The following is a 72089-nucleotide window of genomic DNA, read 5'->3' as shown; positions in this document are numbered from 1 at the left end:
AGATCGCTTAGATTTGAGTTCGTAGTTCTGTACGGGTATCTAGTTGGTTCTTCTCCTTATGTGTCAGGAGTTCAGTTCTTCTCAGGTGAGATTGAGTGTCCACGGTTGGACGATTGGTGAGTAGTGTGTGACAAGGTGTCGGGAGTATTCAGGTGTGAATTGTCATCCTTTGGTGAGTGCGGGGTTTATTACCTTCCTTTTGTTCTGGTCCTAGCAAGGATATCGTTTGTCGTGTATTTTGTCCTCCATCTAGGAGTTGTGTACGTTCGCAGATGGATGGAACTGTACGTGGGTTGTTTTGCTATTAAAGTTCACCGGTAAAGGTTTGGTTGAATGGGTCGACTCACTTCCACGGAGGGAGGTGTAGTCTTTGGTCTTCATAGTGTTTGTTCTAAGGGTGGTCTTGACCGGTGGTGTATGAGGCATAAGTTGTTGAATAGGGATTATAAGATTTTGGTGTTTAGTACAAGCAGTGATGACTAGCGAAGGTGTCGTGAATAGTAGTTTAAAGATGGTTAGGTGATATGATGTGGGTTATGTACTCTGGTGTTTTTATTGATGTCTGATTTGAGCAGTGTCTTGAGAACAAGTGTTGGTGTTGTTTGAGTGCTAAGCAGCTAGAGAGTGATTGTGCGATTCCATCAAGGAATAATATGAACGATTGACTTTGATTTTGAGGTTTCAGACATGAGATGGTCGTATTGTGCGTTTTAAAGAAATAAGAATTGAATCGAATAATGTTATGATGTTGACTACATGTTGTAGGTAATATGAGGTGATTGGAAAGCTTTTAGGTTGATTGATGATTGTGGTATTGTCGCTGTGTTACTTTAGCTTGTTATGATTAAGGTATGATTGGGAATTTTAGAGTATGTATGTGACTGTATGACTGTATAACCGTTGTGATTGCGTAGAGCGATGAATTGATAGTAAGTGAATCTCATGGTTGTTTTGTGGACTGTGTGAAACTGTATTTGAGGTTTGGACCTGAGGACATGAACGACGTCTGTGTTGAGATCGGATTAAGGATGAGAATGGCCTGGCCAACCATTTCTCCTGAATCAGTCCCTCTATAGCACGATGTCGGGTCAAAGGTCACTAATTATTCGATTTATCAAGAACAGTGAGAGTGCAGTATTGCACAATGTGTCGGTGTGACAGGGTGGATTCAGATGCTTTGTCTCGGGTGACGTGGTGTGCTAGGTAAGACTAAGCGTCCAATAATGGGTTTGTGGTACAATAATTGATTATTGAGGATCGCATTTTGAGAATTTGTGTCTAGGATACAGGATAATACGTTTTATTGTTCTGGTGACTCATGATTATGTAGTTGTTGGGAAATCTGTTGTTTTGTCTTCTTGAAGTTGTCCAGTGTAATGATTGTCGAATGGTGTGGTTGGTGGTTGCTTGCACCGATATATGGTAGTGTAGCTGTGTGTTAAGTGGAGAGTGTTGGTCTGATAGAGATGTGTAGATCTGAGTTGAGCTTAATTATGAGATGGACGGGGTTCCTCACTTGGAGTCTTGTGTGTTCTTTAGAGGATGAGTTGGGCTTAGACGTTGTCATGTTTGGTGGTCGGGCGACCATTCTTCTTTTTGGCATTGGAGCTTTTCGTAACAGTATTAAGTAGACCGATATCCATTTTGAGTTGAGTATTGTGTAGAACGTATCAGTTGGTTTTGTGTTGCAAAGTTGTGAGAAATGAATATTGATGAGCATTTAGGTGTTTTCCCAAAGAAGTAGTTAAAACCGAGCTTTTATGATGAAAAGATTGATAATGAAGTTTACTGAGTCGTTCCCAATCATTCAAAGCAAGCCGAGAGTCAACATGGTGAATTTTGGGGAGTTTTGATGAGCGCTGAAAAGTGCGTATTTAAACCCCTTAAGCTTAAGTATTATAGTACATTTATCTATCTTATTTTACCGTTTTAGATTGATTTCGTAATATTTCCATTTTCAAGCACTTATCCCGAAAATAAGCTAACTCAGCCAAATAAGAGCTTAATTAAAACAATTCTGGGATTAAACAAAGAAAGGAGCAAAGTGGAGAAAGAAAGAAGCAAATGAAGCCAAAGGTGGGAAGCAACAAAGTTCGATCGATCCAACTTCAAGGTTCGATCGATCGAACACTGATCGATCTCAGTACTTCAAGATAGATCCAAACCTTGACCCAAAGCATAAAGTCCAAAGTTCGATCGATCCAACACCACCCTTCGATCGATCGAACACTTTTGTCTTTATTCAAATGATTGATCTTATCCACAGCTGTACCACCCTACTAACCATTTTTGTCCTTTTCCCAAAAATATCTCCCAAAATATCTCGGATTTGTCTTTTCCCAAAAAGCTCAACCAGTTGGATCGATCCAGCCTCAGTTCGATAGATCTCAGCCAAGTTCGATCGATCCAAGTCCAAGGTTCGATCGATCGAACTTCCTCCAGTGCGAAAAAGTTAAAAAGCCGGCTTGTTCAATCCGTCCTCTATCCAATCATTAGAGAATATTCTTTGCACGACCCCAGCTCATTTTGTGTGTCATTTGACCTACCTATAAAAGGAATATGATGTACTTTTAGAGAAAAAGAGACTTAGCATTTGGTAGATACAATTCTAGGGATTATTCTAAAAGGAGGCAAGCTTAGAGGAGGAGGAGGCTAGAGACACCATTGGAGTTCTTCATCAACAAGGAGCAGATTTCTTCCATGGAGTTAACCCTTGAGGGTTGGAGCAACATCACCATGAGTGGCTAGACATCCTCTTGGGGATAGAGTTAGCCCCAAGCATGCTTTCTATATCTTAATCTTGTGTATTATTGAGGGATTAGTATTGTAATTGATGTTTTGACACTTTGATTTATATAGATCTTGATTGTTCAATGATTTATGTGGTTAAATGCTTCCAATTGATCATTTCATTCTATCCATATGTCTATGTATGTTAGAATAGATGCTCGTGTGCTTGTCTCTAGATTTAGTGTTATTGATGCATGTCTATGTGTATTGATATTATAGATTTAGAGATTGTCAAAACATAGTGCTTAATGGAATGCTCTTGTGATTTTCTTGATGGTTCATACTTATTCCTTGATGGATTGTGCCTCTCCCTTAGTTTATTTTCATGCTAGTAGTGTAGATGCAATGTAGTTGTAGTGTAGTCTTAAATGGGAGGACAATCCATGCTTGTTGTTTGATGATCCAAGCTTTTGAATGCAAGTAGCATATATCTCTAACCTTGTGTTGTATTTGGATTGTGAGCTTAATGAAAGGATTAATGACTTGTTTTGATCTATTGTGCCTTTCACATGTTGTTTAGACAATATATGCTTCATTGCTTAGATATATTGTGCCTTTCACATGATGTTTAGACAATACATGCTTGACTAGCCATCCTTGCTTGTTGAATCACCAAACACACACACACACACCAATATTGCAACACATCATTTGCCCTCATTAGTCACTTGTCAATGGTATAGAAATGCATTCCTTGGTGGTGATCTCTAAACCCCAAGACTCTTCTCTCTCTTATTTGCTCTTAATTGCATTCTTTTGTTATCACTTAGTTTAATTTAGTTACTCTCTTGTCTAATCAACCAACCAACCAACCAATTGTTTGATCACACGACCTACTAGCCCTAATAGCGATTCCACAATCTTGTTCGACCCTCACAATCCCTTGGGACGATCCCTACTCGCCCTAGCTATATTTATAGTGAAAGGGAGTAGTGGTTTCTATAAATGTAAAACTCTTGGCCCTCGCCTAAAATTCACACTCTTCAAGCTTATGGTAGGACGACGACCATAGTTTTTGGTGCCGTTGTCGGGGATTGATTGATTTGATTTGGCAACGTTGGATTTGTGGAATCAATTAGGATTAGTACTCTTTTGATGACTCATAGTTTTTAGCGCCGTTGCCAGGGATTAATTGATTTGATTTGGCAACGTCGGATTTGTGGAATCAATTAGGATTAGTACTCTTTTGATCGTATCTTTACTTTATTTTTATTTTTCTTTTTAGTTACTTATTGTGTTGTTCATAATTAACTAGGTGCATTGTTGGAGAGGAAGCAAGCAAAGGAGTATTCAAGAAAAACAAAGAAAGTAAAAAGCTAAAATTTTAAAAAAAATTTGCTAAGCTAAGCTTTAAATTTGGAGTTGAAGTGCTAAAGGACCTTTGTGAGACTTTCTTTACTCAATCCCTTAGTTAAATCGTCGGCCCGCGTGGAGGCTTGTTTTTTTTAATTGTTCTTTGCATCATTGTTGTTAAAGCATAGGAGTATGGGTTAAGTGTTTATGGAAGAAGTCTAATTGCATTGTTATGAAGGCATAATGTTTGTCATTCTTTGTGTTTGTTGTGTTTTGCATTGTGCATGCATGGACGTCGTTCATTGAGACCAACTTTTGTCCCTCTTGATTTACATTTTGAATCCATCGTTAGAAATCCTAGGGGAAGAGGAAGTTCAAATAGATCCAATCTATCAATGGATGACCATAATGATGATCATGTTGAGGACCTTGGTCACATAGACCAACAAAGTATTCTTCATCCTAATGTGCACAATGAAAACATACAAGTACCATTAGGCATACCTAGGCCATACATTCACCAACCACCACAACAACAAGGCCAAGCTCCATATGGAATGCCAAGGCCAATGTATGTTCCATAACCTCCCATCATCAATCAAGGAATTCAAAACCAAGGTGTTCATGTTGCACCCCTAGTAGCTAATCCAACTCTTGCTTTAAGAGACCATTATGTGCCTAATGAGTATAATGCACCTACATGCATCCAATTGCCTCCATTTAGAGTACATCATTATGAAATTAAGCCACAAACCATTCAAATGCTTCCTAACTAACATGGACTTCCACGTGAAGAACCTTACAAGCATTTGGATGAGTTTTTTGAAGTATGTTCCACCGTAAAATATACGGACATGCCGGAAGAGGTCTTAAGACTCAAACTTTTTCCATTCACCTTAAAAGACAAGGTAAAGTATTGGTTTAACAATCTTAAGCCTTTTTCAATCACTTCTTGGGCAGAAATGCAATAAGAGTTCTTGAAAAAGTACTATCCGGTTTCTAAGACCAATGCCATGAGAACCTCAATTCGAGAATTTTCACATGGGGATGGAGAAACGTTTCATGAGGCATGGGAACGCTTCAATGAGTTGCTTAGGAAGTGTCCACATCATGACATGCCCAAATGGGAATTAGTTCAATATTTCTTTGAGAGCTTATATGACAATTATAACGGCATGGTTGATGCTTCCATAGGTGGCTCATACATTGATAGGCTTGAGGATGACGTGTGGTGTCTTTATGAGACCATGAGTGAAAATTCTTTGCATAGAACATTATCATCCAAGAATGGTAGAAATTCACAAGGTAGGAAGAGTGTTGGCTTACATTAAGTCGACCATTCAAATGAAATAGCCGCCGAAATGAAGTCTTTATCTCAAAGGTTTGATCAATTTTTTATTAGCCAAAACTCGACGAACCAAGTATTTTCCTTCCCTAACCATTCTCATCGTGCCTCAAATGAAACATGTATGACTTGTTCTAGTGTTCTTCATTCTACTTCTCATTATCCTCATAGATAAGTGCAAAATGAACCTAATGAACAAGTCAATGTAGCTTTTGCGAACCAAGGGAACAATCCTTATGGTACTCATTATAATCAAAGTTGGAGGAATCATCCAAATTTCTTTTGGAAAAAACAAGGAGAGGGCTCAAACCCTTCCCAAGGCGGTTTTCAAGGGAAGTACATTCCACCTCCACTTCAAAACCAAGGATCCCAAGGAAATACTAGAAGTCCCACCTTTGAAGAAAAAGTTTTGAATGCTTTGGGCACCGTAGAGGCTAACACTCAATTGCTTCATTCTCACTCTCAATTTATTGCGAAGCTAGAAACCCAAATAGGGCAAATAGCAAGCACTCTTAATGCAAGTGAGAAGGGAAAAATGCCTATTAATGCCCCACCTAAGTAGCAATGTGTTGTGGAAACCCATTCCTTATCGGAAGGCCACACCATTGAACATGTTAATGCGGTGACAACCTTGCGGAGTTGTAGGATTGTAGACAATCAAGTTGAAATGTCCAATGAAGAGAGTGAACCGGTGCAACCTCAAGTTGTCACCCGTCCCATTTCACATCCCATTCCTCCTTCATTTCATATACATGATCTTGTGAATGAGAAAGTCTTGAAAAATGTGTTTGAAAAAGAAGTTTTGAAAAATGATGTTGAAAAAGTTTTGCTGAAAAATGATTTGAAACAAAATGATTTAAAAACTTCTTGTGTTGAAGAGAGTTCAAAAGAAAATTCTGAAAAAGTGTTTGAACCAAAAGTTCCATTTCCGGATGCCTTAAAAGGATCCATTTCAAAGGAAAAGCAAAAGGCAAAAACCAAATGAAATTATGGAAATGTATAGGCAAGTGAAAGTTAATCTTCCACTTTTGGATGTAATCAAGCAAATTTCGACTTATGCCAAATTCTTGAAAGACTTGTGCACCCAAAAGCGGAAGAACAAGAGCCAAGCACCAAGAAAAGTGGTTTTGACCGAGCAAGTAAGCTCAATTTTGCAACATAACACTTTGCCAAAGTTTAAGGACCCCAGTTCACCTACTACTTCATGCATTAATCGGGCGCTTCTTGACTTAGGAGCAAGTGTCAACCTTCTTCCATACTCGGTTTATGTCAAATTGGGCCTAGGTGAATTAAAACCGACGTCGGTAGTTTTGCAACTTGCCGATCGATCTATTAAGAAGCCTAGGGGTATAATTGAGGATGTTTTGATTAAAATTGATAAATTCTTCTTCCTAGTTGATTTCGTTGTCATCCGGTCCCCAATCCTAAGAGCTAAATTCCCGTTATCTTTGGCCGTCCTTTCTTGGCAACCGCTAATGCCAACATCAATTGTAGGACGGGGATAATGAAGATCTCATTTGGCCACATGAAGATGAAGTTGAATATCTTTAATCCCACACCCAATTCATTTGACAAATATGAAAGAGAGGTTAATGTTGTAGATAAATGTCATGATCTTCAATGTCAAGGAAATAAGCATTTGTGTAAGACTAAAACTTCCAAAGAATCATCTTCAACCTTGCATTCTTAAAGTGTTGTTTCAAATTATTGCTTTGAAAGGGCATGGAAGCCCAAAGGTTGTGATTTCATAGACAAGGGACCAAAGGTTTCTTTTAAGCTTAATCCAACAAGTTTTTCAAAGAACCATTTGTTGGGTGGAGTTCAAAGCATCTATCACCCCAATAAGGAGGGGATGCATTATAAGATCTTTGATCCGGGCTAAAAGAGCCAAATGTCTTGCTAGAAACGTTAAAGACTAGCAAATACATTTCGTAGGGTGTCAAAACCCTATTCCTCCCCCATTTCTATCTTAAATTTTATTTCTTGCGAAGTCTAGATACTTGTTTTTGGTTCATATGGATTGATAAGAACTGTGATTAGGATTGCATGAATTTTTGTGTTGTAATTGAGCATTTTGCATAAGTTCGATCGATCTCAATTGAGAGTTCGATCAATCAAACTTCCACCTGTATCCAACACTTAGAAAAATTTTCTACCTGCATCCACCTGCATCTAAATCACCTCTCTGTCCCATCATTCGAACTTATTCTTAAATCGATCAGGAGACCTTCGATCGATCCAACTTCAAAGTTCGATCGATCTCATGATTTAACACTTAGAAAAATTTTGAGCCTGTATCAACCTGCATATTTCAGCTCTCTGTCTCATCGATCGAAACATTTCAAGATCGATCTGAAGTTTTTTTTGATCGATCCAACTTCAAAGTTCGATCGATCTTCAAGTTCCAACACTTAGCCAAATTTTTGAACCAAAAACCTGCATTTTTTTGCTCTCTGTTTGATCGATCGAACTCTTGTTCCGATCGATCTCAGTTCTTCATTTCATTAGTTTGACTTTGTTTTGACTTTTCAAATTTCAAAAATCCAAAAAATAATTTCATTTTTATTTTATATTATTTTATTTTTCAAAAAGTTGTCAAAAATTCAAAAATATTTTAATTTATTTAGTTTTTAATTATTATTGTTTATTCAATTAAAAAAAAAAAATCCAAAAATATTTTATTCCATTTTATTTTATTTTATTTTACAATTTCTTTTTAATTTTAATTCTAATTTTTAATTTTAGTTTTTCATTTTTCAAAAATTTCAAAAAATACTTTGTGAAGAGTTCATCATAGTTCGATCGATCTGAAGTCTCAGTTCGATCGATCGAACTAATCAGGAAATGTTTTTAAAATAGACCTGGAGGGTCTCAAGATCGATCATTTAGATCGATCTAACCCTCCAAACCCTTGTTTCCCTCGTTGCCGTCGCATTTACTCTCCATTTTTCTCATCTCCGGCGAGATCCAAGCTACACTTTCTCCCTCATCTCGGATTTCACTTCCTTTGTACCTTCTCCACTTCTCTCATCGTTTTGAGGTAAAATCTGAGATCTCATCTATGATTTAAGCTTCGATATGATGCTTACATGCTTTATATGTTACATCCATGCTTTATACATACTTGAATCTCCATTTTTGAAGCTTCAAATCACTGAGTTATAATTATGTATATATGTGTATATATATTTAAATATATGTTATATATATATTTTTTGATTCATTTTGGAGAATGGGCTTTCTACAGTGATGGGATTTGATGATGTGTTGTGTTGATGGGCCCACGAACACGTTCGTGTGGTCCCCGTGCTTCCAAGGTCACAGATCTGTGACTTCTAGTTTTTCACATAGCATAGTTCGATCGATCGAACTTGTGTCTCAGATTGATCGAACTTGTGAGATTGATCTCACTTATTTTCGATTGATCCAACTTTTGTAATCGATCTCACTTCTTTTTCTGATCGATCGAATTTCACAGATCTCTCACACACACTTTATTCTTCATATCTTGTGTTCATGCTATCTTATATATGCCCAATGCCTGTGATATTCCACATTGGATGCATTTCAAACTTACACTGCTTAGCATGCTTCACATCCTGCCACTTGCATAGATTCATGTCATCTATATGATTTGTCTATCTTATTTGACATGCATGTTTCTATTTTATGCTTTCAATTCTTAATTCTGGTACTAACTCCCCTTGCAAGTTTTTAAATTATTTTTCAAGCTATGACTAAGCGAAAGACTGTTGCCAAGAGGCAACACGGGCCTTAACAACATATCAGACCACGGCTAGAGGAGCCAGCAGAGCCCTCTCATGCACAGGAGGAGCCAGTACAACCTACACCACCTTAGTCACCTGCTCATGAGGCTGAGGATGATTATGTTCCATCCACCTCTGTAACTCCGCCTGCATTTACACCATCACCATCTCCACCACATGCTGGAGCTGAGCGCACCATCTCCACCATGCCAGCCAGCTCAGGAGCGTGATAGGCCGGCGCCTAGATATGCGCATATGATAGTCGACCATGAGTCAGTGTTCGACACAGCCTTTTTCTTCAGATCGGTGCTAACCCGATCAGCTTACCACGACATCATTCAGAGGGGCCTTGCAGCTATTCTTACCCTAGTCACAAAGCCAGTCTACCCGCGGCTGGTACGGTTGTTGTGATACCCCTCGAATCTGAGACACGGGTTGATCAGGCCCAAGCCCGAACCCGAGGGAATACCAAACAATTAATATGTTAAAACGAATATGGAATACAAAATAATGAAATAAATAATAATGCTGAACGAATACTAAATAATAAAATCCTTAAATCATAATAATAAAATCCAACTTCCCAAAACCTCCAATCCATACAACTCGGGAATCCATCCAGTGGACCCCTTATTAAAATCCCAAACTGAAACTAAAACAATTGAAGTAAAATCTAAAGCTAAACATAGAGAGTATTCCTACGTAGTCAGAGGAATGAGTGTCTGTATCTGCTCTGCACGTCCAAGTTCTAACCCTGGAACTGACGAACACCTGAAAAATAAAAGAGTGGGTCAGGCCCACATGCAAGTCCTATTCTACTACAATCCAAACAGGAATCCGATACGCAAATACATCTTAAATAGACTCAACAATATCTAGAGTAGTCCATATATGTATATACAGTACACACTATAGGACGCTCGCTAGTCCAATAGGTCTGTCTCAGCCTGAATAGAAGGCAACATGCGAATACGCACCCTAAGGTGGGCATGAGTACCTAGACATACCAGGGAACAACACCTATGTCCAGTTATCCATCCTAGGCAATATACATGCCCTAACCATAGTCCTGAGACTCAGGCTCATACCATGGCACATATATAATATATATATAAAGTCCGTACTCCTCCTAATACAAAATACCATCCATCTGTGTAGTGGTCTGATATATGTATAACAAATCCATCCTGAAATCATAGTAGGTCATTCAATTCACAATTGATATGACTCAAATATGAGATGTACTTAACCTTTATGGTTAGTCTATAACTCAATCCAAGTTAGGTAGAACACAGTGTTTGAACTAGTTCATACCTAATATGTCACTGTCCTATACTGATACATACAATCCTTCAGATAGTATAGTTAAATAAACGACACTATTATATACATCCAACAACCATCCTTCAAAACATGCATCAATATAAATTAACACATGTATATCAATACTAGGCAGTCATTAGAGAGCCTAAAAATCCAATTCCAATAATGTAAACAGCTAAACAAGTATAAGCGTTCACATCCTCCAAAATATCCATAAACTGATGCAGTTGAATAGCAAAGTGAATATTAATTTGATCCAACACAAGCATGGTTAAATTCAGGTAATCCATGTTACTTATAATCCTATCCAAATATGATTAATTAAAATTAATTCATATAAAAATAATCCTCTAAGTTCTAAAGTGTAAACTGATTAGCATTTTCAAAGCTTAACATGTAGGATCCTCCCCTAACTGTACACTGTCCATAACTTAATCCATTTATGAATCATTGTTTACCTATAATCTTAAAGGTCTAAAACAATAATATACATCATTTAGAACAATTTAACACAACTGTTAAACAATTAAACAACAAACTATCCCTTAAATAATTTATAAAAATTATTTATAAATCCATATTGCCCAATTCCTTTAATATAAGAAGTGTATTATGCTTCCTAGAACCCTCCAAAGTCCATTTAACCCATTTAGATTAATCAAAATAGGTTCCAACACAATTCTGGGCAATTAAAACTAAAAACCAAGTCGCGCCCTAACTTAGTCGGCTCAGTTGCCAACTGAGTAGGCTAAGTTGCCAACTTAGTCGGCTCAGTTCCCAACTGAGTCGGCTAAGTTGATGCTGAAGTCGTCTTCTTCGTCCGTTCAGCCCCTGTAAGCCCCAGAACTCTATTGTGAAGGCCTCTAAACTTCAACCTACGTCCCATACGTCCATACTAAATTATTTTAAGTATTTTAACATGCAAGGATTTATCTTAAACAACAATTATGCATCAAAACTTCCACAACCATTCAAAATAAGAAACTAAAACTAAAAACATATACCCTCTGTTTTAATCCAGTTAAGCATGCATTATTAAATTAGTTTTAGCATGTATTTAAACCCCTGGAGTCTAGCTAGGCATGCACAGAACACGAATTAAAGGGAAAGAGCAAGAACAGAAGCTTGCCTTTGAGACTTTGGATACAAAATCTCTAACTGTTGCCTCTATCTTCTCCGGCCACGTTCGTTGTGTTTAACAGCCCTTGCTACTCCTATTACAGTCCAGTTGTACACACCAAACTTCCCTCCTTGATTCTGTTTTGTGAATCACCCAAGTTCCCTCTCCGGTTCTCTCTCTGCCCTCACAACTCTTTGTAGGACTCTGTTACATGAATAGGGTTAACAAAACCCTTGGCAGACCTATACTTATATATTTATAGGTTTTAATTGAAACCCTAATTTAAATCCTACACAACCCTAAGTCGGCTACATTCAAACATAAAACCCTAGAATCCATCCACTACCTAAGTCGGTTAGCGTTTTTAAATTTATACGTGCTTGTAAAAGAGAAAAACACTTTAATAGTTAATGCAAGAAAATAAATTTAAACAATCAATTAAAGAAAAATACACAATTAATTGAATTAAAATAAAATAAATCAAATAAGCAAATAAATGAAATTTAAACACCTAACTAAAATAATTAAATCAAATAATTAAAATAATTAAGTCAACTAAAGAAAACAAAATCCACTCAAGTCAATTAAAACAAGCAAACAACCAATTAAATAATTAAAAACCATTTAAAATAATTAAATAAAATTCCAGGACTGTCCTTTTTAAAATTAAGGGTATTACAGTTGTTCTTCCAGAACCTCCGACCATCCCCGCATACCACAACAGAGCTGGTCACTTCTATAGATGGCCATCAGATCACTATCACAGTGGACTCGTTAGCCCGCTCTTGCCACTGCCCACATCGCTATCCTCCAGAGCTTCAGGAGACATATCCGAGGCTATACACGCCTTCTTATGCCGACATGGCGATATTTCTTACAGGTCACCATGCTGATGGCGAGACCTTTGCCACCCGCACATTCCTTCCAAATGACCTATGGTTCATTGATTCCGTGCTCTTCCGGAACATCTACATGGCAGGGCACAAGATTCAGAGGAGAAGAGACTATTTGATAGCCCTTTACGCCTTCTACACAGGTCACTGGGTATCTATTCCCGCGCTCATCTGGAGCGTGATGAGGAAGCTATTTGATGAGTATATTAACAAGGAGACGCCTGGATGGGCTAAGTCTCTCCCATTTAGCCACCTCATCACCCAGATTCTTATCGACCAGCGCTACCCTATTCATCCTCGGGAGCACCCTGAGAGAGGTTCCTGTCACTTCTTGAAGAAGGACTGGAACAAGAGCTACAACGCCATTATTACTAGACTGCAGGACCACGCGGTAATGGCTGCAGAGGAGCTAGAGGCTGAGGAGGAGGCAGAGGCAGCAGCTCAAGCAGCAGCAGCAGATCCCGCAGCGGACGACGCACTAGTCGATCCAGCTACCGAGTATATAGATATTGATTTAGAGCGCCCTGCAGATAACGCAGAGCAGTACTCTCCATCCAGGTCACCCATTCACGACCAAGAGCAGACTCAGGAGTTTTCTTCTGATTCATCTATACCTGAGGCTCCAGATCTGACCCCCGGCTTTGGAGTACGTCTACAGACTCTTGAGGATGCTGTTGTTGCTATATGAGCTGATCTTACGGCCCACAGAGCTGATTTTGCTACCTTCCGTACAGATGTCGCGACTATATTCTAAGATTTATCTAGAGATATCCGCTAAGCCCGACCTGCCTGTCCTACCTCATCGTCCTGAGTTTCCAGTTCCTTCTATCTTTTGATCCATCCCTGATCTTTGATCTTTATTTTTGTCACAGTACAGTACTATTATTTTTACAGCCGGTCTGTCGGCTTTGATATTTCTGTTGTACCTGCACTTTATCTGTTATATATATATATATCTGTTTTTGCTATGGATGTTATATGATTATATTCTCATAGCTGTATGTTTGACTACATTAGGTGCATCACAGTGACTTCAGTGAGAGAGTGCTACCCGATTTTCAAGACCACCCTTATACCTCTCTCATCTATTTATCAGTTTATCCCATTCACATTTGTATGTCCACTGTGCACTAATTATCCCATTTTGTTATCTGATGAGTTTATCTAAGTGCCAATTTTCAGGACCACAGTTCATCCCAAGTTTGGGGGGGCCAAGCCACCCACTTCGGATACTTCAGTCCCGATCATTCTTGCTTAGTTGCACTGGTATACTCTTTCCTTTGTTCTCTTACACATTAAGGACATTGTGCCATTTAAGTTTGAGGGGAATGGTGCTTTGCAGTGTTAGCTTTAAATTTCAAAATTTTGAGCATGACTTGTGTATTTGAGGGATATTTCTATGATTGGTTCATATCTAGCTATGATTTTGATATTTTGAGGACTATATTGCTTAAAATTTAAAAATTGTTTGACTTGAGAGTCCAATACCCCTTGTATGCCTTGTGGAAGCCATTTAGGAGTAATTTTTTCGAAAGATTGATATCTTGTTTACACTTGTGGTCCACATCATCTTGATTTTGTGATTGTTTTGAGATTCATTCTAGGATTCTACACTAGCATAGGCGCACACTAGCATTCATTTGTGGGGTACATTCTTTGTTGATTATTGAATTGGCTATATCTCAATTGAGCTAGTAGTGCATTGAAAACTTTCATTCTTGATAAAGGTGGATAACAACCCCTTTTCACTAAGTAGCCAGGATTCTAGCCTCATCAAGCACTGAACTTCTCGCGCCGAAAGGTGGAGGGTCCAAACTCTAGGTTAATAATTGAGTTAAAAAAAAAGGAAAAAAAAAAAAAAAAGAAAAAAAAGAAAAGAAAGTGAGGACTTCTCCTAAAGGTGACAAGTGGGAAATAATTAGATAGTTGTTGTCTTGATTTGTAGCCTAGTTGATTTGAGCTTGTAAGTCCGTAGGGGTATTTGAATACTTAAAGCCGTCTAGTTTGGGAGTCATTGACCTAACGCTCGACCTCATGAATCACTAGAAAGCTTAATAGATCAACACATTGTACCATGCTTCCATCTTTGATCCTAAAAAAAAAAATTCGAGTGAAAAGAATAAGTGCACCTAGAACAATAAAGCTTTAATAAAAGGTCCACTTCTTGTCTTGATGATCGGTACTAGATTTGTGTGCTAGTTTGAGGGTTAGGATATGATTAATTCTTTAGTTGGCTAAGATAGCAACACATTTGATGTCGGTCCACTCAAAAGGATTGTAGAGTTGTTTTGATTTGCATGATCATTTAGGACCACACTTGCTTGCTTGATATTGAAATTTTGGGAGATTGCTTGGAAATGTTTGAAAAATTGCATACTTGAGGTAGTTTTCTTCCAATGCTTGTTTGCAATATTGGTACCTCTTTTGTGATAATGAGCTTAATGTTTGTGGATACCATTTCTGAAAACCTTCACGAGACTTCACTCGTCCACTAGGGGTAACCTAGGGGTTTAAAAGGCTTGTTGCATGTGCTAAGTGCAATCGTATTCCATACGAAAGTGACGTTATCTGTAATACCTCTCGATTCTAGAGCCACGGGTGATCAAGTCGGGACACAGATCCAAGAGATACCAAACAATCAATATGTAATTGAACACAGAATATAAAAAAAAAAATGAAATAAGATAAAATAATAATAAGCTGATAAGAATTCTAAATACGAAAAATCCTTCAAATATAATTTAAACCTTCCAATCCTTACAACTCAGGAATCCACCAAGTGGACCCCTAATAATCCTCAACTGTAAATGAAATACATAATTAAAACCCAAAACTAAAATAAGAAAGAAACTTCTATATAGTCGGAAGAGTGAATGTCTGTATCTGCATCACCACGATCAAGCCCTAAGCCTGGTACTTACGAACACCTGAAAAATAAGGGTGGGTCAGGCCCACATGCAAGTTCTATACTACTACAATCCATATATAAATCCGATACGCAGATACATCCTAGATAGCTCGGCAATAGCTAAAATAGTCCATATAGATATAGATACACACTATAGGACGCTCACTAGACCAATAGGTCTATCTCAACCTGAGTAGAGATACCATACAAATCGCACATACTATGGTCATGTGTATCTAGACCTACCAGGGAACAACACCTGTGTCCAATTATCCATCCTAGGCGATATACGCACCCTAACCAAGGTCCTGAGACTCAAGCTCATACCATGGCACCATAATGATATGTATATAAAGTCCGTATACTTCTAATACAAAATATCATCCATCTTTTGTTGTGGTCTGATATAAGTATAATAATCCATCCAAAAACCAAAGTAGGTCATTCAATTCATAAATGATATGACACAAATATGAGTGAGACTGAACCTTTTATGGTAAATTCACACCTTAATCCAAAATAGGTAGGTTATAGTGTTTGAACTAATCCATACCTAGTATGCCACCGTCCCATACCGGTGCATACCATCCTCCATCCAATATAGTTGACAAATTAATAATAAATATTCATCAACCATGCTCCAAAATAAACATAAATACAGTCTATTATATGTACGACCAAATTATGCATCCAGTATATGATTATAATCATAAAACTTCCATTTAAATTGTTAAAGCATTGATAGACAATTTAAACCATCCATATCCATCCAATTGACAAAACAGAAATTTCAATAATTCATCAATTAGCACCCACACCATGGTATAATGACTATCAGAACTATGAGCTGAGCACATTATACTAGACAGCCCTAACCATACTCTCATACTAGTTCATTTAAATTATTAAAACAAAGACTAGTAATGAAAATCCTCCTTAATTCCTGACGGCATAAAAATTATCGTTTCATTACATGACGTCCTTTTTAATCCTCCATGTTAAAACCTGTGCTTGACATAATATGTCAACTAAGAAATCTCACAACACATTATATACAACCCCAATGGTATTTTATACTTACCAAAATAAACTGGTTAAAACAAACCGGCAAATAAAAACTCCTTCACTCCTGACAGCATGCACAATGTATTTAAATTACATGACGTCCACAACCACAACCCAACCAACCCTCATGGAACTTAAATATATCACAAATATCTTTAGTACAACATCCTTAAAATATCTTTCAATTCAATCCATTCAATTGGCTAACCAAACTAGAAATTTAAGACTTTCTCCTTCCTAGACAACATGCACATTAATTTTTTTAAAAAAATTCATGATATCCATTTATATTAACACACTAGCATATACTAACTAATTTATGGTTTTAATAGGTTAATTTTAAACATCTAAAACCCCACACCACTTTCCATTAATTTCATGTAAGCCCCTGAAATCATAAAAACCACAAAAATGCACTTACTACGCATTACCAAAAGTGGAGCCGGCTCCATTATATTTTGGGGCCTGCTCTATCCTCTTGGAGCCGGCTCCATAATAGTTTAGAGCCTGCTCCATCTCAATGGAGCCGGCTCCTTTGAAGAATGGAGCCTGCTCCATTATCTGAACCTCCGTCTTCTTCAATTCCGGACACTTTCTGACTTTCCGGTTGCCCCTGTTCAAGTTCCTAACCCACTGTTTTAAGTTCCAGACCATCCCAACTAATTATAAGAAGTAATTTTGCATCACTACATGAATCAAAAGAAGTGTACATTCAAAAGAAATCATGGTTAAAACAGGTACATAATCCAACCGTAAAAGCAATTCTAAAACAAATTCAATTTCATGCAATTAAATTCCTTTAAATTCAAGCACGTTAATTAAATAAATTTTACTGTCCGTTTAAGTCCTAACAATCCTAGAAGCTTCTCCAATTCCAATATGAATTAATTGACAAAACATAAACCATAAACGAAACAGTTTATGCTTCCCCTGTTTGCCCTCTCTGCTATCGGCGAACTCCATCCTTCGGTTCTAAAATTTTTTTTTTTTAAAGTTTACAAGGTTCAATCAGAGTCTAAACAACCCTAGAAGCCCTTCATGTTCCAATGTAAATCAATTGACACAAATCTAAACCGAAAATAACACAATTTATGCAAGAGAACTGAGACCAGTTAATTAAGCATGTAACAGGTTACAGTCTGATAATCTTGTATCAACCTTCCATTTTAAAGTTAAATTAATTTCCTGGAGACCATATAAAATGCACAGAACACAAGTTTACAGGAAGGAGATAGAATGAAACTTGCCTTTAGGTTTCGGTTTGAAACCTTATAACGTCGTCTATAGAGTTTCCGACGAACGGACGACCGGCAACCTTCCTACTGCTCAGTTCCAATACCACAATCCATCCACTCCTTCCTCCTTGATACGACCTTCAGGTCACGGTTGAACTCCTAACTGGTGGCCCATATAATTTCCTCTCAAAACCATTATGTGTGCCTCTGTTTTCTCTCTTAAGAATTCTTACGTGCATAGGTTTTTTTTTTTTTTTAACCCTAGCAGACTTGTAAAGTTAAATATATAGGTTACCATAAAAACTTAACCCTAATTCTAACCTCCTATAAGTCGGCACTCATAATTACATAATCGTAACACCCTAAACCTAATTAATTAATTACACGTAAAACAAATAAGGAAAACAAATAAATAATCTAGTACATTTAAGTTTGGGAGTGTGATGAGCGCTGAAAAGTGCGTATTTAAATCCCTTAAGCTTAAGCATTCTAGTACCTTTATCTATCTTATTTTACCGGTTTTAGATTAATTTCGTAATATTTTCATTTTTAGGCACTTATCCTGGAAATAAGCTAACTCAGCCAAAAAAGAGCTTAATTGAAGCAATTCTGGGATTAAACAAAGAAAGGAGCAAAGTGGAGAAAGAAAGAAACAAATGAAGCCAAAGGTGGGAAGCAGCAAAGTTCAATCGATCCAACTTCAAGGTTCGATTGATCAAACACTGATCGATCTCAGTACTTCAAGATAGATCCAAATCTTGACCCAAAGCATAAAGTCCAAAGTTTGATCGATCCAACACCACCCTTCGATCGATCAAACACTTTTGTCTTTATTCAAATGATTGATCTTATCCACAACTGTACCACCCTATTAACCACTTTTGTCCTTTTCCCAAAAATATCTCCCAAAATATCTCGGATTTGTCTTTTCCCAAAAAGCTCAACCAGTTGGATCGATCCAGCCTCAGTTCGATAGATCTCAGCCAAGTTTGATCGATCCAAGTCCAAGGTTTGATTGATCGAATTTCCTCTAGTGCGAAAAAGTTAAAAAGCCAGCTTGTTCAATCCGTTCTCTATCCAATCATTAAAGAATATTCTTTGCACGACCCCAGCTCATTTTGTATGTCATTTGACCTACCTATAAAAGGAATATGATGCACTTTTTGAGAAAAAGAGACTTAGCATTTGGTAGATACAATTCTAGGGATTATTCTAAAAGGAGGCAAGCTTAAAGGAGGAGGAGGCTAGAAACACCATTGGAGTTCTTCATCAACAAGGAGCAGATTTCTTCTATGGAGTTAGCCCTTGAGGGTTGGAGCAACATCACCATGAGTGGCTAGACATCCTCTTGGGGATAGAGTTAGCCCCAAGCATGCTTTTTATATCTTAATCTTGTGTATTATTGAGGGATTAGTATTGTAATTGATGTTTTGACACTTTGATTTATATAGATCTTGATTGTTCAATGATTTATGTAGTTAAATGATTCCAATTGATCATTTCATTCTATCCATATGTCTATGTATGTTAGAATAGATGCTCGTGTGCTTGTCTCTAGATTTAGTGTTATTGATGCATGTCTATGTGTATTGATGCTATAGATTTAGAGATTGTCAAAACATAGTGCTTAATGGAATGCTCTTGTGATTTTTTTGATGGTTCATACTTATTCCTTGATGGATTGTGCCTCTCCCTTAGTTTATTTTCATGCTAGTAGTGTAGATGCAGTGTAGTTGTAGTGTAGTGTTAAATGGGAGGACAATCCATGCTTGTTGTTTGATGATCCAAGCTTTTGAATGTAAGTAGCATATGTCTCTAACCTTATGTTGTATTTGGATTGTGAGCTTAATGAAAGGATTAATGACTTGTTTTGATCTATTGTGCCTTTCACATGTGGTTTAGACAATATATGCTTCATTGTTTAGATATATTGTGCCTTTCACATGATGTTTAGACAATACATACTTGGCTAGCCATCCTTGCTTATTGAATCAACCAAACACACACACACACACACCAATATTTCAACATACCATTTGCCCTCATTAGTCACTTATCAATGGTATAGAAATGCATTGCTTGGTGATGATCTCTAAACCCCAAGACTCTTCTCTCTCTTATTTGCTCTTAATTGCATTCTTTTGTTATCACTTAGTTTAATTTAGTTACTCTCTAGTCTCTTCAACCAACCAACCAATTGTTTGATCACTCGACCTACTAGCCCTAATAGCGATTCCACAATCATGTTCGACCCTCACAATCCCTTGGGACGATCCCTACTCGCCCTAGCTATATTTATAGTGAAAGGTAGTAGTGGCTTTTATAAGTGTAAAACTCTTGGCCCTTGCCTAAAATTCACACTCTTCAAGCTTATGGTAGGACGACGACCAAGTTTCAAGTTCAGAAGCTCGTGCCTCAGTTCTATGGCTCGAGCTTCGCAGAAAAAGATAAGAAATGCCAAAGGCAAGAAAGCTCGAGCTTTGAACTCAGAGCTCGAGCCTAACTTAAGGGTGCTCAAGCATTTGCCTAAAAGCTCGAGCACATGATGCGTCAGAATTAAAAAAGTTGATCCAAGCTCCCAGGACCTAGTGTCAAGCCTTAGGGATCGAGTACTAACACCTAGAACTTGAGCCCACAGCTCCAAAGCTCGAGCCCAACACCTTGCGATCGAGCACCATGAAAAGAGGAACGAGTACCATCAATAAAAAGACATTTCGAAACAATTTTGCTCCTAGAGCTTGAGCCCGAGCTTCAAAGCTCGAGCATGACCACTCCGGGCTCAAGCATTACTGAAAACTCTAAACCCGCTTCTGTATTTTGGGCATAACTTTTGATTCGGAACTCCAAATTGAGAAAACTTAGTGGCTCTAGAAAGAAGACTCAAAGCCCGATATTTTTGTCTCTAATACCATCTCGAGATTCGCACTTTAAATGAGTCAAATTCACTTAGGATCAAGGTATGTTCTTGAAAACTCGAGCCTTGTACTTGAAGCTCGAGCCTGGGACTCTAGAGCTCGAGCCTTGACTTCCTAGTAGTTAAAAATACATGCGGGAATTATATATTTTCACCTTTCTTTATTTCATTATGGGCCCAATTGTTACCAAAAGCTGTAAAACCAATTCAAAGGGGATTATGACTTTCTCTCCACTATAAAAGAAGAGGAGAAGGCCACAGAAAATCTCTCTCATCCATCTCTCTCTCATGGCGGTTTTAGGGTTTTGAAAAAGAAGATCCAAAAGGAGTTTTGGCGGTCCATGGCGACGAAGACCGCAACAACACAGATGATATCTTGCGCCGTCATAAGTGGCTAATTCCTCTCTTAAGGCATTGATATAACCCGATCCGATTATTATGGTTTGATTGTTTATACTTTAGGAATTTAATAGTTTATATATTTTGATTACATAATTTTGAGCAATTAAGCCAATTCAATTGGTGTTTTAATAAATTAATAGTTTTTGAATAGTTATTACCTTGTCTTAGATATAATTGCTCATAAATTATTCTCAACCCATTCTTATTGGACGGTATCTGGCGGAGCCCTGCTAGACATAAGAATAGAGATCATGTAATGGTGTTCAAACGTTTTTCTTGAATGAACTCTTTCATAATCTATGGTTAGGGAAGACGAGTTATACTGTAACGTTAGTTAGATGTTGGTAGGCGGATAATTTGTGCCAACTTTTGATAGGTTATAGTTTGCTAAGTTCAATGAAACATCTTTCTTTAAAACCGAATTAAAATAATGTTATTGAGTTTAATTCATATAATATATAAATTGTTGAAATCCTAAGGTTGAACAGTTGACCGTAACAGGAGGATCGTGGTGAAATCAATCTATAAGTATCTCTACCATTGATCTTCTCTTTTACTTTATTTATTTTCTATTTATATTATTACACCACAACAAATCAAATACTCTTTCTAAATTAAAATAGCAATTAATTGAAAACTTGATAAACCACCACAGTCTTTGAGGTTCGACACCCTCAACATAGCCCTATCCTACAAGGATTCATTCTATTGTGAGTGGTATTTTATTATTGATAAATAAAAATACACATCAAGTACCCTCATAGGGTGGTGAGCATTGGGTTTTAGTTGCAGTGGTTTTTGACTGCCTGGTTATGTCTGGTGTCAAAGGCAATAATGTAGGTGAGATTATGGTCTTGGGGTTTTATGAGGTTTCTTGGGAAGGTGTGCGTCTGTGAGCCTCCTTCTTTAAAGATGGTAGATTTCGAGGACGAAATCTCTTTAAGAAAAGGTAGGTTGTAATGTTTCATTTTTCAATTTTTTTGAATTTTTTGTTTTGCGAGGGCATTTTCGTCTTTTCTCATTTTACGTGCTGGACACCGTGGGGTGTGCCTAGTGTGTCCGAGAGCTGGTTGAGGTATTTCATTGAGTTCAGGACTCTTTGAAATGTAGGGGGTGCCATTTTAGCATTTTTTTTCGTTTTTGGGGCGGAATGTCCCTGGTGGAACCCGTTTCCGGAATTGTTTGCATACGGGGATTTAATTTTGGGTCAATTGCATACCATGCATAAATACTTTGTGCATAAGTTACTTGTTTAAATTTTTAATTTGTGGCTATGATATAATTAGAGCATATATATGGTTTTGTGGTGAAAAAATTAAAAGAAAACGATATATTTTTTTTAAATGAGACCCGCCATTTTGGTTTAGTGGCCAAGAGGCCACTATTTTGGCCTCACATCTCTCTCTCTCTCCCTGGCACTCTCTTCCTCTCACATTTTTTTTTTTCTTTTTCCTTTTCTTTTTGCTTCAAAACTTCAAACTTTAATTCCTTCTTCAATTGTTGGAATTTTTTGTTGCCGTTTACGGTAAAACGGAGAGCACGGCGAGATCTATGCATAAATGTAAGCAATTCCTCATTTGGCCAACCCTAGGAATTTTGAATTTTTGGAACTGTTTGGGGGTTTTTGCATCTAAGTGAGGTAGGGGTTTCTAATGCGCAATTTCTTGCTCCTTTGTGAATTTTTCTTCTTGAATTATTGTCTAGCATGTTAATTGTGTTGATTTTTCTTTTAAAATGATTAAATTGTTGTAAACAAAGTATGTGACTATATGTTTAGTTGAAATTACATGAAATAGCATACTTGTATGAATTAATTTTATGTTCTAAATGCTTACTATGCTTGATTATTGTTGAATGCAAGCATGTTGTATTTTTTTTGGAAATTCTTGTAAAGCATGCTAATTGGTTTAGACTTAAATTAAATGTATGATTATGAGTATTGACATGGAATGAAATGGCATGATACATTCATGCATAAGCATTGGGAAGAAATGGGAAAATGATTTAAAAAGGAAAGAAACTGATTTTTGGGAAAAAGGTTTTTGACGAAAGGTTTTGTGAAAACCCGAATGCCAAGGGGGTACCGAGGGTCAGTGGTGTTAATGTGACCTAGAGGGAACTAGGAAAACCTCCTAGCGTGGTTGAGCTATCTGGTTGGCAGGGATGAAGAAAGACATTGCTATTTTTGTCTCTCAGTGTAGTACTTGTCAGATGATCAAGATCGATCATCAGAGGCCGCCAGGATCTTTACAGCCACTACCTATACCGGAATGGAAGTGGGAGAGCATTTCTTTGGATTTTGTGGAGGGAATGCCTAATTCATTTAAGGATCACAATTCCATTTGGGTCATCGTTGATAGGTTGACTAAATCAACTCATTTCTTGTCTACTCGCATGGATTTTACTTTGGAACAGTTGGCAAGACTTTACATTACAGAGATTGTGAAGTTACATAGCATTTCATTATCTATTATATCGGACAGGGATTCGAGCTTTGTGTTAGGATTTTGGAAGAGTTTCAGCAGTCTTTGGGTACAGAGTTGCATCTTAGCACTGCTTATCATCCTCAGACAAATGGTCAGACCGAGAGGATTAATCAGATCATAGAGGATATGCTTCATTTTTGTGTTTTTTTATTTCAAGGGCCATTGGGAGAATTATTTGCCACTTGTAGAGTTTACGTATAATAATAGCTTGCAGAAGACTATTGGTATGGCCCCGTTTGAGGCATTGTACGGTCGACCAGTCGATTTCCTATTTGTTGGATGGAGGTTGGAGAGAGCAGATTTTTTTTTTTTTTTTTTGGGTCCTGAGTTCATTAAGGATTCTTCTGAGAAGATCGCTCTTATTAGGGATCACATGCGTACTCCCTAGAGTAGGTAAAAGAGTTATACTGATCGTCCTACTCGTGCATTGGAGTTTCAGGTTGGAGATCAGATTCTGCTCAAAATGTCTCCTATTAAAGGAGTAATGCGCTTTGGTAAGAAAAGGAAATTGTCACCATGGTTTGTCAGTCCATTCATGATTACGGATCGAGTTGGTGCTATAGCTTATCGGTTAGCACTTCTGGATCATTTGCATCCTGTGCACAATGTGTTTCATGTTTCTATATGGCAAAAATTTCTGCGAGATGAGGATCGGTATCAGCATATCAATGTTGGTGAGATAGAGTTGCAGCCGAATGCAACATATATGGAGCCACCGTGTCGTATTGTGGACTGTCGGGATCAAATTCTTCGCAATAAGGTTATATCTTTAATGCGTGTCCAGTGGAGTCACCATAATAAGGTTGAGTATACTTAGGAATGAGAGGATGTTATTCGCTCGTAGTTTCCTGAAATAATGGAAGACGGTAAGAACAAATTCCGAGTACGAAATTCCTTTTGTTAGGGGGGAAGAATGTAATACCCCTAATTTTAAAAGGATAGTCTCGGTATTTCTGTTATGGTTGTATTGCATATTTTTAAAATTTATTATTTGATTATTTGGTTATTTGTTTAATTATTTAATTGAATTATTTGTTTTCATTTAAATTATGTGTTTATGTGGAAATTGACCTAATTGTTTTATTTGAATAAATTGATTATTTAAATGATGTGATTAAATGATGTGTGCTATCTGATTTATGTGCTAAATGTTTAGTAGCAATTAATTGGTTTAAATTAGTTGTTTATTTTATTTTAAGGATAAATTTGGACAGTAGTAATGGACCAACAATTAGGTCACATGAACTACTTGAAAAGGGGTTGTTTATGTGTACAGATACTTACCCATATATATGGTTGATTGTATATATACTTGAGTATATACGTTTAGGAGGATAGAGTATTATTATTATTAATTATTTATTTAATAGTAATATTATGTTAGAAGGTTATATATATGTATATAATTATAAATTATAGGTATATATTTGGTTATCACGTATAGGACATTATATGTATACGTAATTATATTTTAATTTTCTTTTCTTTTTTTTTTTGTGTATCAGGTTGGGATTAGGGTTTGTATAAACCTATAAATATGTAAGGTTGTGTCTGCCAAGGGTTTTAGAACCCTATTCACGTAACAGTGGAGGCAGAGAGAAAGAACTAAGAGGTTTGAGAAAGAACTGAGAGAACGAATTGGGGTTTTAGCCAAGAACAAAGGCTGAACCAAGGAAAAGTTATTGAAGCTTGCTTGTGGGTTAAACCAGGAGCAGTAGAGGAGTTGAGAACAATCAAGGAATTGCTAGAAATCTAGGAAGACCACATTAAGGTTTTACTCTGAAATCTCAAAGGCAAGTTCTATATCGTACTCCTTCCCTTTGACTTGTGTTCTGTGCATGCCTAGGTAGTCTTCAGGAATTAATTGAATTTTAAATTAATCTTCTATTCATGTTTATTTTGATCTAAAATAAGTTTTGTGAATTTAATTGCAGTTGATTGATTTTGAAGTATATGTCATGATTAATTGTTTTATTGTTATTATTGATGCATAATGGACTTTATAAAATTATCTGGGATTGCTGGGACATAGAACAGAGGCTTAGGACCATTAATAGAGGTGATCGGAGAGGCCAGAGGTCGCCGGAAACGAGAAAGAAGGAACAGAGCAGGTCGAGAACCGGCTCCCTTTGTTTTTGGCTCTCTGTAAGGGAGAGAGCCGGCTCCATGGTGATGGGAGCAGGCTCCCTAAGGCACAGAGCCGGCTCCATGGTGATGGGAGCCGGCTCCCTTTGTGGTAGAGCCTGTTCTCAATTTTTGAGAGCATGCTCTCTTGCTATGGTGCGTACAGGATGTGTTTTTAGGCACTGTTTGGATGTTTTGGGGTTTCAAAACTGTTTTGGGTTGATGGTGGGGATTCTAAATAATTTTTCATGACATATTAAAATCCCCTAATGCATAATTTATATTTATATGCTAATGATTAGAACAACATGAAATTTTAAACAAGTTTGCTTGTTGTTATGAATAGAGATGATTTAATTGTTTAATATTGTTTTAGCAAGTTAAATGACAGTAACATGATTTTTTTAAAATCTTGTATTGGATGCATAATATAGTCATACACATATCAGATTTGTATTATGTTTATTCTGGATTTTAATTGATGAATTACTTTATTTTTGTTCTATCAATTATTGAATTTTATGGATTATATGCACCGGTATGGGACGGTGGCATATTAGGGATGGATTAGTTCAAAATACTAAGTCCTCCCTATTCTGGAATAAGGGAATGGATTAACTAAAAAAGTTAAATCCTACATGTATTCATGTCAGATCAACTAAAACAGTTAAATAACATATTGAATGTTTATTTTATGTTCTGGATTAGGATGGATTATATATATATATATATATATATATATATATATAGTTATGAGCCATGATACGAGCTTGAGTCTCAGGATCATAGTTAGGGTGCGTATATCGCCTAAGATGGATAATTGGATATAGTAGACATCTGGTTCCCTGGTAGATCTAGGTATACATATCCACTTTATGTGCAATTTGCATGTTGCCTTCTATTCAGGTTGAGACAGACCTATGGACTAACGAGCGTCCTATAGTGTGTATTTATGTATATATATGGACTATTTAGTTATTGTTGAGTTGTCTAGAATATATCTGCGTATCGAGTCTCTGTTTGGATTATAGCAGATTAGAATTTATTCGTAAGCCTGACCCATTATTATTTTTCAGGTATCGGACGGTTCCAGTCTTAGAGCTTGTTCGTGCTGAGCAAAGACAGTCACTCACTCTTCCGACTACGTAGAACTTTTATTTATGTTTTAGTTTTGGATTTCCTTTTTAGTTCAGTTAATTTTTCCAGCTGGGATATTATTAGGGGTCCACTAGATGGATTCGCGAGTTGTAATAATATTGGAGGTTTTCGTATTATTGGATTAATTAATTAGTATTCAAGGTTTATTATTTAGATTATTTTCAGCTTAATTATTTATTCTTATTTCTTTTGTACTCCATGTTTGTTTATATACTTAATTGTTTGGTATCCCTAGGATCTGTGCTCGGACTTGATCACCCGTGACTCTAGAATGGAGGGGTATCACAGGAAAGAAGGGGTGGATGATAACCCATCGCAAATTAAGACTGGACTAGAACTCTTATTTTATTGTCTTTTGTATAGAAACATGATCATGTACCTTTTATATATATTAAAAAAAAATTAAGTGTAATTTGTATAGTGTTGTAATGGTAGAATTTGTATAAATAAATATATTTCATGGACTGTACCTTAATGTAATTAAAGTAATTCCTTGTTTAGAGGAGATAGAGGAACGGGACATTTTGTATGTATGTGTTGATTTTGGGAATGTTGTATATTATTATATTATGCGTTGGGACATAATAGATTTAGTTTTGAGGTCAAGTGAGACCATTGCATTTTACATGTATTTCAGCAGGTCGTAATAGGACTTTTTCTGTAGAGGTCATGTCGAAATTTTTATTTATTTATTTTTTTGTTATTTATTTTTTGGGTTGTTACCGTACCCTTAGGCAATGTGTTTGCCCGAGGGTTATACACTTAGGCGTACCTTTATGATCTAGCTTTTGGTGTGAAATTTTTTTTTTTTTTTTTTTTTTTTTTTTTTTTTTTTTTTTTTTTAGAGTCGTATTTAGATCTATTTGACCATTGATGTCTTAACCCTTTAATAAGGGAAATAATTATTTTTACTCCTTTGGTAAGGGGGTTCGTAATATGTTCAAGCTTCACTCAGTTTGCCCCATTGATAAGGGAAATAATAATTTTGAGATTCACTCAGCCTGCCCTTTTAATAAAGGGTTAATTTTTACGAGCTTCACCTAGCTCGCGCCCTTTAATAAGGGGATGTTTTGCCCAAGCTTTATAAGTTTGTCCTTTAATAAGGGAATAGGCATTTTTTTTTAGGTTCAATGAACTTACTTTTTAATAAGGGGGTAAAAGTTTTTCACTTTCGTGGACTTATCCTTTATGTTTGCCCTGCTCTGTGGCTATGGTGGTAGTGACCCATCAGATTTGAAGTGCATGTGACCAAGCTTGGTTCCTGGTAGAAGAGTCCATCATTAGTGCTCGATGGTTAAAATCCTCATTGGGCATAGGACTACCTTGGACACGGAGGACTTTACTTCACTGGACTTAGAGTCTTTCCCTGTGTGTAGAGACTTACCAGGCTATGGTTTCGGAGGATCGGGCATTGGTCTTGGACGATTAGTGCACCCGAGGGGTCACTGGGGGAGAGAGACCAGAAACCCGGCTAGCTCGATGTACCGAGGTTGGTACGTCAGTCTTCTAAACCTTGTCATTATATGTAGATAAATGATTGATATCATGTGATCCATTATTCTGCCCCCAGTATGATGGTGGGATTTTGGGTGATGACCCATTCTATAAATGTTTATACAGTGGACGGGGTGCCTGGTGTTGCAACAATTTACAATTATCTAAGATGTTAGATTGTGTTAGAAATGATTACTGAAAATTAACCTGTAATGGATTATTGATCCAAAATTCTGTATTATCTGAAGTCGATGGGCATTTCCTGTAAGGGAAGAGATGTGACAACCGACGTCTGGTACGCGAAGGCTTGGTGTCCAGCGATCGGCTTGATGCCTGGTAGATGGTGGTGTGGTGCCCAACGTCTAACAGATAATGATTTGGTGACCATTAGTTGAGTACCTCATTAGGTACAATGATCGCCCTTGACTTAGGAACTTCCTTGGGAATACAGATCTCATTGGATATGGGATCTTAAGGGACATTAGACCTCCTTGGACGTGAGAGCCTTGATACATTCTTGGGTGTAGAAGGCTACCCTGATTGTACGAACGAGTGGGGTAATAAGACTCCGTTGCTAGAGACATCCTCGGTGGTAGAGACTTTACTAGTAGATAGAGATCCCATTGTTGGTAGTGATCTCCTTGGTAGGTAGAGACCCACCCGTTTATGTAGGCTCGAAAGGACCAGGCCTCAGTCTTCGATGGCCGGGCCTTGTTAGTTGGCTTATACTAGATAGGAGATAGGGTTTAGTCTTGGGCGACCAGACCTTAGTAGTGAGGGGACCGAGCACTGCTAGATGGAAGACACCACATAGGACTGGTGCCTGCGTCGAAGTGTCAAATTTTGACTATTGTCATTGTACATTAGGTGGCATCACGTAACCCACTGTTTTGCCCCCAATATGATGGACAGGGAATCATGATGTAGAGACATGTCTTTATATAAGAACAAGGAAACCCGTTGTCAACAGATGACTTTGGGATGGTTTCTATGATCGGAAACCTTCGTCTTGCTGTTCGAGCCAAATTGCGTCAGAATTATTATTTCTTTAGGGAACTAATCGTTCCCACAGACGGCACCAGTTATTGATGCGAAAATCCTCGCGACCCAGAACGACGACTTTTACCTGCAAAACAAAGGGTCGTCACCTCAAATGGCACCGGTGGGGTACCGACCGAGGACCTTCGACGATCCAGTTAGTACTTGTAATTGTGTCATAGAATAATTATGTATTCAATGTTTAGGGATTTTTTCTCATACTTGATTTAATGGGCAGCCATTGGATTAAGATCATTCCACACATGTCGATGGTTGAGAACTTGAGATCTCCCTTATCATCGATAACAAGATCTGTTGAAGTGATGAAGTTGGTTGCGATATTGGGGTTCACCTTATCCTCTTCGTCAGTTGAATAATAATATCTCTATATCCTCAAATTGGAGAGGAAATGCGGGTGGGGGTGGCAAATGGGCGGGTTGGGCCGAGTTTGGGTTGGGTTGAAAATTAGCGGGTCAAACATAGGTCAAGACCCATATTCAATTTGTTCAGAACGGGTTAAAAATGGGTGGGTAAAAAATGTATAGTGTCAACCCGTTACGACCCGTGGACCTATTAATTATTATTATTTAATTATTTAATTATTATAATTATTTTTATAATAATAATAATAACAATTATTATTATTATTAAATTTTTAATTTTTAAAATTTAAAATTATTTTTATTATTCTAATTTTTTTTTCGAAAGGTTTTAAATTTTTTTTTAATAACAAATAAATAAAAAAAATGTCAAACTCAGCAATATTTATCAACTTGTTTTAGAGTGAGAGAAGTAACGGAAAGAGAATAAATTTTTAGAGAGAGAAACTTAAAGAGAGGGGACTGATGAGAGACAAATTTAGAGAGAGGGGATTGTAAGTGAGAAAATTTGAGAGAGAGAGAGAGAAAGAGAAATGAGTTGAGTGCAATATAGAATAGATGTGTGTTGTGTATTTATTATGTTATGGATGAAATATGTGTTGAATATGGGTATCTATATTCAACCCATCATGACCCTCAAATTAAGTGGTTAAAAATTACCCAACCCATCTTGACCCTTAAATTAAATATGATTCACCCAAAATTATTAAAAAACGGGCGGATATGGGCGGATTGATGGGTTATGACCTATTTTGCCACCCTTAGCGGCGGGTCAACCTTAGGGTTATCCATATTCAACATATCTTGACCCTCAAATTAAGTGGTTAAAAATTACCCAACCTATCTTGACTCTTAAATTAAATATAATTCACCCAAAATTATTAAAAAGTGGGCAGATATGGACGGATTGATGGGTTGTGACCCATTTTGCCACCCCTAGCGGCGGGTCAACTCTAGGTTTACTTTTTTCCCCATCAAATTTTTTTTTTTTTTTTTGAACAAAAGGAGTATATCTAATGGCTCTTGCTCATAAATATATCTATACTATTATTAAATGTGTAAAGAGTTTCAGTGTTTTAGTATTTATTTATTAATATAAAAAAAGAGTTTTTATAAACAAAAATTTACCTAAAAATTATTTAAGTAAAATTTATAAAAATTAATTTAAAGAGTTTAATTCAAATTACGAATTACCTAATAAAATTCATTTTTTTTGTCCCACATTGGTTTTAAGTAAAAAGGATTACATGGAGGTCTCTTATAAAACTATAGACCTAAAGAAATAATAATCATACCTTTCTCGGCTTTTTGGCTAACCTTTCTTGGCCTTTTGGCTAACCTTTCTCGGTCTTTTAGCTAACCTTTCTTGATCTTTTGGCTAAGGTCAAGTGTAATACTACTTTCTCGGCGTTTTGACTTTCAATATTTATTTATTAATATAAAAAAAAAGTTTTTATAAACAAAAAATTACCTAAAAATTATTTAAAGAGTTTAATTCAAATTATAAATTACCTAATAAAATTTATTACAAAATTTCAAGTAAAAGAAGATAAATTGGGCCAAGAATGAGAAAGCAGCCATTACATGGGTGAGACTGACCGAGGGAGTAACTGAGCAGCAAGTGTTTAAATTTGAAGAAGAGATTTTTCCATATGTCAAACAAGACTTCAAAAGTCTAAACTAAACCACCTAGGCATCTATAACAGCGCATTGTCTGTTTCCATTTCAGGATGATAAGTTAAAGCGCACAATGAGAAATAAAACTCTTTCCATTGCCCGGATGTTATAGTAAATAGAGTGAAGGGAAACATTGACTTGGACAGCCAGCCTAACAATTTATAAAAATTAATTTAAAGAATTTAATTCAAATTACAAATTACCTAATAAAATTTATTTTTCTTGTCCCACGTTAGTTTTAAGTTAAAAGTATTATATGAAAACCTCTTATAAAATTATAGACCTAAAGAAATAATAATCACACTTTTCTCGGTCTTTTAGCTAATATCAAGTGTAAAGAGTTTCAGTATTTCAGTATTTATTTATTAATATAAAAAAAAAAAAGACAAAAAATTACCTAAAAATTATTTAAAGAGTTTAATTCAAGTTACAAATTGCCTAATAAAATTTATAAAAATTAATTTAAAGAGTTTAATTCAAATTATAAATTACCTAATAAAATTCATTTTTCTTGTCCCACATTGGTTTTAAGTTAAAAGGATTACATGTAAGTCTCTTATAAAATTATAGAACTAAAGAAATAATAAGCATACCTTTTTCAGCCTTTTGGCTAACCTTTCTCGACCTTTTGGCTAAGATCAAGTGTAGTACTAAATTTTTTTTGGTCGACTTTTTGGCTAACCTTTCTCGGTCTTTTGGCTAAGATCAAGTGTAGTATTACTTTGTCGGCCTTTTGGTTAACCTTTCTCAGCCTTTTGGCTAAGATCAAGTGAAATACTAAATTTTTTTGTCAAGTATAGTACTAAATTTTTTTGGGTTGGTCTTTTAGCTAACCTTTCTCGGCCTTTTGGCTAAAATCAAGTGTAAAGTGTTTCAGTATTTATTTACTAATATAAAAAAAGAGACAAAAAATTACCCAAAAGTTATTTCAATAGTTTAACTCAAGTTACAAATTACCTAATAAAATTTATAAAAATTAATTTAAAGAGTTTAATTCAAATTACAAATTACCTAATAAAATTCATTTTTCTTGTCCCACATTGGTTTTAAGTTAAAATGATTATATGGAACCCTCTTATAAAACTATAGACCTAAAGAAATAATAATCTCACATTTCTCGGTCTTTTGGCTAACCTTTGTCGGCCTTTTGTGTAATGACCCAGTCATTTTCCTTCATTTCTTGTTTTCGGTAATTTCTTTTTTTATCTTTTCCCTAATTCGTCCTTTTCTCATTTTTCATTTTTATTTGCATAACCTCACTTTTTGTGTTCGGATTTGATTTCGGCTTTGCATACATCCATGATATTTAAATTCCATGATATCTACATTTTTACTTTTGTAGAAAAGCATGTTAAATGTTTACTTTTCTTGTAAAAGATATAGATGTATGACTTTTGGTAATTATTCATAACTTGAGGGGTTTAGTGTAATTATGAAAAGTAATTATTTTTCGTCTTAGGGGCCATTTCGTAATTTAATTTGAAAGATATTTTCAAAAATGACCTTTTTGCAATTTTCAAAAAATGTGACAAGTGTCACATTCCTAAGGTGCCACTTGTTGACATTGTGGAGGAACCACTTGGAGGCTTAATCTCTTGACACATAGAGGGTGGAGATTCATCAATTTGTTGGCCTAGGATAGGAGCACTTGTTGGCAGAGATGGTTGACAAGTGTAGGCCCGATATTTAATCTTGGAAGCTTACTTAAATTCATGACAAATGTAGGACTCACCTTTAGTCTTGCAAATGTGTGTGTGAGAGAGGTAGTGAAAGAGCATCTAATGAGTAGAGAATCCCACCACTTTAATTTAGGGTTTCATCTCATTTTACTCATTTCATCTCTTTCCTCTCAAGAACCCTCACTTGGCCACCATTGGAGCAAATCTTGGTCCAAGGTTTTAAGCTTCATTTTGGTGCCCTTCCACTCACCTTAGACCTATAAGCTTGGAATACTTTATATTCCTCTCACTCTCCTCTATAAAACTCTAGCTTGGTTGCTTTGGTTTATAGAGATACAATTCTCTATTGAGGTATGGAGTGTTATAATTTATTTTCCAAGTGATTTAATTGTTTTTATAGTGATATCCAAGTTATATGCATGTCTTATATTGAAATAAGAAATAAATGATTAATTGATTTAAGTTGATTTAAATTTTAATTAATTGTACCATGCTTGTATTCATTTTTGACTTGATATATAGCATGGCCATGAATTACTCCTTATCATATATTAAATTGGAATCATTTGGACAATTCTTGAAATCTAGAGAAATTACTTAGTTGGTCTACTTAATTTCTATCATGTTAATCTAATGATTTATTCATGTAATCCATAGAAGTTATTGTATTTTATCACATATCATGACTTGTTGCTCTACTTGTTGATTTTGGAAACTTGGGATATCATCAAGAACTTGACATGGCTAGGACTTGGTTCTAGTACGAGAGATAGAGAGCTCCCAAAACTATAGTGCGCACTAGGGGAAGGTACCCATGGGTTAATAGCCCTAAAGTGATCCCAAGAGTACGGTTTTAATCCGGGCAATATCCAAGTATCCATTTGAGTTGATTTCGCACTTTAATTTCCAACTTGATAACCTTGTGATATTTATATCTCATTGTGCTATGTTAAAAGTTCCCATGTCATTTTAATAGCATGGACTAAATTTTATGGAATTGTAAACCTTGTAATAAATTGAACTTATGTATGCTCATTCCCTACGAGTAAACTTATTTACTCACCCCGAAGTTATCGGATGTTTTTCAGGTAAAGAAGCATCATTGTGGGATGCACAACACTCTTAGGATTGCTTGATTACTTGGAGTATTTTTGTACGTTAGAATATGCACTTGTTAGCATATCATACTCCATTCTTGTTTATTTTGACAAAACATGTATTTAATGTTCAAGCTATGTATTGTGCACTTAAATGCACCTTTTGATACTCCTTAGTTGTGTATGTAATGAGGCCAAGGGCCTAAGATACTTATATGCTATGTATGCTACTTTATTTTCATAGTTTGTTTATGAAACTTAAGGGATTTCATGCATTGAAGGGTCAAATTTTGCATATGACATGCCATGAGGCCGTAGGCCATTGTAGCGCATTTACTTTTGCATTTTACGTATGCGTGCATGGTTACACTTCACAAAACTCTCAAGTTCCAACTTTTGAACTATTTATAGAGGATTTATGAAAAATTAAAGCAAAATCCATGCATTGAGATATGATTCAAAGCTTCATTTTGATTTAGCATGTCTTAGATGCTTGAATGAGGTTAAGAAGTGCTTTGAAACTTATTTGAATCATATGGGAAGCATGTATAGCCTTAGAACCAAGCCAAACACCTTCCCCATGGATTACAGCAGCTTTTTCTGCTGCTAACAGGTCCATCGGTCGGCTGATAGCAATCATCGGTCGACCAATGACTGTCCATAGTGTTTTTCCCGAGACTTGCATTCTAAAAAAGACATTACGGTCGGCTAGTACTGTACATCAACCAGCTGATGATGGAGTTTCAGCCGGCTGGTACTATTCCGTCAGCCTACTGATCCTCCCTAGAGTTTGGTTACCTTTCAGCTTCTTGGACAAATTTCTTGGGTCAACTTCAGAGGGCCATATCTCATTTGTTTCTGATCCAAATCAGGTCATTCTTAAGCCTAAACTCAAGATCTTGAAGTTATATTTCCAATGATACCAACCACACTCAAAAAATCTAACCAAAGTGAGAGTTATACTAGTTTTAGTAAGATAGGGTCGTGCTGTCTCTTAAACGGAGGATGCCTTTTCGTGCTATTTTCATATCTTTTCCGTCCAGACTCCGAATCAGGTGATTCTTGAGTCTAAATTCATTAATTTTTCGTTATCTTTCCAATGGTGTACTTGGCAGTACCCACTTCCATGTTGGAAAATACCATTTTTCCCCTAGGCTTATTTTTGTCCATTTTTGAAACGTCGCTTCCGCAATTGTTTACCTTGGATTCCGAGTCCTCGTTGAGGGTCACATTGGTGTCTTATAGACATTTAGTATCTCTAGAGACAATTTTTTTACCTTTTGCATCCGCATTTTGGATTCATCATTGGATTTACGTCGGTTTACCATAGGACGTACTGATCTAAAAACCAGGGCCGTCACAAGTGGTATCAGAGCTCCTAGGTTCAAAAACCTTAGGACGATGGGTTTTAGGTCCATATCATGCTTTTGTTGGTGTACCTTGATTTATTTATATGCCTATGATAACATGTTTTAGTATTATAACATGTTTACGTGCTTAGTTTGATAACATGTCTATGTGCTTACGTGCTTAAGTACCTAGAAGTTTTAAGTATCTATTTAGCATGTTATATATGCTTATCTGCTTTAGCATGACCGTATGTTACATACATTGACTTACTTCTTGCTTTGTGCATTCATAGTGTGAGTTTCATTCGGTCATAATAACTTGTGTTATTGTTGACCTCTTCCTTTTTGTGCGTTTAGCGTCATGGTTGTCACACGTGGAAAGTCTTCACGTCAGGGCGTGAGGAACAGGTTGACGACACTGAGTTTACGAGGGGTCCGGGAAGGCCTAGGATTCCAGTTCGTGGCATGGGTCCTAATCCATCACAAGCTCCGACTTATGAGGAGCAAATTACACAGGGAGTGGCTCTAGGGATGTCAGAGTCTATCCAGCAGATGTTTCGTTAGCATATTGTAGGGATGTAAATTTCGGTACCGGCACCAGTTGCTAATGAGGCATTGGATTACTTCATGAAGTTATAGAGGGTTAAGATCGACCAGTTTGCAGGGAGTATGGATCCGCTTGCTTCAGAGGCATGGGTAGATCTCATAGTACGCAAGCTTGATAGCATGGCAGGGCCTACAGACCGATTGAGGATCTCCTTGACAGCCTCTATGTTCATGGGAGATGCCGATATCTGGTGGAGGTCCATGACCAATGTCCACGATGTGGAGGTGATAACTTGGAACGAGTTCAGAGATTTGTTCTTCGAGCGCTTCTTTCCTAGGGCTATGAGGCAGGAGATGAGGATACAGTTCATAGGTTTTTATCAGGGCACTATGAGTGTCATTGAGTATGAGACACGATTTACTTCTCTTTCTCGTTATGCCGAGGACATGGTGGTGATAGATGAGGCCAGGGCAATGAAATTTCAGGATGGACTACATCTTGACATCAGGCCACGGGTCTCAATTCTTGATTTGAGGACTTACAGAGAGGTGGTCTAGAGGGCAATGATAGCTAAGGTAGAGGAACGGGATCAATTACGGATCTGGGGTTCACATAAGCAGCCTCGCAGCGACACTCCGTCATCTTCTGGGAGTCAGTGGAAAAAGGCTAAGGCCGGGGACAGTTCACGCACTTAGGGACAGTCACAGCAGGCTCAGTCTGCACCCTCAGTTCTTGTATCTTCGGGATCAGCCCGGGGAGTGATTTGTCACCATTGTCAACAGCCGGGGCATATCAAACCTCGTTGCCTACAGCTTCAACCACAGACCAGTCAATCACAGGCTAGTAAGCCTACAACTTCGATGAAGGGTTTCATGAGACTTGCAACTACTACAAGCAGCCTGGTCATATGAGGAAGGATTGCCCTCATCCACGGATCAGGGCACAGAGTGGTGCAGGTTCACAGGCCACACCGGCACAATCGGTAGTTATGCAAGAAGAACAACCCTTAGCATTTTAACCCCTGAAGAAACTGACTATTTGACACCGGCACGCTCCGACTGACCATCAGTCTGAGGAATAACCCTCAGCATTTTTGAAGAAACTGACTATTTGACTTGCAGAATTCAGAACGGTGGAACTGAAGTTGTTGAATTGAAGTTTCTTAATAACACCTCAATTGAAGTTGAGGAGCTTGAAGTAGTAAGCTTAGAAACAATAAAATTTAATTTTGTGGACTTCAAGGAGCTGAACAAGTACACTGATGTAAAAGAAAATATAGGTTAGTTTTCGTTTAATTCTCAACTCTCTGTATATATGTTCTCTCTTGTACATATATATAAAAAATAAAAAATAAAAAATTAACATTAATATTTTATTTTTAATCTTGCTAGATGCTTTATGAATTGTTATTGAGGTATCTCCTTCATTGAATATATGTAAAAAGAACAACAAAGGCACAACCAAAAAGCGGGAAGTCATTATAATGGATATGAGGTACGTCATTACTATATTATATATATATATATAATCGTAATTATGCAAATATAATATAATGACTAAAGTAATTAATCTTTATTACAGTTCATGGACAACTACTTTGACGTTATGAGAGGATCTTGCTGAGAATGAAGGAAACTTTATCATGGAGTTAATACAAGAAAGACCTATCATCATAGTTACACATGTGGCAATCAACATCTATAAAGGTAAATTATCATACAAATTGATATTATTTACATTATATATTATTAAGAAAATTTATAATAACAAACTTTTACAAATAACAATGTATATTCCAGGTCTATCTCTCCAAACACAAAAATGATCTACATTGCAAATTAATATGGATTTTGAAAGTGTCAAAGCATTAAGATATTGGTTCGTTATTTATTATAACTTCTTTTACATTATATAGACACTATTTGTATTACACTATTTGTAGAAAGAGAACATGTTTTTTTGTTTTATTTATTTACTTATTTTACAAGATAATTTATATGTGGACAGGTCCAAAGAGAACATAATAACAAAGATATAACAAGTTTGATTTCCAGTACAAAAGATAAAAAATTCAATGGTGCTGAAAAGTCAAACTTCAAGACATAATAGGAAAATCTACAATGTCCTTTGAGGTATTAAATTTCAGTATATTTCTTAATCTTCCTTAATTGTGTATCACAAATTACTCTTTCGAAGTAACAATTGAAAATCTCGTTAATGATTGCGAACCATGGTACAACGTGTATGAGAAATGCAACAAGAAAATTAAAGTTGAAAAAGACCCAAAATGCTTTCAAAAGTATTATTATATCTTAAATTGTTATTATTGTATTTATTTCAATGGTTTAATTATATTACAAATACATAATTCTTTGTTTTTACTCATATGTAGATTCATGATGATAATTTAAGTGCGAAGTATGGAACATATTGGCACACTTGCAACCCTAACAATGTTCAATGATTGTCAAATATTAATAAAATATTCATTAGATGATTTATTACAATTACAAATTGAGGTAATTTTTCACCCTTATTCATAAAATTTTAATTAAATTAAAGAAATAATTACTTCAATTTCACAATAGCTCTAAATTCTCAATAGTTCTAAATTATATTTGTTCTTTTTGAAAGACATAGATGAATTCAGCAACAAAGTGACAAGTTGCAAAGTAAAATCTTTTCTTTTTTTGGTGAAGATAGATAATACTCAACAAGAAGTCGTGAAAACTTATTTTGTTGTGGAAGAATTAAAAGAATTGACACTTGACAATGATTCATTTCATGAAGAAATGAGATATGCAAAAAAAGATAAAGATTGAGAAATAAATAATTTAAGAATACTTTTATTTTCAAACAGTTATAGTTTTGGATTTTCTAATCTATTTTGTTTCTTTTGAGGTGACAATTATTACAATCTAAAAATTGTTGGTACCCTTTCAGATTTTATAGTACATAAAATTTTTATATAGTGTTTATTTATGAATATTTTGTAAATTATAGAATTTTATTTTCATATATTTTTTAAATGTTTATAGTTTTCATTCATGTATCAATGGAAAACCTTATTTTGTTTTTTTTTTAATGTGACAATTATTACTCTTTAAGGCATTCTGGGCCTGAAACTATTTTGCCTATTTTTTATTTATAAAACTATAAATAATTAAAAAAAATATATAAAAATATAAATTATTTAAGTTAAAAAATATTTATCACGTGCATCGCACGTACCTTTTACTAAGTATATATATATATACACACACTTAGATCAATTCTATCTACAATTGAAACTACTACTAAGATGTCTTTATAAAAAATGTAACAATTAGATATGCAAACATTAACTCAAGTTACCCATTCCATGGCAACTTAAATTTTCCCTCTATTTTTGGTTATTGTTTGCTTGGAATATATATTGGTCCTAGCGAATATATTCCAAGTAAACACTAGGCCGCAAATTTCGAAATTGTTAGAGGTTCTAATTGACATACTCCAAAAATGACTTCTCCAGTACTAGTAGAACTCTGATTTATTTGCAACGCTGCACTGTTAGTTGAATCCCGAACAAAGTTCAAAGCTAAAATAATAATTAGTTCAACATATTACAGCTAATAATAGTGTGACTCGGATATTTTCCTTGCATTTCTTATATAGTCAAAATTAATATAATCAGATATATGATTTATTGTAGGTACGTACATAGACACACACCTACAATAAACACGTGATGTTGATAATTCTAGCTTTCTTTGTTGATGAACCAAAGTGATTCAAATGGTTTTATTGATAAATACAACGGCGCTGCTGATTTTTGATGCTTTGACCAAAATAATAATATTGTTATAATTTTCTATCAATTTTTTATGATGATAAATATTTTTTTCCACACAATAAATAAGTATGATTAGCATGTTAAATTTCATAATTCATGGGTTGAACTTTCTGGTCTACTTAAGTTCCAACTTTGAGGCCAAAAAAAAAAAAACAGAAAAAGTTCCAACTTTGTGCAAGATTTGATTTTATACTAATTTTTAATTTAATTTAATATACATATATTGCACTAACTTTCCTACTAAACAAACGAGATTACAATAATCTCCCGTGTGTATTTAAAAAATATATTAGCTATTCTTAATGCTTTGTTCCATAAGAATGGAAGGAAGAGTTGTGAAAAGAAAATACTCCGTAGTAAGGAAGGGATAAAGTACCTTTGTTCGGTAGAGATAATATAAAGAAATAAATAATAACAGAATAGACGTGTTATACTTCTTTATTTACAAATTTTTATATTTCAAAAAATGGGTCAAGGATTAAAAAAAAAAAAACTATTATAAAAATGTTAAATTAAATATAAACTATGACATTTATTTTGGGACCTTCAAAAATAAAAAAATAGATAATTATTTTAGAACAGAGGTAGTACTATATAAGGGCTATTTGTCATTTAAATTGCATGAGGGCATTTTGGTAACATTCAAAGTAAATGACAATTGAATGCGATGTATACAACAAGGGCTGAAGGGTATATTTTTTTCTATGAATATATCATAAATGCAAAGGTTGAAATATTTCAGTTTTCTAATTAGTTTTGGTCTTCTGCTAACTAAAAGTCATTACTTCAACAATATGATTTATTAGATAATCGAAAATAGAGGATCCTCCAAAAAATTGTTGAATTTATAATTTTCCCGCAAAAGCAAGAGTAATAGCATGTGATTTGAAACTTTAATACATATATATATTTTTTGATACATATTATTTGCTTAAAATTTCAAAAAAAGAAAAAGAAAAAGAAAAAACTTAGGATATTAATAAGGTACATGATGAATCGGCAATAAGATGAGTACGAACTTAACAAACATGTAGAAAAACACCAGTCAACTTCAACTAGTACATCTTTTTCCAATTTTGTCCAACGATACATTAAATGTTCCACGTAACACATACGCTGTACAACACCGACTTTGTCTTATTCTTATCTCATTTCTTTTTCTCTAGTTTGGCGTGCTTTGAAAAAGTCCATAAAAACCTTCCTCTGTGTTCAAACCTGCACTCCACCAAATTTCTCTCTAGTCCAATCCAAACCAACCCTCTGTCTCTCTCTCTCTCTCTCTAGATCTCTCTCCATAAACAAACCCCAACTCCATTGAAATTGTGATATAGTTTCTTGTATATCTACACTATCTTTTGCATATTCATATCAATTCATCCTAACTTTTCATGCAAAGCTTCTATATCTGTCTACAATTCTTCTACGACTTTGTTTGGCAGTGAAAACCACTCAAAAACAGGTGCAACATGAGAACAAAAGCAAGCAACAACAACAAGTTCCTGCGCTTCATTACGATACCGTATAGGGTTTTGATCAAAGCAAAGGATTATTACGTCCGAAGCATCACCGAGTGTTCTCAGACGGTGAATTATGGCAACATGGCCGGCGGATCGGCAGGCTTGCCCAAGAGCTTCAGTGTTAGCTCGTCGAGGTCGAGGTGTAGCGACGACGACGATTTCGGAGAGCTGATTAGGGCTGCCTCTAGCAGGAGCATGGGGAATGGGGTTGATATGGATCTGCTCATGCAGCAGCTGAGGCAGTCGACGGCGGCGAAGGGACCCAAGGGGGTGCTGAGGAGCTGCAGTGTGGGGATGGGTAAAATTGATGAAGAGAAGCCTTGTTGTGATTTTGGTGAAGAAGAAGATCATGTTCATGCTCATGCTCATGGTCGTGGTCGTGTGAGGGCTGAGTTGTTGTACCCAAGAAGCAAAAGCTATGCCGTCTCTTCTACTTAATTAGTGATTTCTTTTACTCTCTCTGGTTTGTTTCATTTAGTGTCTTTTTTGTTAACTTTGATAGGTTTGTTTCATTTTTTTGTGCTCGAAAGGTGATTGTTGTTAATAGGTTAATTTGAAGTGTAATATTTGATTATTCCCATACAAAATGAAACTTTTTTTTTTTTGAGAGAAACTTATTGTCACACTATAGTGTATTAGAAGGATACTACTATACATTTAAACTATGAATTAAGATATTGCAATGTTGATTTTTTATATTTTTTTAAAATTTTTATTCCTGGCAAACAACATAACACTACACACCACCGTACAACAAGATTACGTAAGGCATGCCGAACTAGTTAAAGGATGAGATCAAGAAAATAAACAACAAACATAATAGACCAAATGAAGTTTGGCAGTGGCAAAGGCAACTAGTAATTCTAAGAATAATTTTTTATTCTTTTTGCAAAAAAATTGAAAATAAGAAATAATACAAAAAAACTCATATGCTTTGTTCAGTTTCAGGAAACTGTTTCATCAAAACATTTTCATGCTTAATTTGTTGTGCCAAATGAAGTGACAAAACAAACCAAAGCTGAAGACCGAAAGTAGTGCCAGCCAATCTAAAGTACATGGGAACTAGGTCCCATCAAATGGTTGGCACTCTTTTAAAATTCGGTTGATTTTGTCCACCTGATAAGATATCCTCCTAACTTTTTTGTCTTTCACAATAATAATAGGGCAACCGAAATTAATCACCGATTAAGACTTGAAATTGTTACATCACTCATTTATTCATTAAATGAAAAATTTTACCATTTTAAAAAGACTACTTTACCCTTAAAATATCATCCAAACCCTTCCACGTTTTCTCTCTCAAAATAATCATCCAATCTTTGTGTTCAAAATGACTCTCACTCTCTCTTTATATCTACACACACACACATATATATCAACCACAATCCCATCGTCTCATCAATAAGTATGCAATTCCCTGCCTTGATCTACAATCTTTAGTTAATCAGATAGGGTCAAGCGATGAACAAGAAAGACTGTATCATCATCCAACATTCAATTTAACAATTCACTAGAAAAATTAATGGTGACCCATCAAACCAGCAAATAAATCATAATTTTTCTTCTCTATTCTCTCTCCGATTTTGACTCTCTCTCTCTCTCTCTCTTCAATTTCACATCACTCACATATATGCCCTAATCTCTCTTCAATTTCGCATCTGTCACATGACTCTACTCATCTATGTCATGGTGTACTGTTGATTTGGGTTTTCTGACTCTTCTTTGAATGAAGAAGACAATAGAAATGAATAGATAATTTGAAAAGTTTGATGGGTTATTAAGAAGGAACAAATTTGAAAATCTTTTAGGGAGAGATGTGAAGCTAAGGGATTGTGGCAATTGAGGGGTGGGGGCAACACAGAGATGGTGGCGGTGGAGGGGTGGATAAGACGCTGAATAGAAAGATGGTGACGGTGGAGGTGGAGAGGCGGGTAGGACAGTAATAGAGATGGAGGAATTTTGAGAGAAAAATAAGAAAGGGTTTAGATGGTTTTTTTAGGGTAAAATAGTCTTTTTTAAATGGTAAAATTTTTCATTTAATGAATGAGTGAGTGATGAGGCAATTTTGAATATTATTTTGTTATTAAATTCAGTCGGTGTATCATTATTCTTCACAATAAACTCACCTTGATTATAAAAAATAGACTTAACCCCTTAAATTAGCTCATTTGTTGCAAATGGTTACGTCACTATTAAAAATCTAACAGAAATGAAAGCATATGAGTAAGGTTAGGAGTAAAAATTTTAAATTATATATACATATCTCTCTCTCTCTCTGTCTCTGTAGTTACCGACAAAATAGGCCATTTTCTGATTGGGTCCTCATCTTTCCCCCAACCCAACCCAACCCTCCATCTCCAGTTGCTTGATCGCGCCGGCGGTGGATTCTCACGGTCTCCGCCGGCGTCTCCGATGATGATTGCTTAATTTGCTCCGGCGGTGGACGCGGTGGCGCAAATATCGCCAGAATATTGTGTTTCTCACTAACATGGGTGCCGCCGTCAGATTGCATCGAACATTTTTAGATTTCAGTGATCGGAGAGGAACTGCCTCTTCCTCTCGTCACCGGAGATGGTGGTCTCTGTCCACGGTCAGAAAACAGTCAGGAAAAAAGATAGGGGGGAGAGAGAAGAGGAACATTCAGGGAAAAAAAAAAAAAAGAAAACGTCAGCAGCCGATAATGTGTTGTCACTTTTCTATTGGACATTGAGATTGTAGCTGAAGTTAGATAGGAACTTAAAACGACGTGTTCAATTTAAGGATTAAAAGGTAATTTAATTTTCTCCGGCTAATTGACTTTGCAACAAAATGATACTTCAGTGACGTTTCACTTATTTCAAAGGGTTTCTTGCAATCACATCATAGTCTAGCTGGGTCTGGTGCGTTTTTCCGTTTCGTATATTATACTACATATTTGCTAGACTTGAGTTTTTATTAAAAAATAAAATTATTACATAATTTCGGATCATTAATTTAGGCTAATCTTATGTTGATTGGTACATAAATAAAAAGTAAAAAATTAAGTTAATTGACATATTTATTTATGTGTTAATTTATAATTGACCGAGACCAATAATTTTGACACTATGATACTCGATGCTAGCTTCTTTTAGTGACCATTTTTAAATTTCTTTGACAGGACAATCAATATATTTTTTTTTTGACCGTCATTATATTTTAATAATGTCAAAGACAATGGTTTTTTAAAAGAAGAAAGAAGCAAGTCGAAACCGAACAACCATCCATCCATTGTGCTAAAAAAGGTTTGATGCATTTAATGTGGGCTGGTAAAGAATCAGTTTTTCTCACTAAGCTCATTTTGTCAGCTTAACAACCATTTTTTTTTTAAAGGAAAATGCTACTCTCTCTAACAAAATTCTATTCTTATCTTTAGACTTTATTTCCAAAAAATACATTGGTTGGACAATGCTTTCATCTTCATTATTCTATTCTACGATTGTATTATTATCTCGAATAAACAAAATATAAATCTAAAACATTTTCTTGTTTGTTCTTTGCAACATTATTTATTTTTACTCTTTATTCAACTTTATTTTTATTTTTAGGATAAAGTGTCAAAAAAAAAAAAAAAAAAAACACTGTGATTCTACAAAAAAGTAAAAAAAAAAAACACCCCTACTATGTAGTAATATAGCCGATTCTGGTGTCAAAATTTTTTTTAAATCCAAAATTACCCATAATTTTTTTTAAATCCAAAATTACCCATTTGGAGTGACAAAAATTAGAGATGCACAAAAATCCGGTTAAACCGGAAATCCAAACCAAACCAAATCGAACCGGATAGTTTGGTTTGATTTGCTAATGATTTGGTTTGGTCATGATTTTAAATTTGCGAAACTGTAAAGATACGATTTGGTCACGGTTTGAGGTCATTTAGGACCGAATTAGACCGAACCGAACCGTTATGTTATATATATATATATTTATGTTAAATTATAGAGTATATATAATATAATATAATCTCATGGATTCCTATTTCTCAATGATATTCCACGATCAAAATAATTGGCTGAATTCCGTGAAACCATTTCTTACAAGTTTGTAACAACTAGGCTCACTCTTAATTATCTTAGGTCTTATTAATTTATTATATATATATATATATATATATATAGCGGTTCATTGTTTGTTGTTGAATTAGTTATTTTAAATGTATTAGGTTATTATCAATTCTGAATGTATTTACTTCAGTTTGAAAAGTGATAGAGAAGAATGAATTAAAAGTTTTGAATATATTAATAGTTTTAAATGTTGTGCATCGGTTTTTCACGATTTGGGTTGGTTTGACTCTTTTGGTTAAATGGTTCGGTTTGGTTCCAAATTTTATGAATTCATTAGAATTGGTTTAGTTTCAAAAAACTCTAAAACAGGTCAAAACCAAACCATATACACCCATAACAAAAATATCCCTCCCCCAAAAGTATTTGTCCATTCTATATACAGCATGGGTTTTTTTCACCTTAATTAATTATGCCGTAAGCGTAATTTGTTATTTTTTATTTTAATTATATTCAAATTGAAGAATAATCATTATTTGCTTAATTTAAAAATTATAAACAACTTAAAGACAAGGAAGTACTTGCACATTCCCTATGTTACCATGTAATTTGTCATTTTAGTTTTTAGTTTCATCAGTTTTAATTGTTTTCCGTCTTAATGGTCTGGACGGGATTTAGAACATGAGGTTGAATTGGATTGGAACCTCATCAAAGGCCAACTCCTTTTTGTTCTTAATTACCCAAAAAAACCATTGGTTTTTCATAAATCTACAAATGCTGCCACGCACCCAACACTCATGACCACCACTCATCACTCTCTCCACTGTCTCTCGATTGATAGTTCAGGCTTCGCAAAACTCACAAATTGGATTCGATTGATCAACCACGACGTTGGAGCAATGGCTGCAGAGAAAGCGAGCAATGTTTCGAACATTGGGGACGAGGACGAGCAAGACGAAGAACCTGGGGAGGTCATCGAATCAGCACCGCCTCTCAAGGTCGGTGAAGAGAGAGAAATCTACTCCTCTTCTGGTCTCAAAAAGAAGCTCCTCAAGAGTGGCCTTGGTTGGGAGACCCCTGAATTCGGCGACGAAGTCACTGGTACTAACATTGTCCCCAAGACAGACACATCTCTCTCTAACGCTTTTTGTTTCTTGTGGACGATTTATGCGTATGGATTTCTCTGTATCTATAATTCATTTTTGTATTTGATTGATTGATTGTGTATTTTCATATTTTGGGTTCACTTTTTGTTTTAGCGAAGCTGATTTGTTTGTTTGAACACAGTTCATTATGTGGGCACTTTACTTGATGGGACTAAGTTTGATTCCACCAGGGATAGAGATAAACCCTTCCTTTTCAAGCTTGGCTGTGGTGAGTTATGAATTCTCTATATTGAAGTGTATATTGGGTTTGTTTTGTTTTCTTTATTTGTTCTTTTGTATGCATTCTGCTCTGTTTGGTTGCTGAGAAATTGTGGGAGAGAAAATGAACTTTATAATGTAGCCATTTTCAACCATCGGGTCCCATATAGAAAAATCTGTCCTTAAACTGAGTGTATTACTGCTGATTCTCTTAATGTTTTCAACCTTTTTTTTTTAATTTTTAATTTTTATGAGATTGCGGAAGCCTGAATTATGGGTTTTATTTATGTTGCTTGATTCAATGATGGTTTGTTAGGTCAATTGGTTGCTGGGTTAGATCATGGGATTATTACCATGAAGAGAGGGGAGACAGCGCTGTTCACATTACCTCCTGAATTGGGGTATGGAGCCAGGGGCACGGATGGCGTTCCTCCGAATTCATTTGTACAGTTTGAAGCAGAACTCCTCTCATGGATCACAGTGGTAGATGTCTGCAAGGATGGTGGAATTATCAAGAAAATCATGGAGAAGGGAGAACAGCCTGGGCAACCTGGTGATTTAGATGAAGTTCTGGGTAATCTAACTGATTCTTTTGTGATATTCACTTTTGTAATGCCATTTTGACTAGTTGACATTTCTATTAGTGACAAGTGTATGCGTGTTAGGCGGTCTTGGCTGCAATATTGCAATTGATATTCATTGTTAGGATAATGATTGATTTTTGTTTCTAATGCAGTGAAATATCAAGTGATGCTGGTTGATGGTGCTGTTGTTGCAAGAACACCGGAAGAAGGAGTGCATTTCTATGTCAAAGACGGTAATCAGCTGCTGACATAGTGAATTTTTAGGTTAAGCATTAATATGAATATAGTTCCATTGACCGGACCAGTTTTTGACTTGATAGTTTCTTTTCTTGTAGGTCATTTTTGTCCAGCATTGCCAAAAGCAATAAAGACCATGAGAAGGGGAGAGAAGGTCAATCTAACAGTTCAACCTCAATGTATGCCCTCCCATCATTGTTTCTCATTTGCAATGCTACAATTTTTAGAGTTATGCATTATTTATATTGGTTTGAGATTTTGTAATTGCTTAAATAAAATATCTACTCTATTTTTCCCTCTTTTGAAACTCAGAGGTGAATAGTCACAATTCAGGTGAAATGATCCCCTGCATTTTTAGATTCTTTATCTATTGAAATATTTATATAGGGACTTCTATAAAATTAGCAATAGTTGTTTCAAAAATAGAATTTTTTATTTGTTAAATGTGCTGCTGAATTTGGTTTGATTTTGTGAATTTTGCACAAAGAAGAAACTAGTTGTGTGTCTTATTTAATTATACAACAATGATACAATATACCAAGAATATAATATGCCTTAAAGAGGGATGACTAATAAACCAAGAGAAAAAAGCAATACTACCATAAAAAATAAAATAAATCCTTTAACCCCCCTTCTCAAACTCATGATGTGATGGTAAGAAGCTTCTAGAGTTTGCCTAGAAGAAAACGAAAATGCATAATAGCATGAGACTTTGTGAAGAAGTCAGCCTTGCATAGTAGAAGAAACAAACGGTTGAGAGAGAGTGCAAGGCTAAAGGTGATGCCACGAAATGACAATCACTCGTGATATGCTTTCTACGCTCATGAAAGATGGAGTTGTGTGCAATCTGAATGGCATTCTTGTTATCACAATGACAGCCTTGAAGTATGTGATGGAGTAACACTCTTCATGAAACATCTAACTCTGCAATAGAAACAACTAGAGTGGATTAGTAATAATGTAATGGAGCAGAAATCTCGAACTTAAATAATTAATCAAAATTTATGGTTACAGTTTCCTTGTACTATTTTGCTGAATAACTATGCATTGGTGTTGCTGTGAAGAACAAAAGAAATCTTCTAATATGGGAGAGTGGAAAGAAAATCGATCATTTGCTTTAAATATATAAAATATTCTTGCACGGTTCATTGCAATAGTTCCCCAGATCACATGCTCTTTATTTATTTATTTTATCGTGCTAGCACTGTTATTGTTTTGTAAGTTTGGCTTTCCATAATAGCAAGAAGATTTAATGGAAGAACTGAACTTTCATGTTTTCTGTTACCTATATAGTTCACCCAAAATGCCCCTCAGGGTACAAATATTTTCTTTACCTGAAAAATTGTTGCAGATGCCTTTGGAGAATGGGGTAGGGACTTTAATAATGAGTTCCCTTCAGTCCCGCCAAGTTCTGTGCTAAGCATTGACCTGGAGCTGGTGTCATTCAACCCTGTCACTGACATCACCGGTGATTCAAAGGTATTCAAGAAGATTCTGAAAGAAGGGGAAGGTGCTCTCACTGCAAATGAAGGTGCCACTGTTACTAGTAAGTATATTGATATGGACATCACATGTTTGAGGAATTTCAAAATCAATCTGGATTGGAATTTGTATTATGTGGGATTTAATAAATATGAAATTGTTTCTGTAAAGAAATGCTTGAATGACTCAGTCCATCATTGAGACCTTTCTTTTTTCTTTTTTTTTTCCTGTAGATATATATTAACACTACAAATATTTACAAGTAGCTTCTATAATTTGGGATAAAATAGCTAAAGGATCAGCATGTTGTGAGCCCAATAAAACGTCGCATTGTGAACTATGGGCTATCCATTTTCTACAGAAACATGTTTTGAATCCATTAGCTGTCCAGACGTCTTCATTTTCTTCTTTCAAACTTCAGAGATGGCTGTTTGCATCAAGATGTTCTTGTCTTGCTACAAGATGGCAATTCATATCCCGTATGCAAAGAACTTCAAACCAACAGATGAGAGAGAGAGAGAGAGAGAGAGAGAGAGAGTCCATTCATTCTTCCATCACCCATCATTACTTCATTGCACAATTCTTTTTCCCTTAACAAATTCTGTCCTTACCTTATTGCAATTAAGATTAATCTTCCAGTCTCCTGATAACATTGCTTTTTTGGTTTTAAGAACGTAACAGGGATAATTAATGCCCTTCAGTTCCCGAAGGAACAACCACCGGAAAGGAACAGCTGATTCTACTTGAATGTAGAACACAAAAATCAGTTTAGAATATGAAGGAACTGTCTATTTCTTAAACAAATATACTGTATAATGTAAACGCCAGCTTAAGTGAGTTAGCTTTTGTTTGAAATGCATTATGGGGCCAACAGCATCACTCAGTATCTCCTGTTACTTGTTTTCTAATTTCTCTATGTTGTTGACGGACTTCTGCAGTTAAGTTTACAGCGATGCTTGAAGATGGCACTGTGTTTGAGAGGGAAGGCTTTAACGGAAAGGGGCCACTGGAGTTTATTACAGATGAAGGTCAGTCCATCTGAATTTTCTTTTTGGGTCTCTTCCATGACTTGCTTAAAATAATCCCTCAGACGATCATGAAGCTATGATTTGTGGATATGAATATGAATCTTGTTCGACATGGAAAATCTCTAGATCTAGATATAGGGATATGTTACAGTCTTACAGATGTTTGTGCATGTAAATTTACTTGCAGCATTGCGTACATTTCTATTTATAACTAAAGAATAATTTTCCCTACAAAAGGTATAAACACCTTGTATTGTTGTGCATATCTTAATTGAAATAATGAGGTCACTTTCATTAGCATCCAAACAGGTTTGTTTCATGGAATTGCCGGCAAATTTCCTGTTTTCCTATTGTTATTGGGGAAGGCGTCCTACATATCATGGTCATGTAGGACATCTTGAAATCATCCATGACAAGTGCTTGCATCTTTGTGTTCATAGAACAAGTGATTGCTGGGTTAGATCAGGCAGTAGCAACAATGAAGAAGGGGGAGCGGGCAATATTGACAATAGATCCTGAATATGGATTTGGAAGCATTGAAGCAAAGTGTGATCTTGCTCTAGTTCCACCATGTTCAACTATAGTTTATGAAGTTGAAATGTTGGATTTTATGAAGGTAATTTCTGTGGTAATGAAAAAATAGAATTTTTACATGAACTTGGACCATGTTGGGTTCTTTGTCTATGTTGGACTCTTCTGGATGCACGAACTACCGGTGTAAACATATCACAACTGGGTGTGAGATATATGTTCTGACATGTCTGGTTGGGCATGCACCTAATATTATATCCCAATAATCAAGAATTATATAATGTCTGCACTGTCCATCTTGAACATTCTGGGCAACATAAACATTTCACATTACATTAGACGGTAATTGGTTTCTTCTTCTTCCATAATTGATTTAAATTAAATGAATTGTTTCTGAAAAAATCTATGGTGATATAGGAGCTAGTTTGACAAACCTAGTATGTTTTTTTTTTTTTTCCTGACAAGTATAGTATCCACAGTTGTTTGTCAAACTGGGCACAAGCCATGTACACGGAATGTATACAATGATCTACTAACCTGCAAAGAATCCATATTTTCTATAAGAGCGTAATATTGTTCTATTTTCCTTCTATGTTACCCAGACATGCAAAACAGCCAAAAATCTAAGTTCAGTTTTATGGATCGGCTCTTCCACCCCATCATAATGTTCATTTCACCCCCCAAATACACTACATAAGCTAAAGAGAAATTGCCCTCCAAGTCTTTCATCTGTCTCCTACTCTGAACACACCATCTTCAACTATGAAACAAATCTGACACTGTATTGGGAAACACCCAAAAGACATTGTACAACACCAAATGCAGGACCAAACCCGTGTCCTTCCTGCAATGAATTAGGAGATTATCCACTGAATTCTCCATATTACACGTGCAACACCAATTGGGGATAAATTAACCCTTCAGCTAAATTGTCAACGATCGGAGTTTTCCATTGAGCTGCCATCAATGCAAAAAAAAAACCACTTAGGAAGGAGCCTTGGCCTTCCAAATAATCCTCCAAGTAAATATCTTTTTTGAGGACTCCACTAACTGGTCATAAAACAAGTTCACCTTGAATTTGTCACACTCTGAAGTCTTAGGTCTTCCTCCAGATCTCATTCCCTCACCCCTCCTAGTCTCCAATTCAGACAAATGCTCCAAGCAATTCACTAATTCCTCAACCTCCTAATCATTTATAACTCTTTCAAAATCAGGAATTCAAGAGCATTTTATCAGCATCGATGCTCTGAACATATGCTACTAGTGTTTCCTTACCTTTAACAAGGTGAAAAACTGAGGATAGATGCTTCCTAATGTTTCCTAATCCTCCCCCTAATGCCTACTAATTGTCAATGTTTTGAGCGAACTTCTCCCGACCCTTTTAATACTCTTCTACACCCCCACCTCCTTGCTACCTATTCACAATCTCCTCCACTCTGCTAACCAGAATATGTTTTGACTTTCCTGTATTCATCTTAGGCCGTGACACTGCATTGAAACATACTACACACATCTCATATATCTGAACTGCTCGATCTTGGCCGCAAAATGTGATACTGTAATTGGCATACAAAAGTTGGAAAAACTAAATGGCTGCGCCCTGCCTACCCACCCAAAATTCCTCCATCGTGCCAGCCTCCATAGTCCAGGATCCTTCTGAGAGCATCCATAATCAAAATAAAGAGAAAAGGAGAAGGGAGTGATCATGTCTCAACTCTCTCGAAGAAGCAAAGAAACCTGTGGAGGACCCTCTCGCTTAGACAGAGAACTAACTGTCGAAGCGCATGATGTAGTCCACTTCCTCCACCTCTGCTCAAAATTCAAATATCCATTGTGATTTTTCATTTCTTCATGTTAAACACATGATAAAGCAATGATTAATTTTTTGTAAATCTTTGTATAAAACTCTCTCAAATAACTTGTAAAGTATTAAATATTCTCGAGGGCCATCCAAACAACCCCTAATATAGTGCATGTTTCAACATGGATGAAAATGAAGGAGGTGGGGGGCATTATTGGGGAATTTGGGAAGAAGGGTAAAAATGAATCCTCAGATTTTATATCAAAAATTTTTTGGGGCCAAAAAATTTACAATGCAGCTTTGCTACAAATGGCATTTACTTAGTCTACTTGCCTAGGAAACACATTGCTCTTACCATTAGATTCTTAAAAAAGAGATAGTGCTTATGTAGTTGTGTTCTTACTAATTCCATATTATCTGTAATAAAATAGGAGAAAGCACCATGGGAGATGAGTCATCAAGAGAGAATTGAGGCAGCTCAGAGGATGAAAGAAGGCGGCAATATACTATTCAAAAATGGAAAGTATCAAAGAGCTGGGAAAAAATATGACAAGGTAATACAATGAGGGTTTCTCTGACAGTGAACTTCTGGAGACTCCATGCTAATCAACTTCCAATTTGTGGGTTTCTTTGGTCCCCTAATGTCTCAGGCTGCGGACTATGTTGATGATGATGGATCCTTTGGAGATGCTGATCAAAAGCTAGTCAAAGCATTAAGAGTTTCATGCTGGTTAAATGGTGCAGCCTGTGGCCTAAAAGTAAATGATTTCCAGGGAGTAATCAAGCTATGTTCAAAGGTAAAGTCATGGACTATAAAAGGAAAAAACAACTGATGCATTTTGAAGATTTATAAACAAAAGACATGTTTTTTAATTACGTCCAAGGGATAAGATATTAGATTTTGAGCAATTTAGTTTTAGGATCACCATCTGAAGCCTTGTGGTAAATTAGTGGTTAGAATTATACTAACCTGATCAGTTTTTCCTTACTCTTGTAGGACATAATTCTCTATAGAGTAAGACTATCACGAGGGTGTTCTCACTATTAGTTGCATGCTCAGTCATTCTTTTTGCTACTAAAGGCATGAGCTCACGTGAGAGCACGTGGTGATAACTTTTTTTCATTCTCTATCATTGTTCCTTTTGCTACTATAGCAATTTCTAGTTAATAAGAGCATGCTGCATAATGTACAAAGGCACTTTTGTAATCCTAATGAAAAGAGAAGCTAGATAGAACTAATATGCCCTTACATTTAGTAAATGATGGCAGTATCCCTCTGTGCTGTAATGTCATGGCATATTGGCTGTAGACAGGTTGACAGTTGGATTTGTTTTCAAATAATGATTTTGGTGATGTTAAATCCTCGACTTCTCATGTCATATCATGATTCCTGAGCAATTCTTCAGTCCTTGTAAATCTAGTGTTACATTGGAATGAAGATGCCCCATGTTTTTTAATTGCCTTGGCTTTTTTCAGCCGATCAGCTAATGCTTATCTTGTAGCATGGAGAAAGAAAATGCAAGAATCATCTTATATTGTTAGTTTTGATATCCATTAGGTCCTTGATATTGAGTTGTACAATGCGAAAGCTTTGTACAGGCGGGCACAAGCTTATATGGAAACTGCAGATTTGCATTTGGCTGAACTGGACATCACAAAGGCCCTAGAGGCTGATCCTCATAATAGGTACGTGTAAGTCATTTGTTCAGTCTCAAATTACCAGATTAGTATATACTTTTATGTACCTTATAGGAAACAATGAGCTTTAAGTGCTTGTTTTTCAGGGAGGTGAAGTTAATTCAGAAGAAACTGAAACTACTTCAAGTTGAGAGCGATAAGAGAGATGCAAAGCTTTATGCAAACATGTTTGCACATATGACAAAGGACTCTTCTGTGGCGACAAAGGTTAATTAGTCTTTAGCCTTTCTAATATTAATGACTTCAAGTTTTGGAAGAATTAAGGCACTGGCTGGCATGTCTTCGCCTTGCTTTTGAAATGGGAAAAAAACGGATTTCATATTGCTGCTTCAAGACGAAAAGTTTATTTATTTATTTCTTAAAAAGGTATTGCACCTTGAAAATAATTTCTTAAAATTGTTGCTTTTGATAGCCATTCTTTTTTCTGCTACCACCAATGCCAACACACAATCATGGCACCATCACCACCACAACCACTACCATTTCCGGCAATTACTTCCGTCACCTCTATAGTGGCATTGCTGATGGCACCAAGGGAACCACCACATAATTGGCAATACTAAAGCCATAAATCTCATAATGTTCTATTCCCTTATTGCCAACGGCACATAGAGAATTTCTTCATGTTGCATGAACTTTCCATATTTGTAAGATTTCTCGTATGATATTATTAGATGAGCATGATTAAGAAATTCTTCTTCATGTTGCATGAACTTCCATATTTGTAAGATTTCTCGTATAATATTATCAGATGAGCATGACTAAGAAATTCTTTCTGGAATGTCATGAGAGTTAGTGGACATGATCTGATGTGTCTCTGTATTATTTGGGGCACCAATCTATCCTCCGGAATGTAATACTCACAAAAACTGGAAACCATTCCTACAATGGTGGGATAAACTGAAAGAAAGTCATTTGATTAACTACAGAAGTAATCATCCCAAATATGTTTACTGTTTACTGTTTACATGCCTTCGAGAAATTGAACTCTGATGCTGTGATAAGGTACAACTATGCGTGTCTTGAATACTTTGTTGAAGTTGATCATGGTCAATTGATTTCATATCCAGAGTTATGCTGTCTTCAGCACTAGGAAATTGAAAATCCAGATATAATTCCTAGAAACTCTAGTTGTCATTTGAAGGGACATCGCATTCTTCGTTTATTGTTTGCATATTTTAAAAACTGTGCTCGCTATACACCACCATCTCATATTATTTATTATTTAACCAAATATCTCTATTACTCTGGCAGAGACAGAAGGTTGAGAAAGTGGAGGATAATAAAAGAGACGAAGACGTCATGGCAATGGAAACGGAAAAAAGGTTGCTGTGAGTTCAGCTCTCCTTGACAATGGAATCGTCGTGGGTACTTTCTTGATCTAAATGTTTGTACAGCTTGTTTCTCTAAAACCTGGAGAATTGTATAATCCAAGCACACACACAAGAAGTTGCAGTGAGGTCTGAAAGTTGACAAAAGACCGGAAATCCTAATCTTCGCCTTTGTTCATATATAGTCAACATTCTCATGGTGTAAACACCCTGTTAGGGAATATCAATGTACATGGCATAGATATGCAGTGAAGGAAAGAAGGGTAAATAGAGAAAAAAATTTCTTCTATTGTCTGTTTAAGTACTTATTTGTTTACCCAAACCGTCTTTGGTCTTCTGTCATTCCTGCTTTCACTAATGCTCAAAAATTAGATGGATAGAAGAGAAGAGAATAAACTCATAATTTACTATATTTGTTAAGAGAGAAGAAAAAGAAAGTTTGAATTGTTTTTACTATTATATCTAATAATATTTATAATATTCTAATTTATTAGAACTTCTACCGCTTCGTAAGGGTTTGAGTTTTATCCAATGGCCTAGTGTAACTAGGGTCGGGTGTTTCGATCCAAAAGTTTAAGCTATTAGGTGGGACTAACATATAATACCATATATACCAATTTCACTTCCCATTCGGATCCGATGTGGGACACTTCCCATCCGAATCCAATGTGGGACAAGGCCTCCTTGGGTGTCTCATAACCCGACCCAAAAGTTTTAGCTATTAAGTGAAGCTAACACTCAGCCTACATATACCTATTTCACTTCCCATTCGGATTCGATATGGCCCCCCCTTGTAAAATTCTCCCCCCCCCCCCCCCCCCCCCCCGGGCGTCCGAACATGCAACGCCTTCGTGAGAAGAGCTAGAGGAGCGAAAGATCGTAAAAGACAAATAGCCCACAACTTTCTGCAAATCAGTTGGCCATTAAACTTCGACCAAAGTGTAGTTTCAGAGGGAGGTTGCTGGTGTTGAGTCGTTCTTCCTCTTCGGTTAAATTCTTCGTTCATTTCTGTTTTACCTTCTACTCTACACCAATGAGATTATATATTTGTGTCGTTGATATCCATCCCCTTTTTGAGTGACGTTTCATTCTATTAGTGTTGCTGTTATCGGGGAGTTTTAATTTTCCTTAAAGAATTTGTGATTCGTAAGCCTCTAGTTTGATGTTGAGAACATATCTTGTAACCCATTAGAGCTACTCCAATGCTCTTTCATTTTGGGCTCTCAAACTCATAATTTGAGAGATGGGTCAAAAAGGGGCTCTCTAATGGCCTTTCATTTGGCCTCTCAATATTTGAAAATCTCAAATTTTCTCTCAAATGTAAGAGCTGTCAATTTTTTTGGTAAGTCTCTTTTAATGTCCTACGACGCCGTTTCTTCCTATCGCCCTCAATCCCCTGTTGCTTTTTCTGCCCCTCAATATTGCGATCTCTGTCGTCTCTCTCTCCCTCTCATCTGCAATTTTCGTCTCTCTCTCCCCCTCATCTGCAACAATATCTATTGTCTGCAACCAATATTCAGTATTCACATAACAAATATATACATATAGAGAGAAATAGATAGAGAGAGAGAGTTTAAGCATCCAATTTACACAGAGAGAGACAAGAGGACAACCCACGATCTGCCTATGCGATATCTGCTGTCAACCACAAGTTTAAGCTATTTTTGAACTTCGACGACAGATTCAACGATTTGGCCTTGGGGCCGCGGAGAGACCTAGCGGTGGTGTCATTGGCGAACATGGCCTTTGACGTCAAGAAGGAAGAGAGCAGAGGCTGCCCCTGCCATGGATTAGTTGATTAATTTAGAAAAAAATTACAGAGAATTACAGAGCTTGATTAGTTGATTTAGAAAAAAAATTAAATCAAAACCCATACATACAAGTTAGCAGTTGCAGAGAGAGAGAGAGAGAGAGAGAGAGAGAGGGGCAAGCTTGAGAGTTGAACTTCTGATTCTTATTGATTTTGTAGTTTGCAGTTGAACAGAGAGAGGGGGCGGCAATTTCAGAGTTGAGAATGAGAATAGAGATGGAGGTGATTGGGGAGGCTGAAATGATTTGTCCTAAATATATATATATATATATTTAATATATAATATATAATATATATAAAAAGATATGGGTTTTGATTTTTTGATTTTCTTTTATATCATTTTGTTTTATCTTTTTTTTTTTTTTTTTTTTGGTTTTTTTTTTGTTTCTGTTTTTGACCGGATATAACTAATATTACTTTTCTTCTAATGTCTACAACTTGGCTTGGAATGTAACTAATATTACTATTACTGATGCAAATATGAATGGTGGGAATGGTAGTTGAAAAAGAATGATGGTCGTGTCAAAAAATAGCATTTTGCATGAAATGTACCATTAGAGCAGAATTGCTAAAATGTAATATTTTGACAGTATAACACCTGTCAAAATATAGATTTGACATGCAAAAATAGCTTTTAATATTAGAAATGCCCTAAGGTTTGCCCATTATTGTATTTGTGGCGTGTTGCCGCCTTGCTTATTCCCCCAACCCAACTTTTCACCTGTTATACTTGGAGCCCTGTAGTGAAGGGTCCTACTTTCCAAAATCTTTCAAACCCTTTTTTTTTTTTTTTTTGGGAAAATTACTTTGAATTTTTGTGAAGCAATGAGTGCCAGGGGTCAGCCTCCATCACATAAAAGACCATTCATGTTTAGCACTACCCGTTAATTTTAAATTTGACCCAGCCAACCCTTTTGATATAATATAAAAGTTTTCCAAATCCTAGACCCATCTCCACATGGTATCCTCTCTCACTTCTCGGCAAATTTCCATCGAAGACACCAACAAGAAGGACGATACACTTCAAAAAAACACAAATTTGGTGCAAGGTTCCCACATTATTGTATTTGTTTTTTGTGGTGTGTTCCTTGCTTGAGGCTTTCCAAGGTTTGCACGTTATGTTTAGCATTACTCATTAGTTTTTCATTTGACCCAGACAACCCTTTTGATATATACTAAATTCTAATAATATATACTCCCTCCGTTTTTGGGACGGTGGGAGTATATATAAAGAAAGGGAGATTATCAAGTCAATGAACCAGGCAGAACTAGTATTGAATCGGTGGGAGTATATATAAAGAAAGGGAGATGATCAAGTCAATGAACCAGACACAAGTAGTATTATAAGAGCAGCTCTATTCCACCAACAAACATAGCCATTAATTCTCAAAGTTTTTCAAATCTTAGACCCTTCTCTCCATGGCATCCTCTCTCACTTGTCAGCAAATTTCCATGGCAGACACCAACAAGAAGGACGAAACACTTCGAAGACACACAGATTTGGTCCCAACTCTTCCCAGCAGAGAGAATGGTGGGGTAACTAATAAGGAGGTCATCAACGACCAGAATACTTTGTTGACCTCATCCTCTCTCAAAGGAGTCATGCTGGTTCAACAAAACTTCATTGCCCTTCCCACTGATATTCTCTTAGCCACTTACCCTAAATGTGGCACCACATGGCTCAAGGCCCTCATTTTCGCAATCACAAACCGAAGCTTTTTCGATTTTGCCTCACACCCTTTGCTCACCAATAATCCCCATGGTTGCATCCCCACCTTAGAAGGTCTGGTTCAAAACAACAATGCTTCAACAACCCTCAGCCTTTCTTCGGCTCGCCTCCTCGCCACCCACATCCCTTGCCATTTATTACCTGCGTCCGTAGCCTCTTCTGGGTGCCGGATTGTTTACATTTTCCGCAACCCAAAAGATGTCTTCGTGTCTTGGTTCCATATGAAAAAGTTGATGACGGTGAAGGAAGAAGAACTACCACCTCTTTCACTAGGAGTGGACATTTTCTGTAAACGGGTCAATCACTTTGGATCCTATTGGGATCATGTGTTAGGGTATTGGAATGCAAACTCGGAATTTCCTGGGAAGGTTTTGATCCTGACATACGAGGATATGAAGAAGGACACCTTCAGTTGCGTTAAAAGATTGGCTGAGTTCTTGGGTCAACCATTTTCTTCAGAGGAAGAGAGAGATGGTGTTGTTGAAGAAATAGTGAAGTTATGCAGTTTTGAGCATTTGAGCAATTTGGAGGTGAACAAGACTGGGATGCTACAGTTTACCGCCAATTCTGCTATTCAAAACAATGTCTTCTTCAGAAAGGGTGAGGTTGGAGACTGGCGGAACCATCTCACAGATGAGATGGCGGCTCGTCTGAATCAGATCTCAGAGGACAAGTTTGGTGGTACTGGTTTAATGTCTCATATTAATTAAGTCATGGTCCTGATTTGTAATATTTATGAAATTAAGAGTGTTTGTGTTTGTTTTTATTTTTGTTTTTGTTGTTTTTCCGGTAATCTAACATCCGTTTTTGTTATGTTGATGTGATGGAATTTCTTATGATTTCGACTTAGTAGTTGCATAATTGTGGAGTGTTTGTCAGTGCTTAATCAAAAAGCCTCTTACTAATATTCCATATTGGATAGGATGATGTAGCTCATTAGCAATTATATATTGCTGATGGAGGCTTCTGAAGGCCACCAAACTCTCACGGAGCGAAGCTACAAGTCATTGTCATATTAGCTTATGAGAAATTCCTTTGAAATATTCAAATGCCGTCCAAACAAAAAAATAATAATAAATCAGAAATGATAATGCTAATTTGTTTGCAAAACAATTCTGGAAGTAATTTATTTGCAGCTTTTGTTGTTTTATTCTCAAAACATAGTTTGCCCTATATTGACAATTATCAACGGTGTTAAAATTGTCAACAGAATTGAATTATATTATCACCTGGTTAAAATTAAAATAAATAAATAAATGATACCAGTGGTCACAACTTCTTTGCATATACATTTCGCATTTTATTTGAATGAATATTAGAAATAAATTAGATGGGCTAACAACTAATTTACCCGATGTTATATAAATTATTATAGAACACTCTTGTTTTAGTTTTCCAATTGGAGGGACTGAACGAAATTTTTATTTATTTATTTATTTTTGCTTATAGTGTATTGGAGGAACTAAAATCATTGCATTTGGTGGGAACTAAAAGAATTAGCTAATTTATAGGTTAGAGGTTAGCGTCTTAACCATCAATTGTCTGCACTGTATGTTTCCATTATTGCTATTGTAATTTATAGATGAGAGGTTAGCATCTTAACCATCGATTGTTATTATTGTTATTATTACAATGTTATAGTGTAATGTTTTCACATGTGATTGTTCTCTTTTGTGTCATTTTGTATTCTTCTGTCCAATTGGTTTTGAAAAAGCTTTGTGGTAACAATAAATATAATAAATAAAGAGAGCTGATATTAGCATTTCACTAATATTTACACAGTATTAACCATAGTCTAAATATAGACGTATGAACAAATTCAAACTTCTATTTCCGTGAACGCATGTCATTTCAACGAGCATCAAGGTCCTCTCAGTTTAAAATTTAATTGATCTCTACTTTCCGTGAACGCTTGTCGTCATCGGAGTTTGTCTCTTGTGAGGTCAAGCATCGGCGAGCACTATCCAAACACAGTTTGTTGTGATGCGATGTGTAGTCTTCACTTTGTGTTTTGCGGTCGCCTGAGAGTTGCAGCGGCTGCCTTTGTGAAAGGGGAAGGGGACAACCGTGGAGAGGTAGAGGTCACATGACATGGATTCGACGAGAGAGAAGACGCGAACGCAGAGGAGAGTAACGGTGGAGCAAAAACCAATGTGGATCATGGTGAGAGAGATCGGGTATGGTTAGCTGTAGAGCTTGCGATCGAGGATGTACTTGTTGTAGACGATGCCGGTGAAGCTGAGGAAGATCCTGATGGCCACGTAGATGTAGGATTATGAGTACCCTTTACCCATGGTGTGAGAACTGGCGAAGGAGATAAAGAGAGAGGGAGATAGGGAGAGAAACAATGGTGGGTGCGCATGATAAGCAGGGAGGGGGGCGTAGGATTATAGGTATATGCGTATATCCGGATAAATATATACTATAAATCTTTCTCTTTTTGGGATAGGTGTGCCTTTTCAGTTGGTTGTGGAGATTTTATTGCCACATCAGGAGCTCAACAACATAGAACAACCTAAACGACGTCATTCAAGTAAGGGCCAAATGGTAGTTTGCTTTTTTTTTGTTAACGGCTTCTGATGGATCTTCACTTCTTGCCAAAAAAATCATAATTAAGGGGTTATGCTTACTCCATGTGGGTTTAATGCAATCGGTCATACGTCAGGGGTTTAGGGCACTTTATCCTAGAATTTATATAAATAAAAGGAATGGATATCATAGATTATTATTGTTAATTTAGTGAAATATTGATTTTTATTTTTGTATTAAAAAAAAAAAATATATTGTTGATGACTTATGGTTTCTAGTTAAATTGGATAATTTACTATATAATGGATTAATAACTAGTCATGGGTAGAGTACATGTATCTTACTTTCTAATGTGAATTTATTGATAAAGAACATATATATCTTACATTTTTACAAGTGTTTGTATGAAACATGCTTTAGTGAATTTTTGACTGTGAAAACACGCTAGAGTCTGGAAGTGTACATGTGTTAGAAGGTTGTAAATTATTGGGTTTAATTAAATGACTATGCATGAGAATTCTCTATTTAGAACATGGATGACACACTAAGCAATTATGAATTTAATTATTTTTAGCCCTCCTACTTTATAATCTCTGCCCTGAAAAAAAAAATTTCATCAGTATATTGAAAAAAACATCTCCAAATTTTAACCAAGGCATTTCATCAAACTTTAACCAACTCATTTCGTCAATACTCATGTAGAGATCAAATAAGCACATGGAAACCATTATAAGTTCTTTCCAATTATATCCTTTGGAACAAATGTGAGTTGAGTTAATTTACCAAAAAACACAAATGTGAGTTGTGTTTTTTTGGCGTGTGGGATATATATATCTGAGTGTTTGTTTTACAATTCAAAATAGAAACATTAAAAAAAAAAAATCGTTTATAGCACTGTGGTATTTATTGCACAAAAATGTGATATTCTTTCATCAAAGAATTTCGATTTTTTAGAAGTATCACGATAATCTAATAAGAAGGGTTTATATTTTTTCAAATGAATAATTTGAAAACTATTAATTCTTACAACTGGTTGTACAGTTTGATTTCTCGGCAAATACAAAAGAATTCATGACTTTTTAAACTTTACATTAGGTGAGCACTCATTCCATTGCCTCTACTAAAATTATTTTAACTAAAAGTTTTTAATTTCCTTTAATATCTCAAGTAAATGGCAAGATTGTTTAGTATTTTTTTTTTTTTAAAATATATGATATCCCATTTGCAGGATGAAACAATATGTTATTTAAAACAAAATGCTCCTTTATATAATTGATTGTGGTGTTAGGTACATGATGTTTGATGCCAGGCATATAATGTGTCATGTCATCTAAAAATGAAAAAATGGTTGATAAGACATATATTATGTTTTATTATTTTTATTTTTATTTTTTGGTTTTTTTACACAATTATTTTTGCACCATTTATAGTAGTAGTTAGGGGTTATCAAATTTTTCTTAAACCATATGCTCCATTCACCAGACTTTCATGACAAATAAAAACTTTGATAATAATCCTAATAGTAATCTATCAAGCAAATTATCCAAACTTCAATAAAATTGGCAATACTTGAAACTCATTTACTATTATCCACTCACATTACAAAAGTTACCTATAACAAAATTTTATTATTAGGAATATGTTCAACTCCACGTGAAAGAAGAAGAAAGAAAATGAGGAAATATCAAATTTTCAGTAACAAATGAAGTTATTTTATTGCTTTAAGCATTAGGACCATGTGTTACCATTAATTCCTATTAACACACAAGAGTTCAATGCTCTACTCTATTTTTCTGTTGATATATGTTCCACATTATAAATTTATTTCATTTTATTGAAATTCTCTTGATGTAATTTATGTCACTTTGACAAACATTTTCTTCTTAGCCTTATTGCTTAATTTAGTTTGTAATTAATCCTGTATGATAAATGGAATTCTGTTTTCTATACTCACAAATATTCATCTTTGTCTCCATTCCCATCTATTCCTAAACACTCATTCACTCTTTGGGTCACATTTGATATCTTGGTGTGCTGGTCACTGGAGAGGAAGATCAATTAACCGTGAGACTGTCTCAAGAATGGCCCTTACCTCACTTGTCTACAATGTTTGGATCGAAAGAAAGAAACCACAGAATCTTTAAGAAGAAAAGGCTTTCAGCAAATTCAGTCCTTAATCGTACTCTTGAGGAGTTGATCTCATGCGCATCATTCATGAATGGGATCTTCCATCCAGGGTTTTACGCCCTCCGCCAATGCCACCGGATTAGCCTGGTTAATGTAACTCTGCTCCTTGTACTGAAACGTCTTAATTAGTGAGAGAAAGTGTTGCTCTATCTGATGTACACTTCTTCTTTCAGTCATGTTTGGGTTAGGAACTTAGGACTCGGGCCTACCTGTTTTGTTTTGGTTTCTGTAATCATGCTATTGGTCCTTCCACTTCTGTAAAGCTTCTTTTTTAATTATATATAAACTTAACCTTTCAAAAAGGGGTTTTTTTTTTTTTTTTTTTAACAAAGTCACCAATCCATTCATTCACTTGATATCAACTTATCCTTAGCATTATTTCATCGGTTTAATTAGCTGTACTTGACAAACGTTTTCTTTGTACTCTCTAATATCTCATGTATGATAAATGGCATTCCTTTTTCCATTAGTCACCATCTCCACCTCTATCTCTATTTCTCAATTATTTTCCATCCTTCTTCACTCATGCAAAAATTTCCTTAATAAACCCCAGTACCTTCTAGGACATAGCTACATCACAAAATGCAATAATTTAAAAAAAAAAATTAAGAAACACATTTATAACGAGAGGAGTGTTAGGGACAACCGCTCTATCCCTCCACACTTGCTTACACATCCCCCTCCACTCTGGCTTATCTGATCGGTTGAATCACACTCATTATAATTAATATATTTTCCATTTTTGGTGGAATATTAAAAATATATAATTTTAGGATAAAACGTACTGCCCTTTATTGAGAGAAGGTTAGCTCTTCACACGCATACATAGCGTGGAAGGGGGAAAAAGTTCAATGAAATAAAGGGCAATTTGTCTTTAAAATTAATATTTTTAATGTTTCTTGAAAAAAGAAAAACATACTTAGTTATGATTGGTGTGATTTTAACTATTTAGATGAGCGATTGTAGAGGGCACAGTCACTTTAACGAATGGTGTTAGCTCTCAGTCTTCTACAACAAGATACTGTGCAATATATATATATATATCATATTATTGAGAAAAACTTAATTGTGTTGGTTATATTAGTGATGGATACTCATACCTAGTGATATGATTCATTATAAATAAAATATTTTTACAAGATACCATTAATGAAATATTAAATATGCACGTCATTCTCTATATTCTTTTAGGGAGGCACACTCCACTTTTCTCTAATTGCACTACACTTACTTTTTTTCTTTTAAAGAACATGACAAGAATTGAAATCCTTCAATTTATTAACGTATCATCTCCTATTTTATAATGTAATAAGTATCATTTATATAACTTTTAACTTTTTCTCAGATTCTTTACTCCTTTTACTGTATAGTTATGGCATTAAAAATAATTTACTAGGTCAATTGTGCTATTTTAAAAATAATACTCATTTACTTGTAAAATTTAGATTACAATCGTCATTTTATTTAAGGTTATAGTACAAATATAAAAAAAAAAAAAATCGAGTGCAAATATCGCCTCTTTTTTTATAATAATATAATACTGTTAAATGGAGAAGGAGAATATCTTGTCCTTGGTGAATGATTGATGCAGCATGAGTCAACCTTATTTTGGTGAGAGAGTCATGCAGGCATTGTGTGTGGTTTGTCCAAAAGTTTGGTTTCGATTGAAATAAAGAACATAGTTCCAAGAATAAGAACAACATTAAATGAGTATTGACCACCCATTCTCTTTCATTCTTTTATTCTTTTAGGATAAGTCTCTTCCTTCTCTTGTTCCACATATTCCATATCATTCTACACTTGTATATCATAAATCATGCCTAGTACTTCTCTTCATCAGAACAACAAAAATCACCTGAACAACCAGAAAATGGCCATATCAAATTCAATAACCAAGCTGTATTTTCTTCTTCTTTTACATTTTGGTTCACAAATTGCACTCTCTTACTCTTCCATGGTTAAGTTTCTTCCAGGATTTGAGGGACCCCTTCCCTTTCACCTTGAAACAGGGTGAGTGTGTGTAGAACTAGTTCATGTTTCCCCTCCATGCATGTATGTTTGAGTGTTACTATATATATATATATATATATATATATATATATATATAATGAAATGCTTGTGTGTTATCATATTATAATATGATCAGGTACGTTGGAGTGGACGAATCAGAGGATGTGCAACTCTTTTACTACTTTGTTAAGTCGGAGTCAAATCCCGAAGATGACCCTCTTGTGCTTTGGCTCACTGGAGGGCCAGGTTGTACTTCTTTCACAGCTCTCATCTATGAAATAGGTAAATTACTGAAATGGACGTACATCTATATATATATATATATATATATATATATATATATATATATTCTTTGCTCAATTGATCATAATTGTTGAATTAGTGAGGACTTGAAACCAACCCATTAGACTATGCATCGTGCAGGTCCATTAAACTTCGAAGCCGTGCAGTACAATGGGAGCTTGCCCACTTTAGTGTTGAATCCCAACTCGTGGACAAAGGTGAATACATCAGATTGCGTGCGTGCGTGTGTGTATCTCGTATACTCTTGGGCTCGTAAACAGGCGGATTGGATCAAGTTTGGTTCGGATTCAATATGGGTGGGTCAAATATGAATTGTAATTCGCATTTAACCCGTTGCAAATATGGGTTGGGTCAACCCGACATGACCCACCAATCTGTTTTTGGTTTTTTTTTTTTTTTTTTTTTTGAAATAATTTCATCATTATATTATTTTTCTCTGTTTTACAACTACAATTGCTTGCACTGTTTGGAATTGGCAAATTTTTTTTTTTAAAGAAAGTTAATCTGGACTAATGAATTTATCATGTATGCATGTCTTAAACAGTGTTTTGACTTTGAGCCTCTCTCCCCTTGCGTTCAACATGAAGAGTTTCACTTGGTTGCCTGATCTGCATGGGCTAGGGTTAGGATTTCTATATATATATATTATTTGGCGTAGAATCGGTTTCCCATTTGAAAATGAGTTTTGGGCACTTCTAAGCAAGTATTTTTAGGGGAAAATGGTCCAAAGAAAAAGTAGTGTATTTGAACAAAATTTATGGTTTTGTAAGAGCTCTGGAAGATGAAACAACATTTCTAAAAAAGCATAAAATCATACGATTCAAGCTAGCTCACAGGTGTGATGCAAGTTATAAAAATAAATCATTGTAAATTTTATTTTTTGAAAAAAAAAATTATTTAGCTGTGCAAACACTATTCAACTTGATAATGAAAATTGAGTTTTTTTTTTTATTTTTTTATTTTGAAAAATGATAAAAATTGAATTTGATTACTGTACAATGACTTTTAACTTTGTCACCATTGATCAAAACTGTTTAATAAGTTCTAAACTGTTGAATTTCCATAAAAGTTTATTAAAAATAACAAAAATCAAATAAATTAAATTTGTGAAGGTAATCTTAAAAGAGCGTTTTAAAAAAAAATAGGAACAAGATATATAAAAGAAAAAATTAAATAAAAGATGAGGCCATTGAAAAATTATATATATATATATATATATATATATATATATCTCATTATGCACGTACACCAAAAATATATATTTATGGAGAAAAGAGAGATGAATAGTTTTGGGGGTGACAGAGAATTAAATGAGAGCAATTTAGTTATTTCAGGCATTTGATATTTTGGATTAAAATAGATTTAAAAAATAGGGATAAAATTGTCATTTTGCATTTTTTTTAACGGAAAAAGAAATTGGGATCTGAGTAAAATGTTTGAGAGTAATATTTGGCTAAATCTAAAAGGATGTCAGTGAAATTAACCCTAGAATTTTAAAGAGAGCGATGAGGTGAATTTGAGTTTTTTATATTATGAGTGAAATATGAGAGAATTTAGAGAGATGGGAGGTGAATATGGATCGCTTATATAATCGGTGAAATATGAATTGAATATTGGTATTCATATCTAACCCGTTTACTCCTTTATAAATATGAGTTGAATATGAATATTCATATACAATTCGTATTTAAATTTGGTTCATCCATATTCATTCAAATGCGAGCGAATATGGGCCGTTTAGTGGACTAGGAATAATTTGTCAATGAAATGATAAGAAAAACTTGAACTCACAAATCATGGCTAGTCTAATGAGCACGAGATTCCTACCATCATAGGGTGTAATGGGATCAGAAGTACATAATCTCAGCAGGTAATTTGTTGTTCGTCCAAATGCATACATCTATTAATGTGCGTGTGCACACACTGACATGCACATACTATATGCTGATTTGGATACCGACAGAATGGGCATGAATGTTCAGGCAGCCAGTATAATCTTCTTGGATTTGCCTGTTGGCACTGGATTCTCCTATGCAAGGACTTCGCGTGCTTCTCATTCAGTGGACATTCAGTCATGTGACCAAGCTGTCCAGTTTCTTAGAAAGGTATACCCTCAGCATGTCATGATCCTATGTGATGTATGTGATTTCATGATTGAATTTTTTTTTTTTAAACTGGTTTTGCAGTGGCTGATTGATCATCCAGAATTTATCTCGAACCCAGTCTACGTGGGTGGAGACTCATACTCTGGACTTACTGTTCCAGTTATCGTTCAAATGATGTCAAATGGTAAAGCCAAAACAGATTTTTGAGGTCTTTCGAGCAGCCTACAAAGTTCTAACTCCATGGCCATAGCCAGTGAATGCTAACAATTGGTTTCAAATTTATGGCAATGCAGGAAATGAAGCCGGTATTGAACCATCGATTAATCTCAAGGTTTTTAGTCCTTGTTCTCTCTTTCAGTTGCAAAATTTGATCATAACACAAATGAGTACATTATGAACAAACATTTCTAGTTTTCCATTTATAGATAAATTCTTAAATGGTTGGTCAGTTAAAATAAGCTGTGTAATGTATAGAAGCTGCACAAGTGAGCCTCAGAACTTAAAATCTGCAGGACCATAAGTTAGGCTCACATTGAAATTTTTTACTCTCGATTGCACAGATTTCTTAAGCTAAGGGGCAAGAATAGCTGTTAAATTGTTTTTTTTTTTTTTTTTTTTTTTTTCCCCCCGGAAATTAAAAATAGCTGTTAAATTAGCATTACAAAAATGGTTTGTTTAGAGCCTCAAATTTAGGTCTGGCACATCCAGAGCAATGCACCAGATTATGTGGAAAATTACACGTAGCAAATATTTTGGTACTGTAATGTTTCACCGAGTTGCTGAGGAGGTTTTTTCCTGGTTCTAAAATGGTGTTTTTTCAGGGATACTTACTTGGCAATCCGATAACATTACCAGCTTCTGAAAGCAATTACCAAATCCCATTTGCTCATGGGATGGCACTTATTTCAGATGAACTCTATGAGGTAGTTTCATACTCTTCAGTCTCGTGTGTCAATCATAATATTAATTAGCCCTAGCCGCGAAAAAATGTAAAATAGTATCATTAGCCATTAAAATTATTATCTGACTCCGGTCTGCAACAGTCATTGAAGAGAAGTTGTAGAGGAGAGTATCAATATCCGAACATAGATCCTACCAATTCTCTGTGTTTGAAGGATCTTCAGGCTTTCGATCAGGTAGGCGCGACCATACTGTTTTGTAACTCTTGGTGCCACTTTTTTTATGCCAAGTACTTGATGAAAGGTCATTGCTTTCATTTGCAGAGTATTAGTGGAATTCAGAATGCACATGTTCTAGAAAAGTTGTGCGGTTTCGCCTCTCCAAAACCACATGAATTGTTTGGCAAAAGATTGCTAAACGAGAAATCCAGAGAGCTCTCTGTTCCTGAACCATCATCACTCTCTGCATTTAGTTGTCGCGTAAATCCTCTCTCTGCATATCATTAAGGAAGTAAATTTTCAGTGTATTTTTGAACTCATCAGTGAGAAATGTTTTGTGTATTTTGTGATTTTTTTTTTTTTTTTTTTTGGAGCTTAAAAGACTAATGTTGAATCAGTAGCATTAGCTATGAATCCAACAAGTTAATATTATAATATTGAAAAAACAGTGATCACGAAATTAAAAGGAAAAAAAACAAGGTCTTTGATTGAAAATAATTTGAAATCCTACATAATCTTCTTATACTTGACATGAATATTGAGATTGTTTAACCACCTTATCTTCTGTGACTACAGATTGATGGATATCTGCTTTCTTATTACTGGATTAGCGACGATAGAGTCCAAGAAGCACTTCATATAAGAAAGGTATAACAATATTATTGTTTGGAAACTAGGAAAAAAAATATTTTTGTTTGGAAGAAAATGTTTGGTACTGACAAAACTAAAAAACGGAAGTGTAACTATTAATTTTACACAGGGAAGTATAGGGAACTGGATAAGATGCGACCATGGATTGTCTTATACACCCACAATCAAGGACAGTTTCCATTACCATGTAAACCTCAGCACTAAAGGTTACCGGTCTCTCATATACAGGTGAAACATTATTGCTTGAAGTTCTTTTTTTTTCGGGAAAGTTCAAGCAAACGCACATACACACACAGTATTGCCCCCTAACAGGAATCGAACGTCGTCTAGAATAATGTCCATTGGTTCTAAAGATTCCATATAATGTGACCCTTTGGTGTTGATGGCACAGTGGTGACCATGACATGATAGTGCCATTTTTGTCAACTCAAGCATGGATAAGATCTTTAAATTACTCCATTGTTGATGACTGGCATTCCTGGATTGTCGAAGGCCAAGTTGCCGGGTAAATTACTGAATTATGCCCTAAATTCTTTTTAGGTTTAATTAGATTGAGATTAAGCATATCAGAAAAGCTAATTATATTAATGGAAATTTGATTATTGCACATGTGTAGTTATACAAGGACTTACTCCAATGGGATGACATTTGTGACAGTGAAGGTACAAATCATTCATTTTCTTGCTTCAATTTGCTATTCCTCTTTAGCAAAATAGGTTCAAGAAAATTATATGTGTGTGAACTATCCACCTTTTGAACATAACTGAACATGTATATATATATATATATATATTTGTTTATCTTTTTGGTTTTTGTTTCAGGGAGGAGGGCACACAGCTCCAGAGTACAGGCCCAAAGAATGTTCAGTTATGTTCAAAAGGTGGATAGTTCAGGAACCTTTGTAATGAATCTGAAGCTCCAAAATTCTGATATCACATATGGTCTCCTTGTTATATTATCATATATTTGCTTATTTTAATTTTAAATAATGGTGAAATTGTGCGTCTATAAGCACTAGCCTGCAATTTTAACTTGTACCAGAACTAGAAGTTACATTAAACTTTATACAATAAGTTTTTTAGTCTTTTCGAATTTTGTTTCCACGCTTGGTTCTTCTTTACCAAGATCCTCCGGGACCACAAGAACTTAAAAGAGGGATTGTGGGCTCCACCATTGTGAAATCGTGGAGCTCACATTCTCTCTTATTGGATTTGGTCTTCGAGTGAATATCACAGCTTTCTATATATGTGAAAAGCCTTAGTTTGAGAGCTATGTCATCGGGCAAAGAAATGTTAAGTATTCAAACTTTAACGGAGGCACGCGTGCATGAGTACACACACATATATATATATATATATAACAAGCATATAGATGGGATAGATTGCACTCTTCCTAGACTACTAGTCATGATCCAAGATGGGAAAAGAGGGTAGTGGTTCCAAGTACTCCAAGGGTGTGAGGAGATCTTTCATTAAACATTATGATATAATCCAACAAAAATAAATCAAATAATTGAACCTAGACTTTATGTTATTGTATTTATGGATCGTATTTTTAGTGGGTAGCTATCAGAGCTTGTGGGACGTTTCTTTGGGCCCCTTCTGGTGATAATTGAAGGGATCCAATTTGATTCCAAACAACGAGTCTTCAAACTTTACAATTGTTAGTCTATATATATATATATATATATATATATATATATATATATTATCATGAGCTTGTGTAGAAATATAAAAGGTAAATTTTCTTTTTTTCTTTCTTTTTCTCTTCTCAGCCAGTTTTATTTTACTAAAATAATAATAATAAGGAAAAAATTCAAATATGGTCCAATAATGCACTTTTCTTCACCAGTTTGATTACTGGGGTCTATAGCAACTAAAATAAAATGCTTTAGAATTTTTTTTTCAAAGTATGGTCTAATAATGCACTTTTCTTCCCCAGTTTGGTCACAGGGATCTATAGCGTTTTGTGTAATGCATACCTTGACAAATCTTGATAAAACTTTAGATTGATTTTTCTTTTCTTTTTGACCTTGTGTGTGTGTTTCTGTGTAATTTGATGGAGTCAAGTGGTCAAGTCCCTTGCATTTATTTTAGATCATATGCTACAAACATGTAAAAATTGTGAAAGTTGTCAAAT

The 72089-nt window shown here is 35.6% G+C and overlaps 4 protein-coding genes and 1 pseudogene across 10 annotated transcripts; 4 read left to right on the top strand and 1 right to left on the bottom strand.

The window, feature by feature from the left end:
• Nucleotides 1-5101: 5101 nt before the first annotated feature.
• On the bottom strand, nucleotides 5102-5200 carry LOC132280405 (small nucleolar RNA R71; annotated as a pseudogene).
• A 35910-nt stretch (nucleotides 5201-41110) lies between these two features.
• LOC132279246 (uncharacterized) lies at nucleotides 41111-42037 on the top strand. The gene has a single exon (XM_059781178.1). The coding sequence runs from the start codon at nucleotides 41383-41385 to the stop codon at nucleotides 41869-41871; it is 489 nt and encodes a 162-aa protein (XP_059637161.1). The 5' UTR covers nucleotides 41111-41382; the 3' UTR covers nucleotides 41872-42037.
• A 4097-nt stretch (nucleotides 42038-46134) lies between these two features.
• LOC132276681 (peptidyl-prolyl cis-trans isomerase FKBP62-like) lies at nucleotides 46135-55797 on the top strand. Of its 4 annotated transcripts, none has more exons than XM_059778236.1 (13): nucleotides 46135-46623; nucleotides 46740-46826; nucleotides 47133-47390; nucleotides 47553-47633; nucleotides 47736-47816; nucleotides 48989-49183; nucleotides 50058-50147; nucleotides 50588-50763; nucleotides 52911-53033; nucleotides 53130-53276; nucleotides 54038-54171; nucleotides 54264-54384; nucleotides 55438-55797. In XM_059778236.1, the coding sequence occupies exons 1-13, from the start codon at nucleotides 46374-46376 to the stop codon at nucleotides 55510-55512; spliced, it is 1818 nt and encodes a 605-aa protein (XP_059634219.1). In that variant the 5' UTR covers nucleotides 46135-46373; the 3' UTR covers nucleotides 55513-55797. The 4 variants fall into 4 exon arrangements, with proteins under 4 accessions (XP_059634219.1, XP_059634216.1, XP_059634218.1 ...); XM_059778233.1 differs by having other exon boundaries at nucleotides 46139-46623; nucleotides 55432-55797; XM_059778235.1 differs by having other exon boundaries at nucleotides 46142-46623; nucleotides 54038-54165; nucleotides 55432-55797.
• Nucleotides 55798-58770: 2973 nt separating this feature from the next.
• Nucleotides 58771-59757, top strand: LOC132277641 (flavonol 3-sulfotransferase-like). The gene has a single exon (XM_059779479.1). It carries the CDS (start codon nucleotides 58771-58773, stop codon nucleotides 59755-59757), a length of 987 nt encoding a protein of 328 aa, XP_059635462.1.
• A 5717-nt stretch (nucleotides 59758-65474) lies between these two features.
• LOC132277362 (serine carboxypeptidase-like 2) lies at nucleotides 65475-71042 on the top strand. Of its 4 annotated transcripts, none has more exons than XM_059779216.1 (14): nucleotides 65475-65773; nucleotides 65910-66055; nucleotides 66197-66372; nucleotides 68059-68181; nucleotides 68263-68365; nucleotides 68475-68512; nucleotides 69003-69104; nucleotides 69225-69317; nucleotides 69405-69560; nucleotides 69876-69947; nucleotides 70060-70178; nucleotides 70342-70455; nucleotides 70567-70612; nucleotides 70772-71042. In XM_059779216.1, exons 1-14 carry the CDS (start codon nucleotides 65580-65582, stop codon nucleotides 70853-70855), a joined length of 1566 nt encoding a protein of 521 aa, XP_059635199.1. In that variant the 5' UTR covers nucleotides 65475-65579; the 3' UTR covers nucleotides 70856-71042. The 4 variants fall into 4 exon arrangements, with proteins under 4 accessions (XP_059635199.1, XP_059635200.1, XP_059635202.1 ...); XM_059779217.1 differs by having other exon boundaries at nucleotides 65477-65773; nucleotides 66197-66273; XM_059779219.1 differs by lacking the exons at nucleotides 65475-65773; nucleotides 65910-66055 and having other exon boundaries at nucleotides 66314-66372; nucleotides 68040-68181.
• The last annotated feature ends 1047 nt before the right edge of the window (nucleotides 71043-72089 follow it).

Source organism: Cornus florida, unplaced genomic scaffold (assembly GCF_030987335.1).
Source record: "Cornus florida cultivar Cherokee Brave unplaced genomic scaffold, ASM3098733v1 CherokeeBrave_3.0.0_Hap2_Chr10, whole genome shotgun sequence".
NCBI lineage: Eukaryota > Viridiplantae > Streptophyta > Magnoliopsida > Cornales > Cornaceae > Cornus > Cornus florida.
This window is presented reverse-complemented; position numbering and strand designations above follow the sequence as displayed.

Excerpts from the sequence above, each read along its gene's own strand:
- LOC132279246 (XM_059781178.1), top strand. The coding sequence starts at position 41,383 with ATGAGAACAAAAGCAAGCAACAACAACAAGTTCCTGCGCTTCATTACG.
- LOC132276681 (XM_059778233.1), top strand. The coding sequence starts at position 46,374 with ATGTTTCGAACATTGGGGACGAGGACGAGCAAGACGAAGAACCTGGGG. Across the intron at positions 49,184-50,057 it reads TGAAGGTGCCACTGTTACTA|TTAAGTTTACAGCGATGCTT; the intron begins GTAAGTATATTG and ends GGACTTCTGCAG. Across the intron at positions 50,148-50,587 it reads GGAGTTTATTACAGATGAAG|AACAAGTGATTGCTGGGTTA; the intron begins GTCAGTCCATCT and ends TTGTGTTCATAG.
- LOC132277362 (XM_059779216.1), top strand. The coding sequence starts at position 65,580 with ATGCCTAGTACTTCTCTTCATCAGAACAACAAAAATCACCTGAACAAC. Across the intron at positions 69,561-69,875 it reads TCTCTGCATTTAGTTGTCGC|ATTGATGGATATCTGCTTTC; the intron begins GTAAATCCTCTC and ends CTGTGACTACAG. Across the intron at positions 70,613-70,771 it reads TGACATTTGTGACAGTGAAG|GGAGGAGGGCACACAGCTCC; the intron begins GTACAAATCATT and ends TTTTTGTTTCAG.
- LOC132277641 (XM_059779479.1), top strand. The coding sequence starts at position 58,771 with ATGGCAGACACCAACAAGAAGGACGAAACACTTCGAAGACACACAGAT.